Source organism: Polistes fuscatus, unplaced genomic scaffold, assembly GCF_010416935.1.
Source record: "Polistes fuscatus isolate 324 unplaced genomic scaffold, CU_Pfus_HIC Scaffold27, whole genome shotgun sequence".
In the NCBI taxonomy this organism is placed as follows: Eukaryota; Metazoa; Arthropoda; class Insecta; order Hymenoptera; family Vespidae; genus Polistes; species Polistes fuscatus.
In genome coordinates this window covers 977,751-1,049,578 of record NW_025113104.1, presented here as the reverse complement: position 1 = coordinate 1,049,578, position 71,828 = coordinate 977,751, and the positions used below count along the sequence as shown (strand labels likewise).

Sequence of the window (71,828 nt, the reverse complement as noted above, 5' to 3'; positions counted from 1 at the left end):
TTATGAGTGGTTCTGGGAGTGCGTCGTCCCAGTTGAGAGTGTGCAGCCAAAGTGATCGAAGAAACATCTTCGCTTTGATGACAACTGGTGCGGCGAACCCCAATGGATCAAATATTTGCGCTACTTCGGATAAGACGAGGCGCTTCGAGAATCTGTTGGAGTGAGTTGGTGAGATGGCTGAGAAGTTGAACGTATCCTGCTGAGATGACCAGCGTATCCCCAGGATTTTGGTGTCGCAATCGTCGAATGAGATGCCTGAGTCTTCGCCACTTTCGGAAGAGAGCTCTGCCAATAGCTGGTTAGACGTGGAATGCCACTTAGCCAGTGGGAAGCCGCCCGCGTGGCACAGCCGTATGAGTTGATGAGCAGTCTGAATCAGCTTTCCCACTGAGTCTGCTCCTCCGAAAATGTCGTCGACGTATCGACCGTGAGTGATTGGTTCCACCGTGAGTGATTGGTTCCACCGTGAGCGGGTAACTTGAGCCTTCGTCCTCCACAAGTTGAAGCAGCGTCCTTACAGCTGCCTTGGTTCCATAAGTAACCGTGGTGAGTTGGAGGTGAGATTCCTTGAGCTGCTCGTCTACCCACAATATTCGTTGGAAATCCCAATCGTCGGGGTGAATCTTGATTTGTCGATACATCTTCGTGATGTCCGTGGCGAACAGGTACTTGCGACGGCGTATCCAGATGAGCAGATCGAATAGGTTAAGCATCAAGTTTGGACCAGCGTGCATGAGGTCATTGAGAGAGTAGCCCGTGGAGCTTGCGCTTGAGCCATTAAAGACCACTCTGAGCTTAGTGGTTGAGCTGTCTGGCTTGAGAACTCCGTGATGTGGCAGATAGTAGTGTGGTCTTCTCAATGTTGAGTTGTCAACGTGAGATGACTGAACTGTGTGAGTGGGCACGTCGCTGTGGGATCGTAATCATTGACGATTCGTTCTGACCTTCATGCGGTTGAGGGCTTGGCATCTGCTATCGCCTGAGCCCGTTGGAAGTTCTGGCCCAACGGACCAGCTGTCGCCTGATCCCCTGGAGCTGTCTGAGTGCGGTCTGGAGGTGTGCCGAAGAGACTTGAGAGGTCGGCACCATGGAGCATGGTGTGATGCAAGCCACTGCAGTTCCTGCAATACCTGCAGCTGTTACAGTTTCTCACGTTGTGCCTGCCTAGGCAATTGTAGCACAGACTTCGTTCCTTCACGATCCTTACCCGCTGATCGATTGAGTGGTCTCGCAGCTTCGGGCACATCACAATATACTGATCCTGCCCACAGTAATCACACGGATAAGTGGAGCGCGGCTGAGCTGACTGAGCTACTTGTTGAGTTGACTGAGTAGCCGGCTTTAGTGAGTTGGCTCGGGACTGCTGAGAAACCTGATGAGCGCTGACGCGCCTGGGCGCTGTTGCCTTCGCAACGTTGAGCTGAGCAGTAGCTTGGGTCACGTTCTCCTCGATGTTCTCCAATGTACGAGCTTGGGCCAAGAGAAACTCCGTGAGCTGACTAAGAAGTGGAAACTCATCAGAAGACGTGAGCGATGTTTCCCATCTCTCACACGTGTCTCAGTCGAGCAGCCCACTGACGAGCGTCACCATAAGACACTCATTGGTGTTGGCATGCTTGAGAGCCTGAGTTGTCTCGTTGATGATGTTGACCAGCTTGGTGAGTGAGCTGGCCTGCCGCTTCTGCATGGGCCTGAGGTTGAGTAATCGTTCAAGATGAGATTTGATAATCAGACGCTTGTTCTCAAATCGAGTATTGAACATTAACCACGCTGCTGCATAAGAGGAACGATCTGGCGAAAGGTTGATGATGAGCTCTGAAGCGTCACCCTGCATTGCGGCTTTGAGGTATTGGAACTTTTCGAGATCGCTCAAATCTGAGCGATTCTCGATGACCGAGACGAACATGGCCTTGAAGTCTGGCCATTTGCGAATGTCTCCATTGAAGCTGGGCACTGTCAACTCGGGTAGGCCTGAGCGGGTTCGAGATTCAACTGCAGTTGAAGCGGCTGGTTGTGTAGGATGCGTAAACTGATCCTTGAGACGTCCTAGTAAGCGCTTGACCTTGACCATCAATTTGCTTTCGGTGAGATGGACCTTCAGGTTAAAGTATGAATGATCCAAGTGAGCGGAGGGCCAGTAAGTCACCAACCAAGTGTGCTCTGTCCGGAAAGCTCGGTGCATCTCTTCGAGCTGGTCCAACATCATGGTCACTTCGGACACCGACATGTCAGCTGCTGGATCGGTGGCTTGGCTGAGCAGCTCCTCCATCGACTCGACTAGCTCATTTTGAGCCTGAACTCATAAGACTAGCTCACCGCTGAGCTTTCACGGCGACTGACTTCGAGTCACCGCCTTTTGATTAGTTGAGATGCCGAGCAGATCCGTCGACTGATTTTGCGACCCTGCTAGCGACGGTTTTGAGTCGGCTGACCCCTTGGGAGCTGCATCTTGAGCACGCATGAAGGGCATGGTCCAAGATCGGATGAGCCGGTACGACAATTATTTTATGAACGGTCTAATCAGCAGGCAATGCCGAATAACACACACGTACCACACGCGCGGGAGAGTCATACCTGTGACGCGCACGAGAGAGAGTGAGAGAGTCGGCACTATACCTTGCGGCGCACGAATGCGAGAGAGCAAGAGAGATGGCACTAGCCTCGCTGAGCACGAACGCGAGAGAGCGAGAGAGATGGCACTAACCTCTCTGAGCACAAACGCGAGAGAGCGAGAGAAATGGCACTAGCCTCGCTGAGCACGAATTTGAAAAAGCGAGAAAAACGGCACTACATTCACTTCACACTACTTTGTATAATTAGCAATTGTAAATGCTTGATCCGGCTCGAAGGACCAAATGTTGAGGAAATATAAAAAAAAATAAGATGAACGCCGAGCACTTTACAATCTGCAGTTTTAAATTTAAAATACTTCCGTTACGACCAGGTGGTCGTTACGTGTTACCGCGTACGTGAGAGGTAATTTATATATATATAATATATATATAATAATAATTCGTATATGGACTGGTAGGAGCGCGGAAAAAAGTGGTCGTTTGGAAGAAAGATCCTAGAGAAAAATTGATAAGTGGAAGTTTAAAGGGTAAAAGGAAGAACAACTGGAATAGAGAAGGAAGGGTAAAAGTAAAGAAAGCAGTTTAAGAGGTCTGTAAGGATTAAGAGAGTGTAAAATAGGGAGGACGCCTGATAGAGGGAGGTTAGGATAGAGGATAAAGCGTTGGTAGAAGAGTCGATAAGGAAGATTTCTGTCAGACCAAGAAGAATTATTAAGATGAACGGTAATACAAGCGGAAACATCAAAACAAGGAGTAAGGCAGACAAAAAGGAGATGGAACAGTCGAGGTTATGCTTCGAGAAGGAGAACCAGGATAGTAGAGAGATGAATGAGAAGTTGGGCAGAATGGAAAAGAAAATAGAAAGTTTGATTAGCATTTTAGAAAAAAGGGAAAAGGAATGGAAAGAGGAGAAGAAATTGTGGATGAGAGAAAGGCAACAATGGATGGAGGAAAAGAAATCACTGGAACAGAGAATATACAGGCTGGAATGGGATAAGGAAAGAGGTGAGAGAGAGAAGAGAAGGAATAATATTGTGATAAGGGGTACAAACATGAAGAAGGAAAATTTTGAAAAAAAGGTGGAGGAGTTTATCGAAAAGAATATTAAAGTAAAGGTTAAAGTGGAGAAAGCTACAGAAGTAAGAGTAAGTAAGGGGCAGAGGGAGAAAAAGTTAGTGGTAGTAAAGCTGGAGAATAAGGAAATAAGGGAGCAGATAATGAGGAATAAGAAGTATTTAGAAAGAGGAGTGTATATAGATAGGGACATGACGATAAAGGAAAGGGAGATCCAGAGGATGATTTTAGATAAGGCAAGAGAACAGAGGTATAAAGGAAAAAGAGCTAGAGTAGGTTATATGAAGATCTTAATAGAAGATAGATGGATGAGGTATGACGAGTGGAGGGGGGAGTTTGTGGAGGAGGGAAAGGAGAGAAGGAAGGATTGAGATGAAAAGGAAGATAGAGAGGAGGGGGGGAATATAAAAAGAATGAGTATGTGTGTGTGGAATATAGCGGGGGTGTTAAGTAAGGACAAGGAAGTGTGGAAGTATCTGAGTAGTTTTGAGGTGGTAATATTAGTAGAGACATGGTTGGAGAAAGATAAATGGGCAGGGTTAGAAGGGAAATTGCCAAGAAAGTTTGAGTGGAAATGTGTAGCAGCAACAAGAAATTATAGTAAAGGCAGAGCAAAAGGAGGAATATTAGTAGGAATTAGTAAAAGGGTGATGGGTAGGAAATTTGAGGTTTGGTGTGAGAATATAGTTATGCAGGAGATAAGGCAGGGAGGACAGATTTGGAAAATAGTAGGGGTGTACAGCCAAGATATAGTAAGGACAATGGAAATTATAAGAGGAAAAGTAAAGTCAAAGGAAAAAGGATGTATTTTGTTAGTGGGAGATTGGAATGCAAGAACCGGTAATGAGGGAGGATGGGTAGAGGAAACGGATAGGGAAAGTAAGAGAGTTAAAGTAAGACAGTCAAAAGATGAGACAATAAATGAGGAAGGAAGAAGACTTGTAAAGGAAATAGCAGAGGAAGGATGGTGCATAGTAAATGGGCAGAACGGAGAGGAAGGAGAGTTCACATATATTGGTAGCAGAGGGGAATCGGTGATAGATTATGCAATTGGGAATCAGGAGGCTTTTGACCAGATAAAGGAAATGAGAATAGGGCATAGAACGAAGGCAGATCATATGCCGTTAGAAGTATATTTAGAGGAAGAAGTAAAATTAAAGGCAGAGGAAGAAAAGGTAGAAAAGGAGATAGAAAGAAGAATTTGGTCCAGGGAGGTGATTGAGCAGTATCATGAAAGGTGTAAAGGTTGGTTGGGTAAAGAAGAGGAGATAGAGGGAAGGTGGGAAGAGATAAAGGAGGAAATAGAAAGAGCAGTACCTAAAATGAAGAAGCGAGTCAAGGCATGGAAGTTGGGAGATGGAAAATGGTATGATAAGAAATGGAAAGGAAAAAGAGGGAATTAAGGAAAATTCTGAAGTCATGGAGGAAAAAGGAAGTACAAAGGAGTTTTTATTTAGGCAAAAAAAGAGAGTACAGGAATTGGTGTGAGGCAAAAAGGAAAAGGTTTGAAAGTTTAGAGGAGGAGAAGTTAAAAAATGCAACAGGTGAAGGAGAGGTATGGAGGTATATTAATAGGTTCAGAAAGAAGCGGAAAGAAGAGATAAGCAAAAAGATCAAGATAGAAAATTGGAGAAAACATTTCATGGAAAAATTAGGAGGAAAGAAAGAAGGGGAAGAGAACAGAGGGAATGGAGGAGGGAAGAGGTAGGGCAGCAGATAGAGGAGCAAGAAGAATTAGACAAGGAAGAATTTTTGAGACAGGTCAATAAACTTAAGTTAGGAAAGGCACCGGGTGAGGATAAGTTAGAGAATGAAGTGTGGAAATATATGCCAAAAGAGGTGGAGACAGCGCTGTGGGAGTTGTTGAGGAAAATATGGAAAGAGGGGGAAATACCAGAACAGTGGAGAAGAGGGACAATGTGCATGATTTATAAAAAAGGGGATAAAGATATTATCGAAAATTACAGAGGAGTAACATTAACTTGCACAGCATATAAATATATGCTAGTATGTTGAATGAAATGTTGAAGAAGAAGATAGAGGGTAAATTAGCGGAGAGCCAGTTTGGTTTTAGAGAGAAGAGAGGAGTAGTAGAAGCGATATATACAATTAAACATTATATACAAGCTAAGTAATCCGAAAGGAAAAATTTTTGCATGTTTTGTTGACCTTAAAGAGGCGTTTGACAGGGTTGACAGAGAAGTATTAAAGGAAAGGTTGAGGGAGATGGGGGTGGGGTTTAAGCTAAGTAGGAGGATTATGGACATTTACAGAGAAACAATAAATGTAATCAAAGTAGGAGAGGAAGAAGCGGAGGAATTTTTGACGGAAAAGGGAGTAAGACAAGGATGCCCGTTAAGTCCAACTTTGTTTAATGTGTATATGGCGGACTTAGAAGAGGAGATGAGAAAAGGGCAAGAAGGAGGATGTAGAGTTGGGAACGAGAAGGTGTGGAGCGTATCATATGCGGACGATATTGTATTGATTGCAGATAGAGAAGAAGAATTGAAAGGTATGCTAGGAAGGTTTAAGAAATACCTGGAAAGGAAGAAGATGATATTAAGCGAAACAAAAACGAAAATTATGGTATTTGAAAAAAGAAAAGGTAAGGATAGATTGTGGAAGTGGGGTGATAGAGAATTAGAGGAAGTGGAGGAGATAAGATACCTAGGTTATATACTACAGAAGAATGGAAGGAATGTGAGGCACATGGAGGAGAGGAAGAGGAAAGCAATAATCGTAATGAAGAATGCGTGGAGTATAGGAGAAAGGATATTTAAAAAAAGCTACAAAAGAAGAAAGAAATTGTTTGGAGCGTTAGTGGAAAGTGTAGCGTTATTTGGAGCGGAAATATGGGGATGGGAGGAAGATGAGAGGCTGGAAAGTGTACAAAGAAGATATATGAAATGGACCTTAGGGTTAGATAGTAATACGCCAAATTATATAGTGGAGGAAGAATGTAAATATGAAAAAATGAGAATTAAAGCATTAAGAAGAGCGTTAAAATTCGAAGAGAAGATAAGGGATTCGGATATAAAATTGGTGAAGGAATGTATAAGAGAAAGGGATAGAGACAGAGAAAGAGAGTAAATAGGGAAAGAGTCAAAGATGAGGGTCGGAATAATAAGAAGAGAGAGAATAAAGGAATCAAGATATATGAGAGGTATGGAGTTCAAAGAGGAGGTAAGAGAAAAGATATTATTGAACATGGAAAGGAAATTCAAGGAAGAAAGAAGAGATAAGATAGATAATTCAAGGTATAATATGATATACAAGTATATAAGAGTAGAGGAAGAACCAGAGTATTTGAAAAAGGATATGTCATCGAGGGATAGGAAAATAATAGCAAGATTCAGATGCGGGAATGAATGCAAAAGCAGAGAGTTTTGGAAAGGGGAGGAGGAGAAGAGGTGTAGATTGTGCAATGATGGAGAGGAAGATTACATGCACATACTGGGAACATGTGAAGTAACGAGGAGCGAGGTTGGAATAGAAGAGATACTAAGTCAGGATGCGAAGGAGGCAGAAATATTAAAACGAGTGATAGGAAAGAGTAGGGAAGCGGAGAGGGTTTGAGAGAAGAGTGTTAAGATAATTTTTGTTTGTTTTTATATTAAGTCAGTTATTAAGTTGAATTTGTTAGTCTTAAGTTGTTATGTTGGTAATATAGTTTATTTAGGATGTTATATATAATATGTTTATGGTTAATTGGCAAAGTATTATAAGATATTGTAGAAGGGAAATTGTAAGGGAAGTCCTCCAAACCCGAAAGGGGCGGAGTAAGAATAAATAAAATAAATAATATTCGTATATATAATATATACGAATGTTATTATTGTTGTATATGTAATTATTGTTCACCAGCTTATACAAACTACCGGAAGATATCGTAGCTCTAAGTGACTATAAAGAATTCAGATTAAGATGTTATACCTACTTTATTGATACTATACCATTATTATAGAACTGTTATACTTTTATTTATGTATTATTTACTATTTTCTTTTAACATTTATTTATTTACTGTGCGTTACTACTAATAATAATTACATAATTTTAATTTTTGTTTTGTTTTATCTATACATTATATTGTACTTTACTGTAATTAATGGCCTTTAGGGAGCCTAGGCTCTAGGGTCAATAAAATATTATTAAATATTAAATACGAATGTTATTTGTTAGTATATTGAAGATTTATCTATTTTTATATACCTGTTAAAAAATAAAATGTTAACTGTAATTCAAGTAATCAATTTTCCTTTATTATTTGCGCAAGATGTTAAAAAATTTATTATTTCTAATTTTTTTGTAATAAATAATTTTCTCTTTCCTGTATATATTTAAAAATTAAGAAATATGAAAAAAAAATTAAAAAACAGATAGAAAAAAATTATTAAAAAAACTTCCTCCACGAAGGATCGAACACTGACTAACGACGCGAGAAGCGTGAACGATACTACTGACGCTATCACACCACTTGATACACGGTCGAAATTAAGATCATATATACATATATAAAACAAAAATCAAGACTTTAAAACCTTTTTTCTCAAAAATGGCTAGTCATTTTGAAAAAACCCTTTACCACGATAACACCCTAAAAGTATACTACTAATATACCAAAGCTCGTTAAGATCTGTGGGGGTCCCAGTGTAAGGTCCCCTTGTTAGAAATAAAATTATTTTCTATTTGATATAATTAGAAATTGTTTTAATTAAAAGTAATATTACATACAAATTTTGTACAGTAAGTAATAGAAATTTAGATGGAGACGATATTCAAAAAGACTAAAAAATATGTATCGTTTTAATTCCTATATAAGCTTATCGAGCAAACTCTGTATCTCATTTGGTACGATGTTTGTTATAGTTTTAAAAAGCTGAAGTTTTAATTAAATGCACAACCAATAAGGTTGAGGGAATAACAAAAGAAGACCTAAAAAAACAATTAAACGTGTAGTTAGTCTCTGAGATAGTAAAATGAGAAATAAAAAACAGACTAAAATTAATTTTTAAATTAAATTCGAAACAAAAGCTGTACCTTCTTTTTTTTTCTTTCTTGACTTATTATTGATTAATTTGAAATCAAAAAGGTTTTATGTTGAAACGTAACAGACCATATGAATCGTATCCGAAGATGCACAGAAAAGAGTAACTCTTATCACTAAAAACTAATAACTTTATATTAAGTTTAAAAATTACTATATGATAATTTGACTTCTATGAATGAAATCAAATATCAGTTATTGTTATTATTATTAAATAATAATTAAATGCATTTATTTGTCAGCCTATTTGTGATATTGCATCGTTTATTGTTAAGAATACGTATACCGATATCCTAAATGAAAATTCGAAACGTATACTTTTTAAAAATTATTTTTTATTTGTACAATTAATAATTACAATTAATCTATTAACTCCGCCTGCATTATCCCTGGACGGATCAAGGTCAGCGATCATGTTGCCGTTCCTAAGCCCGGGAAAAGAAGGAAGGTTGTTGGATCAGGTTAGCTCCCTACCCAACGTAAAAAATATTTGCGGCTCATAGAAACGACACTCTGTCTATTAGCAGAATGGACAACAAGAATCGGCAGAATTGCACGGGATAAATCGCCGATAGGCCGCAGAAGTGCGATGCGCCCACGGAAACGATGGTGCGACAATTTAACAGTGCAATAGGCAGAAAAACGTCGTAACGAAACAGGCAACTTGCCTAAATTAAAGAATGAAGAAGAAGAATTAATTTATTAGAAAAATAGTATCGACAAATATGATAAATATTATCGCTTGTTAAATTTCAAAACAATAGGTTTCACTGGTTGCAAAGTTATTCTGAATTTTAGGTTAACATTTTCAACAGAAACTTGATCGTCTATTCGAACAGTAAATTTTCTACTTAGACTAGAAGCTATTACCTTCATTTGGGTCATAGCCAATATTTGACCTAAAAAAGAAATATTAAAATAACTAATACTTTATTGATCAACTATTTAGAATACTAATTCAAGAATGGATAAAAATATGCTTTTACCTATGCATCCTCTTTTCCCAAAGATGAACGGACGAAAACATTTCTCGTTATAATTTCCCGGCAAGAACCGATCAGGGTTAAATCTTAACGGATCAGTCCAATATTTATCATTTTGGTGAAGCGAAAATATTGAAAAAACTACGTGATAATTTTTAGATATTATCACATTGTCGCTCACTTGATAAAATAAATAAATACATACTATTACTACATAAGACAGTAATGTCAATGGAAAGAAAATATAGAAAAAATATTTTATTATATGTAAATATACCTCTTGTGTCCCTATATAGTTTGCGTGCAATAAATGGAGCTGAAGGAAAAAGACGTAATGTTTCCTTGATGACTCGATCCAAATATTTCATTTTCTTAGAATCTTCCATTGTAATATGAACATCTTATGGATCGCTTGAGCCGTAGAAATCGTACAACTCTTCGTATACTTGATTCTGGAATTGAAAAAGCCGTATACATGATACAAGTTTTGTATGAAAATATAATTGATTTTTGAAGATAATTACAAATAAAATATTATTTAAGTGCTAACTGTGCGTACTTGAATGTCTGGAAACGTGGCCAGCATTAAAAATATAAATGAAAGTATATTAGTGGCAGTATCGCTTCCATAAAAAATAATACAAATTGATTTTTACTTTTAATGGATAAAAAGAAATTTAATCTAATCTGAAATAAATTCATCTTACTTAAAAAACCATTTTATTTATTTCATCACGAATATCTGCCTCTGAATATTCTCCGGACTCGTAAAGCGATTTAAATATGACGTCTAGAAATGAACTGGTATCTTTTCCTTTAATTAGAGAAGAGCATAATTATATATTATTTATAATTATTATAAAAGGAATTTTTCTATAAATACATAATTAAAAGAATATTTTTTCAAATGGTAATTTTTACTTGAATATGGACATTTTACTTCCTGGGTAAAGTTATCCTTGTGCATTGACTCCTTCTTTTTCTTTATAATAAAAATAAGAAAGATATATACATGAAAAAAATATTAATTTTTTTAGAAAAATATATATTAAGGAAAATTGACAGAATTAAAGGTTAGAATAATCGTTTTATTTATACCTCGCTCGTTATTTTATTATAGTGTGAGAGATATTCTTGTAGACGTTTTCCCTTAGATTAATTGTTAAATATAATATTTGGATGTAACCAGAATTTCATTATTCTTTGTATAGTTATGTCTATCCCTCTAAATAAAAATGAAATTCACAATAAGAAGACAAATATGCAATAATAGTAAATTACAATACAAATAAAAAAATATTTTATTCATTTTTACTTCGACATATATTCATCAAGTTTACAATCCGGATTGCTCTGCAAATTTAAATCATTTTCTAATAGGCTATCTGTCAGTATAAAAATAAACTATTTTCAGAAAATTTTAATGGTTTCATACATATTTTTTAAACTTTTTAAAATATCCAATTCTCACCAGATATTATGTCCAACATACAAAGATGTACGTAATGCATGAAATCTATGTTTTTTCCGTTGGTGGTTTCTAAAATATTATTTAGTATGTTTGAATTTTTTACCATTGGGTCAACATAAGAAGAAACCATTTTTTCATTGAATACTGGATTTAAGATTTTTCGATGAATCTCCCATATAGATGCTTTGAATTAGAAAATATTTCTTACTTTAATATTTTATAATGTTTTTTTTTAATATAAATTTATTAATTAAAAAAGAAACAAAGAGAGATCCTTATATATACATGTCTGGGTGTGTGGACATTATATGCAATCATGAACAAAGAAAACTATTTTTACCAGCAATCCTCTGGAAGCCATACTTAAAAAATACTGTATCGTAATTTTATATAAATATTTGTTTTGTATTAATAAAGAAGGAAGCACGTGTGAACTTATAGTTTACCTGGTGCAGTAAACAATCCATTAACCAAAGACAATTTCATAAAGTCATATATTGAACTCTTTTCATAACCGTTAGAACTTTTTGATAGAAACTAAAAAGAAAGCAAAAAATTGATGTAAAAAAATGCCGAAATAAGAGAAAATCTAATTTATAGCGTTTTATAACCGTTTTTAAACCGTTTATAACGAAGTGCAGTAAATTTGAAAAGTCTTACCTCAATACTTTCAAGATCATCGAAAATTAGGACTAATTTAGGGCCTAACCACAATTTCCACGGCGAAGGATAGTTTTCAGATAATTTCATTACTTTATGAGATATTTCTAATTGTAAGACAATGTCATTTAATAGAGATCGCATAAATATAAACATTACAAAAATGTACCTTTTAAATCACCAAGAAATAGATTCAGGTTTCCAATGAAAGGGTAAGCTTTAGGTCCCGAACATGTTTTTTCCATGTTATACTTACGAAATTTATTTATTATATATTTAAGACCATAGAATAAATAAATTACTATTATTGCTGTTGAAGCAATAACTTTATTTATATACCACATATTTAGTTAAATAGATAAAAGATTATAAAATAACGTTATATAACTTTTAAATTCTGCCGGGTCCTCTCTTGTAAGCCAAGAAGTGATATTTAGTTTCACTCCGCAGCGAGTCCTTGTATTTTTCGTGACCTTACAGAAACTAGGAAAGAATCATCAAACAGGGAACCTATTTAAGCAAGACCGAGTTCATACTTTTTTCAGGTGTCAATGATAATTTCATCACGCGTGTAAAAAATTAGATAAAAAGCTGTATTTTATCAATTCATTTATTCCGTGCGTAATAATATTTATTTGCATAGTCTTAATTTATGTAGTTGTTTACATTGGAAGAAGTTAATTGATGTTATGAACATAATTTCTTCTTAAAGAAATCTTTGTTTTCCCTTCCCTCTGTTTGACCTTGTATTATGTTAATAAGTAATTACTAGATAAACGAGATACATTAAGAGGGAAGGAAAAAGTGTTTCAAATAAACGTCAAATTGAAATTACTTTATTTTTTTTTATTATATAAGCGTTTCGATTAGTTATAATTATTCAAGATAAAATACACAGTTTTTCTTATCTTATTAAAGGTTTAATTAATGTGCTAGACAAATTTTCTTTTGATCGTACGTGTTTTTCTCGTATGATTTGTTATGTATTTCCATTACGTGTTTTATTACACTGTTAAATGATAATGGAGAACTTATGACACAATTATGCACATTTAACGAGCTTAGGATTAACAATACATTCTATAACTACAAAGATCAATACAAACTCACATACAGTAACACCAGAGGCTTCAGGTCCACAATTGATTACATTGTTACCAATAGATACGTCCAACCACACCAAATACTAGATATCAGGACGTTAAATTCCGCGAATGTAGGAAGCGATCATACCCTGCTACTAGCAAAAATAAGAATGAAGTTTAAACCCCAAAGCAACCTTGCCCGAGCAACCCAAGAACCAAAAATAAACATCGAGTCACAATGGAACTTATCAACTAAACAACTATACGAGAACAGGTTGAAAGAAAAAATCGAAAAAAACCCAATAAAAGAAGAAGATATAAACACAACCTGGAAGACACTAAGAACCAACATTTTAGAAACTGCATATGAGACCCTGGGAACACGAACTGTAAAAAACCGGGCTAGAATGATCAAAACTCCTTGGTTCCGCCCAGAGATTAAGGAAATATGCAAAAAAAAGAAAATAGCATACCTTAACTATAGGACATTACGAACACCTGAATCATACGAAATGTATAGACGAATCCGGAATCAAACAGCGACATTAGTAAGGCAAACAAAGCAACATTATTGGGAGATTTTTTCGAAGAGAATGGAGAGTGACTTCTATGGACTCCAAAAACAAATCTGGCGATTTATTAAAAATCAAAGAAAGGAGGTCAACGAAATGATCGAAACAAATCAGATCACAAGAGAAACTTGGATTAACTATCTAACAGTACTCTATAAACCAGAAGAACCTCAAGCGGAACTAAATACGCCAGAAATAATAACTAAAAGCGACATACAAATTGAGTCCAGTGATGTAGAAACAGCTATTCGAAAACTAAAGAATAGGAAGAGCTCAGGGCAAGATGGCATCCCAAACGAGTTACTAAAATATGGTGGCCAACGTCTCACACAACAATAAACATTCCTAATCCAAAAAATACTATGCCAACACAAAATACCTGACGAATGGCGAACTAGCACAACTATAGTTATGTTTAAAAAAGGAGACAAAAACCTACCTACAAATTACAGGGGAATAAATCTTTTAAACACTTCATTGAAACTAACAACAAAGGTTATAACGAACAAAATTAACAGCTTAACGAATCTAGAAGACGAACAACAGGGATTCAGATCAGGCAGATCGTGCACAGACGCGGTTTTCATCATAAGACAGATAACAGAAAAATCAATTGAATACAACAGACCAGCATATGTGTGTTTCATTGATTTGGAAAAAGCCGTGATTCGACCGTGTGCAGTTAAAGGATGTTATACACCTCCTCTATAACCGACAAATTCCGAATAATCTTATCAAGACCATAGAGAACATCTACAGAAACAATAAGATCCAAGCAAAGATAAATGGTGCCTTGACTGAACCGATTGATGCAGGTCGTGGTATCCGACAAGGGGATTCCTTAAGTCCCCTGCTTTTTAACATCATTATGGACGAAATAATAAGAAATGTAAGACTGCTAAAAGGATATAAAATGGGCAACGAAGAAATAACCATCTTATGCTATGCTGATGACGCTGTATTAGTGGCCGAAAATGAGGATGATCTATAACGTCTACTACACCGATTTAACTGCATAGCCAAATCATTCAATATGAAAATATCGGCCCAGAAAACTAAATGCATGACAACATCAAAGACACCGTTAAGATGCAAACTGGAAATTGAAGGGAAGGTTATTCAGCAGGAAATGAGATTTAAGTACCTAGGAATAGAAATCTCAGGATATGGTGATGTTGAAGCAGATGTAAGAGAACAGACAATGAAGGCATCCAGAATAGCGGGTTGTTTGAATGACACAATATGGCGAAACAAAAACATGGACATAGAGACAAAAGCAAAAATCTACAAGGCAACGGTAAGACTTATTATGTCATATACCGCAGAAACTCGACCAGACACAGCGAAAACGAAACAGTTACTAGAGACAACCGAAATGAGAGTTCTTCGCAGAATAGTTGGAAAAACACTACTGGACCGAGAGAGAAGTGAAGATATAAGAAGAACATGCAAAGTAGAGAACATTAACGAATGGATACAAAAAAAAAAAAAGAATGGAACGAACACATTAACAGAATGGACAACGGAAGAATTGTCAGAATTGCACGGGATAAGTCACCGGTTGGCTGCAGAAGCACGGGGCGCCCACGAAAACGATGGTGCGACAATTTAACAGTGCAATAGGCAGAAAAACGTCGTTACGAAACAGGCATTTTGCCTAAACTAAAAAATGAAGAAGAAGAAGAAGAAAATCATAATAGTCTGAAAGTCAGTGGTCAGCAAAATGCATGTAGTTTACAAAAATCGAAATTTCGTTCAGTCAATCTCTAATACCTACTATACATTAGGCGGAAATTAACTAATAGGCCAGTCAAAAAGAGCAAATCTGACCATTTTTGAAGTAGCAATTTTATTATTTGATCTATTGTAATGGTTTTTCGACGTTTTGCTCTTTTTGACTGGTCTATTAGTTAATTTCCGCCTAATGGTAGCCTAGGTGGCTAAATGGTTGCCTAGGTATTAGAGATTGACTAATCGAAATTTCAATTTTTGTAAACTACATGCATTTTGCTAACCATTGAATCTGAATCTAAGAAAAGCTGTTTATTTTATCTTGAATAATTATAACTAATCGAAACGCTTATATAATAATACAAAAAAAAGTCATTTCAATTTGACCTTTATTCGAAACACTTATTCCTTCCCTCTTAATGTATCTCGTTTATCTAGTAATTACTTATTAACATAATACAAGATCAAACAGAGGGAAGGGAAAAAAAAAATTTCTTTAAGAAGAAATTATGTTCATAACATCGATTAACTTCTTCCAATGTAAAAAACTACATAAATTAAGACTATGCAAATAAATATTATTACGCACGGAATAAATGTATTGATAAAATACAGCTTTTTATCTAATTTTTTACACGCGTGATGAAATTATCATTCACACCTGAAAAAAATATGATCTCGGTCTTGCTTAAATATGTTCCCTGTTTGATGATTCTTTCCTAGTTTCTGTAAGGTCACGAAATATACAAGGAGTCGCTGCGGAGTGTAAACTTAATATCACTTCTTGGCTTACAAAAGAGGGCCCAGCAGTATTTTAAAAACTATTTTTTCTCGTTTTATAATTTTGTATTTGTTTAACTAAACATGTGGTATATAAATAAAGTTGGTGTTTCAACAGCAATAATAATAATGTTATTCTATGTTCTGAAATATATAATAAAAAGATTTCGTGAGTATAACATGGTAAAAAAATTTTCGGGACCTAAAGCTTACCCTTTCATTGGAAACCTGAATATATTTCTTGGTGATTTAAAAGGTAAACTTTTATTCTATTTTTATAATGTCCATACTTATGCGATCTCTATTGAATGAATTTGTCTTACTATTAGAAATAACTCATAAATTAATAAAATTATCTGAAAACTATTCTTCGCCGTGGAAATTGTGGTTAGGCCCTAAATTAGTCCTAATTTTCGATGATCCTGAAAGTATTGAGGTAAGACTTTTCTAATTTACTGCACTTCGTTATAAACGGTTTAAAAACGGTTATAAAACGTTATAAATTAGATTTTCTCTTATTTCGGCATTTTTTTACATCAATTTTTTGCTTTCGTTTTAGTTTCTATCAAAAAGTTCTAACGGTTATGAAAAAAGTTCTGCATATGACTTTATGAAATTTTCTTTTGGTCATGGATTGGTTACTGCACCAGGTAAACTATAAGTTCACACGTGCTTCCTTCTTTATTAATACAAACAAATATTTATATAAAATTACAATACAGTATTTTTTAAGTATGTCTTCCAGAGGATTGCTGGTAAAAATAGTCTTCTTTGTTTATGATTGCATATAATGTCCACACACTCAGACATGTATATATAAGGATTTCTCTTTGTTTCTTTTTTAAATTATAAATATATAGGGAAAAAAAACATTATAAAATATTAAAGTAAGAAATATTTTCTAATTCAAAGCATCTATATGGGAGATTCATCGAAAAATCTTAAATCCAGTATTCAAAGAAAAAATTGTTTCTTCTTATGTGGACTCAATGGTAAAAAATTCAAACAGACTAAATAACATTTTAGAAACCACTAACGGAAAAAACATTGATTTCTTGCATTACGTACATCTTTGTACTTTAGACATAATATTAGGTGAGATTTTGATATTTTGAAAAGTTTAAAAAATATGTATGGAACCATTAAAATTTTCTAAAAACAATTTTTTTTTATACTGACAGAAAGCCTATTGGAAAGTGATTTAAATTTGCAAAGCAATCCGGATTGTGAACTTGGTGAATATATGTCGAAGTAATAATTAGTAAAATATATTTTTATTAGTATTGTAATATACTATTATTGCATATTTGTCTTCTTATTGTGAATTTTATTTTAATTTAGAGGGAATGAAATAACTATACAAAGAGTACTGAAATTCTGGTTACATCCAAATATTATATTTAAGAATTCATCTATGGGAAAATGGCTAAAAGAACATTTTTCAATCCTGAATAATATCACAAGCGAGGTAAAAATGAAAAAAAAATTTGTATTTTCAATTGTCTAATATTAACCAAATATTCTTATTTAAAATTAAATAAAATCATATTTAATTATATAACTTTCATTTTTGTCAAGATTATAAAGAAAAAGAAGGAGTCAATGCACAAGGAAAACTTTACCCAGGAAGGAAAAGGTCCATATTCAAGTAAAAATAACCATTTGAAAAAATATTCTTTTAATAATGTATTTATAGAAAAATTCCTTTTATAATAATTATAAATAATGTGGGGTTTTGAATTGTTTAAGAAGTATAGATATGAATGTGTGTAATGGTATGAGTGTGAGAGTGATTGAAAGAAATGAAAGAATGCATCCGGTCGAGACAAAGAAAGAGCGTTAGATAAGAATGTTAGTTTAGGTTTAAGGTTACATCATCTGAACTTGTCGCCTTTGCATAGCTACATCGAAGTCTCCCGAACGTTCTCGATAATGTGATATGCCGGAAAAGCCTTTGCGCGTGGTATGGAATGATCGGGAAGTTTCCTGGGAGATGACGGGAAACAACGGGAGACGATGGAAGGGATGTTGGGTATAAATAGGCGACGGAAGAGACGAGCGTTCGGCGGGCTGTGCGTTTTTCTGTGAGTTCAATAATAATTGACGAGTGATAAGTGTAACGGAGGGTACGGAAGACAACGGGGAACGGCGAAGGATTACGATAGGCGACGACGAGTCGGGTTCGGGTGTTCCTTGCGGTTGTCTTCGGATCTAGGGAGTTACACTTAGCACTTATTGTTAGCATTAGATCATTAGATTATAGATACTTACCATTTTATTTCGTACAAACATTATACCTTATTAGTATTTACTAATAAATACTACTTTACTATTACCATTAAATATATATATCTCATCTATACGTAAATCTTACATTTTGGGGCTCAGCCAGGATAGAATCGAAGTAACGAGCTTGTGAGTATCTATAAGTCTAAGGAGGGAAAGTGAGTAAGTTCATCATGGAGTCAGAAAGGTCATCTCAAGAAGATCTGGCAAATATGACAATTGTGGCGGTTGAACCAGATATTAGTGAAATGAGGTATCTGGACTTGAGGGCAAAATTAGGGGAGATGGGCTTACGGTCGACGGGTAAGAAGAAAGAACTTGCGGAACGCCTGCGAGCAGCTAGGGAAAAGAGGCTGCGGCAAAACGATGGTGACGATGATGACGATGATTCCGAAGAGGAAGAAGCGGAAAGTAGTGTGGATGAAATTTCTACGAAGGCAATGCAGATGCTAACTTTCAAAAATGTGGAAGAGTCGCTCCAAACATTTAGTGGCGACGATACGCTTAGTGTTAAGCGTTGGATGAGAGACTTCGAAGATATGGCAGAAGTATGCCAATGGGACAGTACTCGGAAAATTATATATTGTAGACGGCTATTGCGAGGATCGGCGAGATCGTTCGTGCGGTACGAGAAATGTGGTAAGTCGTGGAAACAGCTTAAGAAGGCATTGTTGAACGAATTTGCGGAAGTGACAAGTGCATATAAGGTCCACGAGTTACTTAGGAAACGAACGAAGAAAGCTGGAGAGTCCTATCAAGAATACATCTACACTGTGTGCGAAATTGCTGCTCAAGGAGGACTGGACAGGACAAGTACAATACAGTACATTGTGGATGGTATAGAAGATGAGCCATTTAGTAAAATGATCTTATACGGGGCAACGACGATTAGCGAGCTGAAACAGAAGTTTACGTTCTATGAGGCAATGAAAGAAGAGCTGCGGAAAAAATCGAAGACGCCGAAGGTGCATAAGAGCAAGGAAACGGAGGAACTACCACGTGGATCATCTACGAGGATCGGCGGTGGATGCTGTTGCAACTGTGGAGAGTCGGGTCATCGGAGACGAGAGTGTCCATTTAGGACCAAGAGCGTGAAATGCTGTCGGTGCGATGAATTCGGCCATGTATCAAAAGATTGTCAGAAGAACATCAAGCCGCAGGAGACGCCGAAGCAGGTGTGTAGTGTGAGTAAAGAAGCCGAAGAAAAGTGTGTTAAAGAAGTGCAATTAGGAGACAGTAGTGTTACAGCGTTGATAGATACAGGTAGCGATCTTAGTCTAATTACAGCGGACCAATATTTTAAGATCGGCGCACCCAAATTGGGTAAGGAAATTTTGCGATTTCGAGGCGTGGGTTCTGACCTAAATAGTACGTATGGCGAAATAGAAGCGACGGTCACTATTGATAAGATGGTGTATCCGATTAGATTGCATGTAGTTTCTGGTGCTCTATTGGGTTATGATTTGCTTATCGGTAACGTTTTTTTGAGAAAGGTAAGCGTAGTAATTGACGCGGGTTTAGTCTCCATCCGCGATACGAAGGAAAGTCCGGTGACGAACGATGATGTGCACGAAATTTTTAAAATGGATGTAATTAACGAACGTAACGAAATAGATCTATCTTATGTTGCAAACGAAAGGCATAGGGGAAAAATAGAAACTTTAATAACGAATTATCGACCAGAAGAAGTCCGCGAAACAGGTCTGGAAAAGAATATTGTTTTAAAAGACGAAGAACCTGTGTATGCGTGTCTGAGAGGGTTATTGCCAAAAGAAAGGGACGAGGTAGATACTAATCGCAGGGGCGTACAAAGTTTTTTCGGACCAACGGGGTATTTTCGAAAGTTTGTGCCACGGTATTCGGTTATTGCGAGACCGTTGTTTGATCTGCTGAGAAAAGAAATAGAATTTAAGTTCGGGCGAGCAGAGGAAGAATCTTTCAAGAAAATTAAAGAGATATTGTGTAGTAAACCGGTACTGCGACTGTACAGGGTGAACGCTGAAACAGGGCTTTATACGGATGCGTCTGGTAAGGGATGCGGAGTGATCTTGATGCAGCGTGACGATACCGACGATATGTTTCATCCGGTATATTATGCGAGTGGAAAGACTACTACGGCCGAAGAAAAATATCCTAGTTATGAGTTAGAGGTACTTGCGATTATTAAGTCATTGCGAAAATTTAGAGTGTATCTATTAGAAATAGATTTTAAGATAGTTACAGATTGTCGTGCGTTCACACTCACCATGCGAAAAAGGGATTATTGTTTCGAGGGAATACGTAACATCGCGGAGAAAGTGGTGCGGAATTGCGATAAATGGAAAGCTTGGTTGGATGAGATTGACCGTGGGGCTATCCCTAACACTAAGAAGATTCCTGGTTGTTACTTTGTGTCGTCGAACCATGGATTCGAAAAGATGTAAAAATTTTTAATGGTGGTGGTATGATTAGTGGCATATCTGAGGACAGATATATTTTGTCAGAACGGCCGAGTGTGGGGTTTTGAATTGTTTAAGAAGTATAGATATGAATGTGTGTAATAGTATGAGTGTGAGAGTGATTGAAAGAAATGAAAGAATGCATCCGGTCGAGACAGAGAAAGAGCGTTAGATAAGAATGTTAGTTTAGGTTTAAGGTTACATCATCTGGACTTGTCGCCTTTGCATAGCTACATCGAAGTCTCCCGAACGTTCTCGATAATGTGATATGCCGGAAAAGCCTTTGCGCGTGGTATGAAATGATCGGGAAGTTTCCAGGGAGATGACGGGAAACAACGGGAGACGATGGAAGGGATGTTGGGTATAAATAGGCGACGGAAGAGACGAGCGTTCGGCGGGCTGTGCGTTTTTCTGTGAGTTCAATAATAATTGACGAGTGATAAGTGTAACGGAGGGTACGGAAGACAACGGGGAACGGCGAAGGATTACGATAGGCGACGACGAGTCGGGTTCGGGTGTTCCTTGCGGTTGTTTTCGGACATAGAGAGTTACACTTATTGTTAGCATTAGATCATTAGATTATAGATACTTACTACTTTATTTCTTACAAACATTATACCTTGTTAAGTATTTATTTTTAATAAATAAATACTTTACTATTTGTTACCATTATAAATATATCTCATCACTATACGTAAATCTTACAATAATATATAATTATGCTCTTCTGTAATTAAAGGAAAAGATACCAGTTCATTTCTAGACACCATTTTCAAATCATTTTACGAGACCGGAGAATATTCGGAGGCAGATATTCGCGATGAAATAAATACAATGGTTTTAACAGTAAGATGAATTTATTTCAGATTAGATGAAATTTCTTTTTATCCATTAAAAGTAGAAAACGATATGTATTATTTTTTAGGGAAGCGATACTGCCACTAATACACTTTCATTTTTATTTTTAATGCTGGCCACGTTTCCGGACATTCAAGTACGCACAGATAGCTTTTAAGCAGTACCTTATTTGTCATTATCTTTAAAAATCATATATATTTTTATATAAAACACTCCTTTATTATGTATTCGGCTTTTTTGATTCTAGAATCAAGTGTACGAAGAGTTATACGATTTGTACGGCTCAAGCGATACGAAAGACGTTTCTATTACAATGGAAGATACTAAGAAAATGAAATATTTAGAACGAGTTATTAAGGAAACTTTACGTCTATTTCCTGTTTGTTCATTAATTGCGCGCACACTGTCTAGAGATACAAAAGGTATTTATACATATAATAAGATATTTTTTTCTATATTTTCTTTCCATTGACATTACTGTCTTATGTAGTAATAATATGTATTTATTTATTTTATTAAGTGAACGACAATGTGGTAATACCAAAAAATTGTAACTTAGTTATTTCAATATTTACACTTCATCGAAAAGATAAATATTGGAATGATCCTTTAAGATTTAACCCGGATCGGTTCTTGCCGGGAAATTTTAACTCGAAATGTTTCATCCCGTTCAGCTTCGGGAAAAGAGGATGCATAGGTAAAAACGCATTTTTATGCATTCTTGAAATATTATTCTAAATAGTTGATCAGCAAAGTACATGCCTTTCTAATATTACTGTTTTAGGTCAAATATTTGCTATGATTCAAATGAAGGTAATAGCTGCTACTCTATTGAGGAAATTTACTGTTCGAATAGACGACCCAGTTTCCGTTGAAAATATTGACCTAAAATTCGGAATAACTTTGCAACCAGCTGAAACTATATTTTTGAGATTTACCAAGCGATAATATTTATAATTTTTGTCGATACTTTTTTTTTAATAAAATAATTGTAATAATTTACTGTACAAATAAAAAGTAATTTTTAAAAACTATACCTTTCCAGTTTTCATTTAGAATATCGTTATTCGTATTCTTAGGAATAGAGGATACAATATCACAAATAGACTGAAAAATAAACACATTAAACTATTAATTAAGTATTTTACAAAATAACTCCGCCTGCATGATCGAGATCAGCGATCATGTTGCCGGTCCTAAGGCCGGGAAAAGGAGAAAGGTTGTTGGATCAGGCTAGCTCCCTACCCAACGTAAAAAAATAAAAGTTTGCTCACAGAAACGAAATATTGCCTCGGAATAGGACGGATTCACAGATGACGAACCAAGCAAGAAAAAGGACAAAGAACTGGAAAAAAGAACACATAATGCGTCTAGCTACCTGGAAATCAAATCATTCAATAATAAAGATCAAGAAACCCTAAAAGAATTGAAAGATAATAAAATTGATATATGCGCCTTACAAGAAACCAAAAAGAAAGGCAAAGGACAAATGCAATACGACGACTACTTAGTGATCTATAGTGGTGTAGAAAAACAAATCAGGGCAAAAGAAGGGGTAGCCATCGCAGTATCCAAGAAATATAAAAACAACATACAAGAGTGTGATTACATATCTTCACGAATATTAGTGGTAAAAATGAAAACAGATGACCAAAAATTAAATATAATGTCAATTTATGAACCCGAAGATAACAAACCAAAAGAAGAAAGAGAAGCCTTCTACGAACAGCTACAAAATACAGTCGGATCATTACAAAATAACCAACAAATAATAATCCTTGGAGATTTTAACGCCCGCATCGGAAATGAAATAATACTTGGAATTAAACAAAGGTTCAACGAAAATGTGTTAAATGATAATGGAGAACTTATGACACAATTATGCACATTTAACGAGCTTAGGATTAACAATACATTCTATAACTACAAAGATCAATACAAACTCACATACAGTAACACCAGAGGCTTCAGGTCCACAATTGATTACATTGTTACCAATAGATACGTCCAACCACACCAAATACTAGATATCAGGACGTTAAATTCCGCGAATGTAGGAAGCGATCATACCCTGCTACTAGCAAAAATAAGAATGAAGTTTAAACCCCAAAGCAACCTTGCCCGAGCAACCCAAGAACCAAAAATAAACATCGAGTAACTATGGAACTTATCAACTAAACAACTATACGAGAACAGGTTGAAAGAAAAAATCGAAAAAAACCCAATAAAAGAAGAAGATATAAACACAGCCTGAAAGACACTAAGAACCAACATTTTAGAAACTGCATATGAGACCCTGGGAACACGAACTGTAAAAAACCGGGCTAGAATGATCAAAACTCCTTGGTTCCGCCCAGAGATTAAGGAAATATGCAAAAAAAGAAAATAGCATACCTTAACTATAGGACATTACGAACAACTGAATCATACGAAATGTATAGACGAATCTGGAATCAAACAGCGACATTAGTAAGGCAAACAAAGCAACATTATTGGGAGATTTTTTCGAAGAGAATGGAGAGTGACTTCTATGGACTCCAAAAACAAATCTGGCGATTTATTAAAAATCAAAGAAAGGAGGTCAACGAAATGATCGAAACAAATCAGATCACAAGAGAAACTTGGATTAACTATCTAAAAGTACTCTATAAACCAGAAGAACCTCAAGCGGAACTAAATACGCCAGAAATAATAACTAAAAGCGACATACAAATTGAGTCCAGTGATGTAGAAACAGCTATTCGAAAACTAAAGAATAGGAAGAGCTCAGGGCAAGATGGCATCCCAAACGAGTTACTAAAATATGGTGGCCAACGTCTCACACAACAATAAACATTCCTAATCCAAAAAATACTATGCCAACACAAAATACCTGACGAATGGCGAACTAGCACAACTATAGTTATGTTTAAAAAAGGAGACAAAAACCTACCTACAAATTACAGGGGAATAAATCTTTTAAACACTTCATTGAAACTAACAACAAAGGTTATAACGAACAAAATTAAAAGCTTAACGAATCTAGAAGACGAACAACAGGGATTCAGATCAGGCAGATCGTGCACAGACGCGATTTTCATCATAAGAAAGATAATAGAAAAATCAATTGAATACAACAGACCAGCATATGTGTGTTTCATTGATTTGGAAAAGGCCGTGATTCGACCGTGTGCAGTTAAAGGATGTTATACACCTCCTCTATAACCGACAAATTCCGAATAATTTTATCAAGACCATAGAGAACATCTACAGAAACAATAAGATCCAAGCAAAGATAAATGGTGCCTTGACTGAACCGATTGATGCAGGTCGTGGTATCCGACAAGGGGATTCCTTAAGTCCCCTGCTTTTTAACATCATTATGGACGAAATAATAAGAAACGTAAGACTGCTAAAAGGATATAAAATGGGCAACGAAGAAATAACCATCTTATGCTATGCTGATGACGCTGTATTAGTGGCCGAAAATGAGGATGATCTACAACGTCTACTACACCGATTTAACTGCATAGCCAAATCATTCAATATGAAAATATCGGCCCAGAAAACTAAATGCATGACAACATCAAAGACACCGTTAAGATGCAAACTGGAAATTGAAGGGAAGGTTATTCAGCAGGAAATGAGATTTAAGTACCTAGGAATAGAAATCTCAGGATATGGTGATGTTGAAGCAGAGGTAAGAGAACAGACAATGAAGGCATCCAGAATAGCGGGTTGTTTGAATGACACAATATGGCGAAACAAAAACATGGACATAGAGACCAAAGCAAAAATCTACAAGGCAACGGTAAGACCTATTATGTCATATACCGCAGAAACTCGACCAGACACAGCGAAAACGAAACAGTTACTAGAGACAACCGAAATGAGAGTTCTTCGCAGAATAGTTGGAAAAACACTACTGGACCGAGAGAGAAGTGAAGATATAAGAAGAACATGCAAAGTAGAGAACATTAACGAATGGATACAAAAAAAAAAAAGAATGGAACGAACACATTAACAGAATGGACAACGGAAGAATTGTCAGAATTGCACGTGATAAGTCACCGGTTGGCTGCAGAAGCACGGGGCGCACATGAAAACGATAGTGCGACCATTTAACAGTGCAATAGGCAGAAAAACGTCGTTACGAAACAGGCAACTTGCCTAAACTAAAGAATGAAGAAGAAGAAGACAAAATAACTCGAAAGACACTCAAGTTGCTTTTATCCATATAAGTTGAGTATAATGAGGATATTTAATTTTATTTGTAGAAATCAAATTATCATATAGTTATTTTTAAATTTAATATAAATTTATTAGTTTTGAGTGATAAGAGTTAGTCTTTTCTCTGCATCTTCGGGTTCGATTCTCACTGACTGAACGGTGTCAAAAAATACGCTGCTCGAAGAATTAATAGTGTCTGTATTGCATTAATTCAAAAAAAAAAATTTATCGAATCAAGAAAAATTAGAAACTCTTCCTAAACGCGATGGTACTTTAGACGAATTATCTAAAAAATAATAATTCAATTTACTCAAAAATAACGTACTGCAATATAATAAATTTCTGTATGAAATATAATTTAACCTATATTCTTTCCGAATTTCTGCCTTGTATTATCTAGAGACACGCTATCTTTGCCATTCATTAGATTCGACTTTAAATTGTTAATATTGTCACTCTTTTGAAATTTTCCTGATACTCTAGAGATGACAGCTGCACTATCTTCTAATCCTTCTAATCTCATGTATGCTAAATGTATGCACACGAGAAAAACTGCTATCTACTAATTCCTAAGCCAAATAAAGCTATTCATTGAAACCGTTGTTTATATAAACAATCAAATAAGTCTATTTGAAATTGTTAATTATTCCATTTAGTTCTGCAATTCCAATGCGTCTACTATGGATTATGCTGCATTATCAATTCATTATTATATAAAAGAAGTCTTTCCCAGGGCTTCCGATGACCTGTGATTTAAAATTGTTTTTATATAAGAAAAATTTTTTCGTATGAACGATAAGTTAAACGATTATAGATAGTTAATTCTTTTAAATTCAAGAAAATTTAATACTTGTTGGATTATAAAATTTTTTCAAGATCTTATAAATATGTTTAATAGACGTAAGTAGTAATATACTTCCATATAATATAGTTTGGCTAGAAATACTTTTCGAAAATTCTTAATACAGCATTAAAGTATTTAAATAATACAGAAAATTAACAATTTATAGCATTCGAAAACATTCAACTAAAAGTAATATTTTATTGTACATTTTATTTAATATTCTTTTTAAAGAATTATACGAATCATTAATCTCATAACATAGCAATACTTGAGATAATGTTTCTTATTGTTAGTATTGCACGCATAGGAAACTTTCACAGGAATTAATTTTGATGGTAAGAAGAATTCAGAATTAATAATATCCAGGAAACGTATATATATATAAAATTTTTTTAGAGGAAGAATAACAATTAGTTAATGGAAAACTCAAAAAATGAACAAGAAAAAACTATTTCAACACATGTAATCTTTGTAACCCAAGAGATTTTGATTAAAAGTGTTCTTGATTTAACCGCACATTTGAATTTTTATTAAATCTACAAAACTATAATAAAACAAATCTGGACAAATGGATTACCGCTATGGGGTATAGAAGCGAAAAGTCACATTGCCAATCTCGAAACTAAACAATCCATAGCCGCGCACAATCATGAATTCTCCATGGTACGTCCGTAACGAAGAGATAGGAAAGGACCAAAATATTCCTACGATAGAAGATAAAATTTCCAAGACACCCTGCAGATACAAATGAAGAATTGAAGGCAGAAATGAAGAATTGAAATTATCAAAATAATTCACCCAAAAGATCTAGTAAAAAATTAAATCTAAATAAAATAAATGAGAATAGCGACGCTATCTCATTACAGAAACCGTCCACGTGCTGTCTTTTTCACTTATATAATAATTTACCAAATTTCTACGGACAATATGTAAAGATGTATGGTGTTAATAAATAAAAAAAAGCTGGTGTTTGGATTAATGTACGCACGTAAGAAGATACGTTTCTTTGGCGTAACAGAACATTTTTTTTCGCAGCCTATACTCCTTACAACGTTCCGCGTTTGTTTGTGATGGATATATTCTAGTAGATACATTTTTGTAACCATAGTAATAGGCATTACACTTTTCTGTATTAGTTTCAAAAATCTCGAAAACTGAAACAGAAATTTAAATGTATATTGACACTGGTCAAAAAGCTACAAGGGATTATTATTTAATAAGAATTATATTAGAAAATAATTTATAAATAGCTAAGATGCCCACATTATTTCCTTTATTCTTTTGATAGAATATAAATGCACATGGTATCTTCTCAGTGTGAATAAAAAGAAGATGTTCTCTTCCAAAATCTTTCATGATTTCAATGCCGTTGGCTTATTCTTATTGTTGATGAAAATAATGCTTTTTCTCTTTCAGCAAAATGATTGATAACCTATGCGGAAATAATAAGTGTTCTAATGCTTTGAATAAATATTTTTCAAGAGAATTATAATATTTATATCTTTTAGCACGTTCGTCGCCAAGCGCGATTGCAATGAGTTTCTCCCGAGGCCCAAATTCGACTGTCGGAGCGCCGAAACATAAACAGAGTGATAAGCGGGAAATAGCATGATGTAACTCGAGTAGGCACTCGAGTATCGTTTTCCATTCATAACATTCATAATATTCCATTCGATACTTTGATATTCATTCGATACTTCGATAATTTTCCTTTTGATTTTTCGTTATCAAGTCTACCTTTTGTTGCTTTCTAAAAAATTTTTTTCCTTTTGTTACAGTTTAAAAATGGCTAGAACTTTCCGGTAGACCTATTATTTAGTAAAAAAAACTACGACCTATTGTTCCAAGTGTCCGAATTCACCACAAATATGTTTACAATGTTTCAACGCACACCATACGAGATAGTATAATGCAATATGTTATCTTATATAAATTAGTAAAAAGTATAGTATAATATGTATATTTGTAGTATTTTTATGTTGTATATCCTATATTTATATTTCAATACTGATTCCATTAAATTCGTTTTAAAAATCCACCTAAAAGTCGTATTAACTTGAATAAGAAGAGCGTAACCCATGTTTGGGTGACGGGGCCCCCTCGGAAGCATACCCTTCACCCAGATCTGGGTGACGTGGCGACGATCGTGTTAGAAACAAGATTATTATTTTTTTTTTTACCTTTTAACAAATTCATGTTTTGCTTATTCCTTGTAACTGTGGTTGAATTCTGTTCGCATGATAATTCACATGAAATCTCTACGAAGGAGATGTTCCCTCATTGTCGGAACACTTAAAGGAATTTAGCGCGAAGGAAAACTCTGAACATATTCATAGAGATAAAGATACCAGACAAAAGAATCTACAGTGTTCGATTAAAGGTCGGGGTGAATAATAGTTTTGACGAAGTAGTACAAAATATGGATCATATATTTTAACAAAACACAAGAAAATAGAACAGAATACAAGTAGAAAACTCCCTTTATATATATATCGTCGCACTTAAAACTTAAACATTTACTGACTTCAGGCTTATTATAAATTATTCGTACTTTTATGCATCTATCCGTATATCACACTTTATGTGGCTCTCTAAATAAGCCTATATAACTTTCAATATTACTCCGTGTATATACTTCTAATAATAAGCCGTGTACAACTTCTAATAATAAGCCCTTATTCCGGTCTGGGGTCCGTCTCTTATACCCCGCATATAGTGGCAGAGGAAGGACTCTCCTTTTCCTACAGGGCGTTTCTTATGAAATCACAGATTCCCTATTGGTCATCGCTATTTCTTTCTTTTAACGCCTGTAACGCCTTAGCGAGAGAGTATCTTTCAAAGCTATCGGAATTTTACCCGTTTAAAATTACATTTGTTTACCTAAGGGGGGAACGACCATGAGACCCTTTCTTTTGAGGAGACCGAATATCTTAGAATTTTATTTTATTATATTATTTTATTTATTTAGGTTTTTTCTTTAGATTATATTACTTATTTATTTAGGTTTTTTCCTATAGAATTCTTTATTCCCATAGAATTCCTATACAAATAATTTCTATCTCGTCTGTAGGCTGCTCGGTTCGGCGTAATGTGACATACAGTAATTAGAGAATATTTATTTAGGATCACGGGGTTTTCCTTCGTCGACAAACAGAAGATTATCAATAGATACCTAGCGATCGCGTTCGGTATCCTATCTTATTTTCTAGAACTTGGAGAGAGTTGGTCGGCTACTCCCACTCCAAGGTCACAACGGTGCCCTTGGTGGGACATAACTTAGAAGTAACAGGGCAAAACCGCTATGTCCCAAGTTAGTTTCTTCAGTTGTCCATACTCGTTAGGCGGAATTACGCAAAGGTGATCCGCACATAAGTCAATCTATCAAATAACTTCAGCTAGCAGTAAAAATGAGAAGTTACTGTTAGTAATAAACAACGAAATTCGGGCAGATAGTGATACAGGGTCCAAGCGCTACACTGATCTGTTGTACAACGAGTATTAAATATATATCTTCAATTCTTTACATTGGAAGTGTGTTATTTCTGGATCAATTCCTTCCATCCTTACAACGTGGAAGTGGAAAAGGATAACGGTCCTTTTTACAGTAAAGTGAGAACGCTCGTGCACGAGAGCTTGCACCGTACGGAAGTGAGAACCAGCACGACCGTACAACCTCACACTATTTGTTAATATGTAGTCTATTATCGATTTCTGTCTTCTCGTGTTTTCGTAGGTTAATTTGTGTTGCGGTTTATGGGGGTAAAATGTGTTGTTAATGCTTAGTTCGTTCGTAGCACAGAAGTTAGTAAGCCTCTCCTTGTTGTCATTCAAGGTGTCCTCGTTGAAACGATTTTTATAATCCCGTTTATTACCTTATTACCGATCCTTGCATTAAAGTCCTCGTGTATTACAGTCTCGTCTTGCCTAGATATGTTGCCTAGGTGCGTCTGCATCAGTTCATAGAATTCCCTTTTCTCTTTTTGTGGTTTGGTAAAATCAGGAGCATATACACTAATTATGTATGTCGGTGTCTTCTTTTGGAGCTGTAGCGTTACCTGTAGTATCCTGTCACTGATGTATTTGGACTCTAATGCGTTATGTTCGTATCTCTCGTGTATCAGTAGGCACACTCCTTAGGTGGCTTTCATTTTTGTTTTTTTCCCTATTGAACAGGATGTACTTTCCATATCTAAGGTGTTACTTGTCTTTTTTTTTGGTTTTGGGAAGAGCACAGATATAAAGTCTGCGTTTTTCTATTTTCCCTAGTACTTACTGGTTATTATTGTTTATGGAAGTTACATTCCAGCATCCTATTCTAAACGTTTTTATTTTCTATTTCTTGTATATTCGTTTTTTCCGTGCCATGTCGTCATCAGTATTTTCCGTCCTATTCGAGGCTGCATTTTTCTTTCTTCTAAGAACGCTTTGTATTTTTTACCAAGGGTAAGTTGCTACCCACTCCCTCGAACCCTCCTCTTTTGGCTAGGCTCGAGACAAGCTAGATATTAACTAGGCGGATTTCCAAACTTAAGAAAAATTTTAATTTAAAATAAGTGCGTATTTAGATAGGAGAATTTGAAACACGTGCGTTTTTAACGATTTTTAAAATTATACTTTTAATATGAGTATTTTAAATTTTAAATATGTTTGCTGTCTGCTTAATTAAAACTTTTAATTTTTTATACTTTTTGTATTAACATTGAATACTGAGTGTTTTATTTAATTTTTAAAATACAATTATTTGTTATTATATTTTGTTTCGCCATAGGAGTATAACTTTTTCCTTGCGTACATAAATACACACACCCCTGTTTTTTTATTTGGTTTTTAGTTTTATTAATAAACCTATTCTTGGTTACGTGACTATTTGATGAGGAAAGATCGAGAGAGGCAGATAAAAAAAAATGACTTTGGACAAAACAATGTTAAAGTTTCAAGAAAGCTTGAGAATGATCAAATTAACCTATAGTTTAAGGTTAAATGTTAAGAACATCCCTTCATAGCATTATGTCGCGTGACTGAATTTTCACTTCTGCATTTCGAGGGTAGTCAGTTGCTAAAAACTCTTTTGTTTTTGGACAAAACTATGTGTATATACGTATTCGTTACTAGGAAATTTGTACTTTCTTTTTTTTCTTTTTTGATTTAGTATAGTTAATTTGAAATAAAAAAGGTTTTATGTTGAAACGTAACAGAAGGACCATAAGAATCGTATCCGAAGATGCACAGAAAAGACTCACTCTTATCACTAAAAATTAATAACTTTATATTAAATTTAAAAATTACTATATGATAATTTGACTTCTATGAATAAGATCAAATATCAATTATTATTATTAGTATCAAATAATAATTAAATGCGTTTATTTTTCAGGCTACTTGTGATATTGCATCGTTTATTGGTAAGAATACGAATACCGAAATTCTAAATAAAAACTGGAAAAGTATAGTTTTTAAAAATTATTCCTTATTTGTACAGTTAATTATTACAATTATTTTATTAGGAAAATAGTATCGACAAAATTAATAAATATTATCGCTTATTAAATCTCAAGAATATAGTTTCAGATGGTTAGCAAAGTTGCAAAGTTAGTGATAGTTGCAAAGTTATTCTGAATTTTAGGTTAACATTTTCAACTGAAACTGAATCGTCTATGGGAACAGTAAATTTTCTCAATAAACTAGCGGCTATCACCTTCATTTGGGTCATAGTATATATTTGACCTAAAAAAGTAATATTAAAAAAACAAATACTTTATTGACCAGCTATTTAGAATACTAATTCAAGAATGGATAAAAATATGCTTTTACCTATACATCCTCTTTTCCCAAAGCTGAACGGACGAAAACATTTCTCGTTATAATTTCCCGGCAAGAACCGATCCTGGTTAAATCTTAACGGATCATTCCAATATTTACCTTTTCGATGAAGTGAAAATATTTTAACAACTACGTGACAATTTTTTGGTATTATCACATTGTCGTTAACTTAATGAAATAAATAAATACATATTATAACTATAAAAGACAGTTATGCCAATGGACAAAAAAAATATACTAAAAAATATTTTATTATATGTAAAAATACTGTTGCGTAATCCTACGCAAGCGAGTGAGTGAGAATCATCTGGACGTTTCGAGACGTATCGACGCGTGTCGAGATATCGCGACAAAGAAACATCTTAGTTACGGTGTAACAAAGGAGCGCAGCGAGCTCCTTGCAGGGCGCTTTCTTTCTTCAAGCACGCGTACTCCCTCCATTTCTATTAGTCCAATCATATGCATCGACAGCTACGTTACCTAACTTTTCGGTAATTGGTCCGCGCGTTGCATCGTCTTTTTCTATAAAAGCCGCGTGCTTTCACGTTTAAATGCTATTCTACCACGAGACCTGCGAGAGATAACATAGAAGAGAACTACACTCCTGCGCTACTATTACATCAGCGGAACAAAAGATCAAAAGAAGAAGGCACGTGGCCAGAATTATATTCTGCTTTTGGAATACCATCATCATCGATAGCTGCCGATAGGCAAGCCAGCGACACATCATCATCAACAGTATTTCAACCAGGGTTTTTATGCCGAAAGGCTTTTCCCTGCAACGAGCCAAATAAATCGTACTTATTAGTACTGACTGGGTTCAAAAAATATATTTTAATTTATTTTCACCTATCCTCATTCCTCATAAATAAACGATTCCCAAAATCCACCTATAAGTGCATTTTCGACGACAAGAAAACCACTGGAGTACCGATACAAGGTGTCGGTCGTTCAACAAATACTTTTTGTATCTGTAGAAAGTTTTCACGCAATAAACGGACAAGCACATATAAGACGTAATGTTTCTTTAATGACTTGTTCTAAATATTTCATCTTCTTAGTATCCTCCATTGTAATAGAAACATCTTTAATATCGCTTGAGCCGTACAAATCGTACAACTCTTCGTATACTTGATTCTAGAATAAAAAAAAACTAGTGTGTGTACCTATGTACGCACGTAAGAAGTTATACTTCTTTTGTTTGCCAAAACAAATATAACCCAATAACCTCAAAAATAATTTTACAAAATAACCTTAAAGAAAAAAAACAACTTAAAAAAAAATTTATTATTATTATTATTATTATTATTATTATTATTATTATTATCATTATTAATTTTCATTGTTACTCTTTAATTTTTCTTGTTTATTTTTTAGTTAATGTTATTATTATTATATTATTATTATTATTATTATTATTATTAATTTTTTTTTTACATAGAATATAGTTGATAAAGAAACCTGTTCCCCCCCTCCCAGCTTGATGATCGATAACATTCGCTAATGTAGGCTAATTATTTTTCTTTTATTATTATATTTTTATTCATTTATTTATTTATTTAATTTTAAGAGAAAGGAAATTCCTTTTAAAATAAAGGAATCATATTTCACATGATTCTGTGATAACACTAGTTCTCGCTCGATCATTTCAGTCAAGCAGCGCTGAGTACGATTAATACTTGGATGGGTGACCCACTTGAGAAAAAAAAAAAGTGGAAGAAGAGAAAAGATGACTTCATGTGACGTAAATTTGAAATCGCTTTGCCACGCATCGTAAATACCGACAAACTTCGTGGTGTCGCTCGGAAAAAAATCACTCCCATCACATTTTCCCAAACGCGCCAAAAGAAGTATAACTTCAAATACATAACACAAGATTGTTTGTGTGTGTTTGTGTTGTGTGTGTGACAATACATAATACAAGAGTGTTTTATATAAGAATATATGTGGGGTTTGGAATTATTTGAGAAATATAAATATGAATATTTGTAATGGTATGGGTGTGAATGATTGAAAGAAACGAAAGAATGCATCGGTTAGGATGGAGAAAGGGGCCGTTACGTTAGATAAGGATATTTGTTTATGTTTAAGATTACACCGTCCGAACTTGTCGCCTTTGTGTGGCCACGTCGAAGTCTCTTGAACGTTCTCGATTTTAAAGTGCAGGAATAGCCTTTATTCGTGATCGGGAATCATCGAGAGATTTCCAGAAAGAATGACGAGAAATGACGAGTGACGATGGAGGGGATGTTGAGTATGGTAGGTGACAGAAGGGACTGGAGGACGCATTCGGTTATAGTTTTTGGTTGAGAGGAGCATGAAATGTAACAGAAAAGACGGAAAACAACAGGGCACGGCGAAGGGACAAAAGACGATGATAGGCGACGACGAGTCGGGTTCGGGTTTTTTTCGCTAATCAAGACTGTTGTCTTAATGCGTATAGAGTAACACCCAACATATCGTGGCATAGACTATTAGTTTAGATTGTAGATACTCAAAATTCTATCTTTTATTATTTTAAAACATTATACCTTATTATTTATTAATAAATAAATACTACCATTATAAATATAAATCTTACATATACATGATTTTTGAAGATAATGACAAATAAGATACTGTTTAAATGCAATTTGTGCGTACTTGAATGTCCGGAAACGTGGCCAACATTAAAAATAAAAACGAAAGTGTATTAGCGGCAGCATCGCTTCCCTAAAAAATAATACAAAGTGATTTTTACTCTTAATGGATTAAAAGAAATTTTATCTAATCTGAAATAAATTCATCTTACTGCAAAAACCATTGTATTTATTTCATCACGAATATCTGCCTCCGAATATTCTCCAGACTCGTAAAGCGATTTAAATATGACGTCTAGAAATGAACTAGTATCTTTTCCTTTAATTACAGAAAAGAGCATAATTATATATTATTTATAATTACTATAAAAGGAATTTTTCTATAAATACGTTATTAAAAGAATATTTTTTTCAAATGGTAATTTTTACTTGAATATGGACCTTTCCCTTCCTGGGTAAAGTTTTCCTTGTGCATTGACTCCATCTTTTCCTTTATAATCTTGACGAAAGAAAGTTATATGCATAAATAATATATTAATTTTTTTAGAAAAATATATATTGAGGAAAATAAAGATAATTAAAAGTGTGAATAATCGTTTTATTTATACCTCGCTCGTTGTTTTATTAATGTGGGAAAGATATTCGAGTAGACGTTTTCCCCTAGATGAATTGTTAAATATAATATTTGGATGTAACCAGAATTTCAGTACTCTTTGTATAGTTATGTCCATCACTCTAAATAAAAATAAAATTCACAATAAGAGGACAAATATGCAATAATAGTAGATTGCAATACAAATAAAAAAATATTTTACTAATTATTACTTCGACATATATTTATCAAGTTTACAATCCGGATTGCTCTGCAAATTTAAATCACTTTCCAATTGGCTATCTGTCAGTACAAGAAAATAATTTTTGGAAAATTTTAATAGTTCCATACATATTTTTTAAACGTTTATGAATATCCAAATCTCACCATATATTATGTCCAACGTACAAAGATGTACGTAATGCATGAAATCGTAATGTTTTTTCCGTTAGTAGTTTCTAAAATGTTATTTAGTCTGTTTGAATTTTTTACTATTGAGTCCATATAAGTTGAAACCATTTTTTCTTTGAATTCTGGATGTAAGATATTTCGATGAATCTCCCATATAGATGCTTTGAATTAGAAAATATTTCTTACTTTAATATTTTATAATGTTTTTTTTCCCTATATATTTATAATTTAAAAAAGAAACAAAGAGAAATCCTTATATATACATGTCTGAGTGTGTGGACATTATATGCAATCATAAACAAAGAAGACTATTTTTACCAGCAATCCTCTAAGAAAACATAATTAAAAAATACTGTATTGTAATTTTATATAAATATTTGTTTTGTATTAATAAAGAAGGAAGCACGTGTGAACTTATAGTTTACCTGGTGCAGTAAACAATCCATTACCCAAAGACAATTTCATAAAGTCATATATTGAACTCTTTTCATAACCGTTAGAACTTTTTGATAGAATCTAATGGGAAAACAAAAAAAATATTATAGTAAAATCGGAATTTAAATAGGATCTTATTTAGAGAAATCGTTTTTAAAGAAGTGCAGTAAATTTGACGGATCTTACCTCAATATTTTCAGGATCATCGAAAACAACCGTTAGTGTAGGGCCTTACCATAATCGCCAAGGTGCTGGATAATTAGAAAACATTTTGATCAAATTATCGGTAATATCTAAAAAAAATATATTTAACATCGTTAGTGTAAATGTAGACATTATATATACATATTAAATACAAATATACCTTTCACATTACCAAGAAACATATTCAGGTTTCCAATGAAAGGGTAAGCTTTAGGGCCCGAAAATTTTTTTGCCATGTTATACTCACGAAATTTTTTTATTATATATTTAAGAGCATAGAATATCATTGTTATTATTGCTATTGAAGCGATAATTTTATTTATATACCACATTTTTAATTAAACGATTACAAAATTATAAAACAATCTAAAATAGTTGTAAAATACTGCTGGGCACTCTCTTGTAAGCCAGGAACAGATATTAAGTTGACACTCCACAGTGACTTTTACTATCTTTCGTGACTCAACAGAAACTAGGAAAGAATCATTAGACGGGGAACCTATCTAAGCAAGACCGAGATCATACTTTCTCCAGGTGTCAAGGTTACCTTCGACTCGTGTGGAAAAAATTAGACAAAAACCTATATTTTATCTATTCATTTTTTCCGTGCGTATCGATACTAGTTTGCATAGTAGCAATGTATCATCTACGTAGTTTTTAAAATTGGAAGAGAAGTTTATCGATTTTATAAACTCAGTTTCTTCTGAAAGAAATCTTTTTTTTTTCCTCTCCCTTCTGTTTGACCTTGTATTAGGCTAATAAATAATCACTAGACAAACGAGATACATTAGGTGAGTAGCAAGGAGTGAATCGATTTATGGTCAGATTGAAATATTTTCATTATGCATTATTATATGAAAGTATCGATTAGTTTTTATTAATCGAGATAAAATTCGTAGTTTTTCTTATCTTACTAAAATGGAAAATTAATGTGCTAGACAAATTTTCCTTTGATCTCACGTCTTTTTCTCCTACGATTTATTATATATTTTAATTACTTGTTCTATTACACTATCTTGTCTGATAATGACTCAATAGAAAATTATTAGAAAATTATTGTTACATAGAAACGCAATTATCTAAGAGCCAGTAGCCAGCAGACTGCATGTAATTTACCAAAATCTTAATTTCGTTAAGTCAATATCTACAGTAATATTAATACCTACAGTACATTAGGGGGAAACTAACTGAGCTCGGTGGCGGTCCATATAGCGTCACCCAGGTTGCACAGGTACAAAATTTAGACCAACTTCAAGAGCATTTTTTTAAGACTGTAATATGGAAATTTTATTATTTATTATTATTATTATTATGCAGATAAAATAATGGCAGAAAATTGTGACGATTTTGAAGTTAGGGCAGAAACTTTTGACAGTGCCAAAAAATATTTTAAATGTATTTTGTATACGATCTGAACTTTTTATTTTATTTATTATAGTATTAGAAGCCTATCTTTTATTATAGTATATCATATATTATACTATAATATATATATATATATATATATTATACTTATTATAGTATAGAAGCATTTCTGCCGTATAAAATATAGGCTTCTAATACTATAATAAATTAAATAAAAAGTTCAGATCGTATAGAATATACATTTAAAACTTTTTCTATGTAACAATAATTTTCTAATAATTTTCTATTGAATAATTATCAAACAAGATACTGTAATAGAACATGTAATAAAAATATATAGTAAATTATAAAAGGAAAAGACGTGCGATTAAAGGAATATTTGTCTAGCATATTAATTTAACATTTCAATAAGATAAGAAAAATTGTGTATTTTATCTTGAATAATTATAACTAATCGAAACGCGCTCTTATATAATAATGCATAATGAAGATATTTCAATCTGACCATAAATCGATTCACTTCTTGCTACTCACCTAATGTATTTCGTTTGTCTAGTAATTATTTATAAACATAATACAATATAAAATAGAGGGAAGGGAAGAAAACAAGATTTCTTTAAGAAGAAACTATGTTTATAAGATCGATTAACTTCTTCTAATGTAAGAAACTACGTAGATGATACATTTCGAGTATACAAACTAGTATCGATACTCACGGAATAAATGAATAGATAAAATACAGTTTTTTTTCTAATTTAGTCCACACGTGTTGAACCTGACATCCTTGACGCCTGGAAAAAGTATGATCTCGGTATTGCTTAAATAGGCTTCATGTCTGATGATTCTTTCCTAGTTTCTGATAAGTCACGAAAGATACAAGAAGTCGCTGCGGAGTTTAAACTTAATATCACTTCTTGGCTTACAAGAGAGGGCCCTGCAGTATTTTAAAACTATTTTTGCTTCTTTTATAATTTTGTATTTGTTTAACTAAATATGTGATATATGAATAAAGTTATTGCTCAAACAGCAATAATAAAAATATTATTCTATGGTCTTAAATATATAATAAATAAATTTCTTGTATATAACATGGCAAAAAAATTTTTGGGACTTAATGCTTATCCTTTGATTGGAAACCTGAATATGTTTTTCGGTGATGTGAAAGGTATCTTTTCATTTAACATATATATATATATATATATATATAATGTCTCCATTTTTACGCCAACGATGTAAAAACAAAAAAAAAACAAACAAACAAAACTCCTCCTTATTCTTATAATATCATTTGTATTTTTGAGGAATGCACTTGTAGATATGTAGTGTACGAGGTCGGTGGTCCTTTATGAAGTAATCAATCCGATACCGATATCCTTGCCATTATCTTGTTTCTCCTTGCCTTTTCAAACAAGCCCAAAAATCATCAGAAGGAGCTCCTACTTATCGTACATCCTTTTGGTTCGCTTCATCAGCCGAATCGCTTCTGTGGTGTGTGTGTGTGTATAGGATCTTGGTACGGGTTAATGGGGGGGGAGTCCGTATGCCATGCTGTGCCTGTGCGCGATAATGTATTCTTTTCAACGTTGCTTAAATAGTAATTTGAAATTCTATAGGATATCAAAGGATTATGGTCAAGCTGAGGAAGAGCTGCAAGGATTCTTCGGTTTCAGACTTTGTGTAAACGCGCTTTGCATTGCTGGCTGTGGCTACGTACAGCTAGTAAGGGCGGATTTACGGCTTCGACGGTAACATATATATATCGACGTAAAAGCGCGGCGCTTTTAAATCGAATCTTGATGCTTATAGCACGCCGTCTTTTTATTTATTGTCAAAAATAGTAAACTTTGAATAAAAGGAAAACAATAATTCTTTTCAACAAAAACTATTATTAGTTAGTCGAGAGTAAAAATAATGAATTAATTCTGTGTCTCGACATAAAATTAATTGGTATAATTAATTGATATAAATATTTTGCCTCGCAGAAATTTATTTGTATATCAAATAAATTTGACAATAAATAAAAAACGACGCGCCATAAGCATCAAGATTCGATTTAAGAACCTTTTTTATGTTTAATTGAATAAATATGGATTATGTTACGATCAACAATCGAGATTTTACGTGTCCTCTGCTATCTGCTATCCAGCGCTTTTAAATCCTTCACGTCCCAGTCGTTAGCTCTAGAAAATAATGGATTAAACTTGGACGTTGCGTTTCTCGACATCGATGCCATTCGAGAAAACGCGAATGCCGTTCTCGAAGCCATCTTCGATCTTTTGCAATGGTTCAACTTGCACGAGAGCGAGATCGCGTTGAAATTCGAATTGCGCGAAATCGACAGCGATATCACGCTATTCAATCGTCTCAACGTGGCAATTTCTAAGCTAAAACAAATGCGTTCGTCGTTGGACTCGTGGTATGCCGATTTTCTGAATTAATTCTTACAAACGGTCAATCTGATCACCAGATATCACGAATCGTTGTCGCTCATACAGAGCAACGTGTTCGCGTAGACCTCATCGATAGCCGGATAGTCGCAAAATTGCGTGACTGTGGCGAAACAACGCGTGTCTCAGGTCAAAACGATGCAACGACAATTTCGCATTCTCATACAGACCGAGGCGAAGATCAAGGCGCAATTGATCAAAATCCAATCTCGCGTGGAATCCTTTCACAGCGGCATAATAATCGTACCGTCCAACAACAAACTAATGAATTTGAGTAATTTCGTTACTCTGGTGAAGGGACTGTCGTCGAAAGAGACACCGTTGCACTCGGTCTAAACGCGCTTGGCCGACATCATATCCGACAGCAAGCAAACGTTTTCCCTCAAAACTACCGATCCCAAGCCCATAAACATACAGCCGACAACGATTTACGACATTGACGGCAACTTATCGATAGATTCAACCATCGAACGTTTGAAAAATCTCAGCCGACAAGTATTGTATTTCGAGAATACGAGAGAGGAAATCGACATTGTCGCTTCGTTGATACAGAAACTACTACCTAAAACCAATCTGTGCAAAGAGGAAGCATTGAACATAATCGAAACGATCAAGACGACGCGCAAGCCGTCCAACGTTATACCATTTTACAAGTCGCGCATTCGCAAACGTAAAAACATATTCGCCCATTTGGAAGACTTCAAATCGCTCATCGACAATTTGGACGGGCGCGACAACATTTATCGGTCCGAATTGGTCGGCATTTACAACGAGATGAACGACGAGGAAGAAAAATACGTGAACATGAGTAGCAGCGACGACGATGACGACGAATACGATTCGCAAAGCGGTAGTAGTAGCAGCAGCGGCAGCGACCTCTACGGCGACCAAGCGTAGAAATGGCAAATACTACGGGAAATTAGTATAGCCAGTATCATGTATATTTATTTTGCCGATACGTCGGGTGCTCGATCATTGCCATTTATTATCTTATTAATATATTTATTTTATTATTTTATTTTTATTATCTATATATTATATATCTTATCTTTATTATCTTATTATTTTCAATTATGGGAACGACGATAGTATCGACGATTCGAATGTCGGCGTTGTCGAACTCGACGACAACAACGGCATCGAATTAGGCATGGTAATATTGTCGAACGACAGCGCGATAATCGTCGATCGCGAACCCCAACTGACTATATCGCAAATCGAGCCCAACGTTCTAATAACGGCGATAAAATTTATCGCCAATTTGTATGTGAATCAAAAAATTACAGATATTCGTAACGAACTGGCCAGATTGATAGATCCAGTCTACGATTCGATTAGCAACGATAATAGCAACAGCACTACCAACGAGGATTAAAACGGCGGCGACGACGGCGCCGATACATCCCCGATACCTACGAAAAAGTTACAAAATCAACCATTATTCGTACAAACTGTATCTTACGTCGTTAACAATCCGTCGTCGTCCGATTAGACGATCGACACTGCTACTACGACAGCGACTTTCGATCAGCATCATAAAGTAACGCTCTTTTTACCGAGCAAAGATCGCGATATCTTTATCGAGGCGAGAATTCAGCGAGAATTGTTCAAACAGATTCCTTCCTTGGAGACTGTAAACGTTTAAAAGTAGCAGTAGTTATAGTAGTACTAGTAACGATTCAAAAATGAGTTTAACGTTGAACTCGTGGGAGAGCGTATTGGAATTAGCTAGACGTTTTTACATGCCCGATCTGCCGACCTGTTATTTTCCTCGACACTTGTCCCTGCTGTTAGACGTGTTATGCTATCTGACCCGGCAAAAGACCGCGATGATCGCAGTGAGTACGGTATCGTTGCTCGAGCCTGTATTCACCGTGGACAAGATGACAATTATTTCGAGACCATTGGTGTCCTATTGTATCAATCAACCGGTCAAAGTCATACAGGATCGCGTGTGTATGTGAAATTGGTCGAAAATGTTGATCTGTTCGACGACATAGTATTATCAACTAGTAATGAAAAGAACAACAACAAAGATGATAATAGTAACATCAGCGGTAGCAACGATGCCAATGCGTCCTCTTGCTTATCTACCGCGTATCTCGTCAAAAGCTTCAGCGAGGAAGAACACGTACGTTGCGTACACACCATACGTATCGTACTGATGTTGGCTCATTGGCAAAAACATGTCGTGAAAAAGATACCGTTTACCAGTCACGAGCATTTTCGCGACATCGAATTGGCAAATCTCGACGATATCGTGACCAAGAAGTCGTCGTCGTCGCCGTTCGAAAATCATCGACGATACGATGAGAACGTATCGGCGGCGTGCCGTTCTCGGCTCTCTGGTGGATGACTTGAATATTTTTTTCCGCGCGTACATATGTGTGCGTGCGTGTACACGTATACGCACTACACGCTTCCCCATGTGCGCGCGCGTCCCCACCAGCAGCAGCTTTAGCGGAGCAGGGAGGAAAAAATCTTGGCTTCACCGGCTGCATGGCTTCATATGACATATATATACGATGTCATATATGTAGGATAATTTTGGGCAGCTCCACTTTTACACTTTCTTACCCTGATACTCTTTACTTTCTTCTTTGGTACTCTTCACTCTTCACTCTTATACTCTGATACTCTTATACTCTTTATTCCTCTTACTCTGCGATTTATCCGCTATCGTTAACTCTGATCTCTTTTACTCTTCTCTGCAACTCTTCTTCTACGATTAACTCTTTATTTTTTACTCTTTACTCTTTACACTGATGCTCTGATTACACTCATGATCCTCTGATGATCTGATGATTCTCTTACACGACTCTCATCTTATATATACTTCTCTTCTCGTATCCCCCCGCATCCACGCTAAATACACGCACGTACTCATACTCTCTCATTTCTTTCAAACCAAAACAATAAAGGACAACATTTCTTAAAACTCTAACTAACCGAAAAACAACTTTACTTATACTCGAAATACTAACGTACATATTTTACAACGATCGCTCTCGAACATTCATATCTTAACGTTTCTCGCCTTTATATTTATTCCAATCCCAGATATATATGTCTCGCCAGCACCTGTATATATGTCGTCATTCACATCGAGAAAATATATCGCTTGAGATTCGAGAAGTCGCACCGATATTAATCCCATATATAGACACGAGTCGCGAGATTTTTAGCTTCGTCATACGATCGTATTTGGACGTGTTGTTGGGTACTGTGGCGTTAGAAAAATTACGTCTTATTCGTAGCGGAATATGCGAGAGCGAATACGCGATACCCACGGTGGTCGATTGGATTCTTCGCTAGAACAATATGATGTTTAAGAAGGTGATAATGACAAAAACCTTACTAGAAATTCCCGAACCCGTTTGATACGACATCGATATACCCAATGCCAAACTACATTTGTATCTTTCCTCGCCGATGTACGATAGTTTCTGCATGAAAGTTTCCGATGCACTGGTCTCCATTACGTCGGGCGTCATATCGTTGGAACAATACAATCCGATATCGTTGATGCATCCGTCGTTGCGACTTATCGACTCGGCCATGATAAATTTCGCGATAATATGCGATTACGTAGCCCAAAATGTGATATTTGATTTGTTGTCCAAACCGAACGACAAATTGGACGGGGCCGATATACACGATCATTACAATCAATATGTTACAACGCTCCACTCCATGCTGGGTATCACGATTATGGGCACGCAAATGCAACAAATGAACGAAACGTCCAACATTTTGACGATGTTAAATGGTCGAGCAGGCAGCGGCGCAACCACCTCGTCGTCGATCATCAACGAATTGTTTTCCAACGACCCGTCGTCGTCGTCGTCTTCGCAGTCGCAATCATCGTCAATCGCTATTCCATTTTCTTACAATAAAAATGATTAATTATATATAGCGGTGCAGAGTCATAGACGAGCATACGATAGAAATTCGTGTACAAGCATTGAAACGAGTTCTCGGTTTGGTGGATCATTATTACTTATTAATAGATCTCAACGAGTATCACCCTGGCGTTTACAAAACCGGCAGTATTCTGCCAGAAGCTTATACGCGTGGCTTTCATACGGTAGCAGTTAAACGTTTATGCACCGATTGTCGCTACAGAATCATCTTAAATTTCAATAACCGCGATTTTACGCGGTTTTTATTTTTAAATCGAACCGAATTTTATATAATTTTTGATCGGTTTCACGCGTCGCAAACACTAATGTTTCGCGTGAGCTCGTTCGAACGCGTTCGGATACAATTTGACGATGAAGTTTCAAACATTCGATGGTCTCGATTTTGATGCTGCAGTCGGTAAATGTCGTACCGTTGTTCAACATTTTATTCTCCTTAAAACCGCCCTTGTAGCCGATCAATACTTGCTCGTCTTTGGCTCGCAGTTGATACTCCAAAATGCGACATTCGAGTTTCGATTGTTTCTCGCCGTCCGGCTCGTCTTTGAACAACAGACCGTGCACATAATTGCTCAGGAATTTAATATTTTTCGATCGCTGAGATACTCTACATCGTCGTAATGGCCAACGCGAAATTGTTCCGAGTGTATGATCTCCGTGTCTCGATCCATCACTGTCAATGCGTTCACCAGTAACTTATGATTACACCAAAATCCGTCTATTTTCATTAGATACTTGATTTGTTTCATGTTTAGAATAAATTCTTCGTCGGTTTCTCGGTGTCTACCTCGAGTAGTTTTCGCGTCAGCGGAAATTCGCCAAATCCGTTCTTGTTCGCGTAATCGTCCTGATCTATGGCATACAACAGAACACCACCTATATCTATACCTATCGTATGAGAATTTCGTTCAACTCTTGCAGGTCTAGCACGTCGGAATAACTGAGAACAACGATTTTCGCCTCGTTGAACAACCTGGTGCCTTCAATCTTCACGAATATCGATTTGAAGTTGGGGAAATCTGTGCTAAACTCGAAGAACGAAGCTACACCGGCTTCTTAGGTTCACGTCGTGGACGGGGATGGATCGATCGAGGGTATACCGCTAACTTTACCTGACGCCTGAGCTTGGACAAAATCGTCGCTAGCTATTTTATAGCAACGACCGTATATGGAAACGCCTATGTTCAATTTATTCGGCGAATATCCGATCTTTAAGTAACGCCACAACGAGTGATTTACGTCGAAATGCGTCGAGGTTAGTCGTTTCGGCTGGTTGTGGCTGGTTTTGCCGCCTTTCGTGTAAACGAAATAATCGTATACTATTACGTTGATATAATCGACTATCTCGGAGACGCGTTTCATGTCGGGCTCGACCAATATGTTCTTGTCAGCCGCCGCTGTAGCAAGGGTTATCATCTTATTGGGGCCAATTTCAGCGCGCAACTCCTCCAACATCACTATGAAATTGGTCTTTTGATGGGCATACTTGCTGTCGCATGCTCCCTGCGGACATACCGGGTATTCGAGATCAATGTCGATGCAGTCGAAACCGTGTGTATTCATCATTTTTATCGCGCTGTCTATGAAAATGGCACGTCGTTCGGGCGTTTTCATAATCTTGTCCCAGATCTGTTAAAACGGTTTCGTATTCTCGACACCCTTGTCTTTCTCATCTTTAAAAGTTTTTCGCGTCTCCGGACCGAAATATGTCCAACCGCCTATACTGAAGAGTATCTTTCTAACGCTACCCTTTCCGCGTGAAGCCACTATTTCCGAGATACCTTTGAGCGAAAGATCGGCCCTAGGGTCGAAATAGCGTACGATACCGTCATCGTCCACGGGGAAAAAGGCGTACACGATGTCGGTAACGTATTGCGTGGGAATATTAGACGGCAGAAATGTCAGGTCTTAGCGATAACGCGTCCAATTCGTGTAATAAGCGATAACGCGCGTCGGTAGAGCTCGCGACGCGTTCGGATCGTCGAACTCGTCGTTGGGATCGCTGGTCGGATTGTTCTCGTCAGGTTGGCTGCCGTTACCGCTACCGCCACTGCCACCACCAATCGTAAATCTCGGAGTTTTGAAGAGCGTGAATATGATGACACCGAGCAAACATAGAACGACGATCACGGAAAATATGATCTCTTTTTGGTTGGTTGGGCTTTTTCGCTAGTTATGACTATCGACGACGACGGTACGCGAGACACCGGCATCGCCGTCTTAGTAGCAAACAACCTACTACGAGCATTACCACAGGGCAACATGATATTTACTACTACTACTACTATTTTATGAGCGCGCAACAGGAGAAAAACGAGGATGAAATAAAAAAACTAACAATTTATTCCTAATAAGTTTACTATACTAAGAAATTTTCGTTACATTCTTGGCGTTGTTTTTGTTATTTTTATTGATTACAATTACATTTCGTCGTTGATGATTTTTACCATTCTTACGAAACTGAAATCTACGCTTAAACGTGATATTTGCCTTTTGGCATATAGTTTCGATCTTTTTCTGAAATAAATGAAGCAGTCTTACAATTTTGCATGTATCGTTCGTATTGTTCGTTGGACGGTGATAACAGCAGCATAAAGTCTTCGTTTATCTCCGTAATATCGCCAAAGTCTAGTCTGCAATTGGTGCGAAACAACTTGATTCCTCGCTCGATCATGGATTCGAGCCATGCCCATAGTTCGTAATCCATTTCTCGTACGTTCATGATTAGGTCGCGTTTCGCTTGAAGCATCGACTCGGGTAAATCGTTGTCGTTGTCGTTTTTCGAGTCTATTGCCGCGTTACATTCCAATAATATGTCGAGTAACGAACTACACCAGTCGGGAACATTATCCGCGATATTAATGTTCGTGAAAAAGGAATAAGATTTGTTGTCGCTGCCGATCATTGTTGTCGACGTCGTGGTTACAAATTTACTTCTTATCGGACAATCATGCGAGCGACAAATGCTGCGTCAGTCGTGACGAATCGCGGACATTGGTTCTCGTTAACGGCTACAGTTATGCCAGCTTGCTAGACAAAACTGAATTCGTTGGCGCGGATAAAACTATGACCGTATACCGTCGAACCGACCACATTTACGAGATCCTTTAAAATGTCGATTTACCATTATAACCGTCCCGTCGATCGGCTAGTATGAGAAGACTTTTGTCGTAACGGTAGCCGTGCAATAGGCGCGACATGAATCGCCATACCACGCGGCGTTCGTCGGCAACGGGGAAAACTATTTCGAAAAAGTGTTCCACACTGGCACGATGTTTCAGCGCCAAGGCGCGAACGTACGACCAACTGCAAGTAATGAACACCGCATCCTCGGGTCGCGTTCTACGCAACGTCGTACCGTGTTTCACCACGTAGCCGTTGGCCAGAGTGAATAGATTGATTTATTTCTCGCATGTGCTTTGAAGCAACAACGTGCCCTGACTCTTGAGACGTTTTGAAAGCACGCGTCGCAATGCCGTCGACGTCGAATTGATGGACAAAAATTTGTGATCCAAATGATTCAACGACGATATCTTCTCCTTAATCTTCGTGCCGCTACGTGACGAATAAATCGTGGAGAGATATTATTATTATCACCGTCATAGAAGACGTCAATTCACCCACGAATTCGCATCAATGGGATCACTCTCATAGACAGCGATGTGCAACGATGCGACGAGACACCTTCCCAGTGGGAATAAAAAGAAGACGGTGTCTTCCAAAATCTTTCATGATTTCAGTATTGTCGACTTCTTCTTGTCATTGTTGAAAATAATGCAGTCTCTCTTCCAGTAATAAAACGATTGATCATCTATGCGATAAGAGTAAATTTTCTAATGCTTCGAATAAATATTTTTCAAAAGAAATTTCAAGAGAATTGTAGTATTTGTTTCTTTCAGAAACAAGATTATTATTTTTACTTTTTAACAGACTCGTGTCTTGCTTATTCTTTGTAACTGTGGTTGAATTCTGTTCGCATGATAATTCACATGAAATCTCTAGGAAAGAGATGTTCCGTCATTGTCGGAAAACTTAAAGGAATTTAGCGCGAAGGAAAATTCTGAACATATTCATAGAGATAAAGATACCAGACAAAAGAATCTACACAGTAATTAGAGAATATTTATTTAGGATCACGGGGTTTTCCTTCATCGACAAACAGAAGATTATCAATAGATACCTAGCGATCGCGTTCGGTATCCTATCTTATTTTCTAGAACTTGGAGAGAGTTGGTCGGCTACTCCCACTCCAAGGTCACAACGGTGCCCTTGGTGGAACATAACTTAGAAGTGGCAGGGCAAAACCGCTATGTCCCAAGTTAGTTTCTTCAGTTGTCCATACTCGTTAGGCGGAATTACGCAAAGGTGATCCGCACATAAGTCAATCTATCAAATAACTTCAGTTAGCAGTAAAAATGAGAAGTTACTGTTAGTAATAAACAACGAAATTCGGGCAGATAGTGATACAGGGTCCAAGCGCTACACTGATCTGTTGTACAACGAGTATTAAATATATATCTTCAATTCATTACATTGGAAGTGTATTATTTCTGGATCAATTCCTTCCATCCTTACAACGTGGAAGTGGAAAAGGATAACGGTCCTTTTTACAGTAAAGTGAGAACGCTCGTGCACGAGAGCGTGCACCGTACGGAAGTGAGAACCAGCACGACCGTACAACCTCACACTATTTGTTAATATGTAGTCTATTATCGATTTCTGTCTTCTCGTGTTTTCGTAGGTTAATTTGTGTTGCGGTTTATGGGGGTAAAATGTGTTGTTAATGCTTAGTTCGTTCGTAGCACAGAAGATAGTAAGCCTCTTCTTGTTGTCATTCAAGGTGTCCTCGTTGAAACGATTTTTAATCCCGTTTATTACCTTATTACCGATCCTTGCATTAAAGTCCCCGAGTATTACAGTCTCGTCTTGCCTAGCTACGTTGTCTAGGTCCGTTTGCATCAGTTTTCATGTATTACATAAATACACACACTTTTGTTTTTTTATTTGGCTTTTTAGTTTCATTAATAAACCTATCCTTGGTAACGTGACTATTTGATGAGGAAAATATCGAGCGTAGCAGATAAAAAAAAATAACTTTGGACGAAACAATGTTAAAGTTTCAAGAAAGCTTAAGGATGACCAAATTAACCTATAGTTTTAGGTTAAATGTTAAGAACATCCCTCCATAACATTATGTCGCGTGACTGAATTTTAACTTCTGCATTTCGAGGGTAGTCAGTTGCTAAAAACTCTTGTGTTTTTGGACAAAACTATGTGTATATACGTATTCGTTACTAGGACATTTGTTTCGTGAAACGAGTGAATAACTTAAGTCAAAAAGAGGCGAGAAGAGCAATAAACGTCGAGTAACAATGTAATTGTATTACGCGTCTTCTCCTCAGATCACTTGGTAGTACCACTACTCCATGCAAATTTTACCGTAGTACCACTACTCCATGCAAATATTACCACAAGTTTTAAAGTAAACTTTTTAACCTACACGCCGCAATCCATATCCGCGGCGCCCCGGTCTCAATCCTCATTCCATTGTTTTGTGCAAAGAAACCACATTGCTAATAAACATATTGCATATTTAGAAATAAAATATGATAAGAAATAAAGGAAAGAAGCATCAAAAGAGAATAGAGATGTTAGAGACAGTTCAATTGGGAGATTGAAAAGAAAATTGCGTAATATTAAAATTGAGTTAGAAAGAAAAACCTAAGTATAACCGTTAGATGTTATATTTTTTGTTACAGCGGAGATATGGAAAGGTTATGGTTTTGGTCAAGTACCCTGTGAAAGAGGAACAAGTTTCCCTCTTGCCATAATTTTCGTCAATAGATGTGGATATTTTATACATATTATTAAATATGTTGGCCAAGTATCAGAAATCACAGGATGAAACAATGCTTTTCTTTCTCATCTTTTTACTGGCGAGTGAACAATTTTCATTAGGAGGTTATCTCAAGAAGATGGCAATGTTAAGTTATTTAGATAAATAAATAAGCAGTTGTCAATCAAGTATTGTAAAAAGAATGAGGCGTTTAGTTGTTAATAAAATTTTCCGCATATTAGGCAGGAAATACTTGTCGTCGTCGTTGTCGTCGTCGGGGAGTGATGTTGATGCACCGGTTTGTCAACGTAGAGAAGATTCACCCTTAGAGCGAATTTTGGACGAGCTGAGTAATATTGTTTCAAAGACAAATCTGCTAGAAGACAGATCAGGTTAACTACGGTCTGCGGAGGTGGTTGAGATTGCATTTGCAGCAACTACCAGCAAGTCGTTTTAAGAGATTCATATCGGTTTGGGAAGACCTATGCAATGACTAAGTAGTAATTGAGTGAAATAAAGGGTACAAGATACCATTTAATCGAAAGGTTACTCAACCTATTCCTCCTAAGAAGCCATGGTGGTCAGCAATTGAGCAACAGTTAATCGCTGAGCAAATTTTGTAAGTTTTTAGAGAAAGGTGCTAGTAGGAATTGACAAGATTCACCCGCTCAGTTCATATCGAAAATTTTCCTCGTTCCCAAACCAGATGGGTCTTACCGTCTGATTTTAAATTTGAAAAATCTCAACGAGTTTATTTCGACAGAACATTTCAAATTAGAGGATATAAGGAAGGTTAGGAACGTAATGAAACAAGATTGCTATATGACAACACTGGATTTAAAAGTTGCGTACTACCTAGTATCAATAGATGTCAATATAGGAAATATTTGAGATTTAGATTTAATGGTGAACTTTATGAGTTCACGTGTTTGCCTTTCGGGCTTAGTACTGCGCTTTACGTTTTTACAAAGATTTTAAAGCCAATGTATGCAATACTGAGAAGTCAAAGTTCGATCCATGTGAGATATTTAGATGACGCATGGCTTATGAGCGAATCAAATACTGGGTTTATGGATAATTTAAACCAAACCAGTAAGTTATTGAGAAGGTTAGGATTTATCATAAATAAGGAAAAAAGTCAACAGAGGCCTTCGACAGAATGCAGATTCCTAAGTTTTATATTAAATTCAGCCAGAATAAGTCGAACTTCCAGATCCAAAGAAAAATACGCTTAGTCGTTTAATAAAAAATTATAAGAACCTACAGGTTTGTAAAATTCGGGAGTTCGCATCTCTGATAGGAACTTTGAGTTCTTGTTGGCCTGCTATGAGATACTGATGGGTTTATTCGAAGGATCTTGAACGCGAGAAGACTTGGTTGTTGAAACAGAACGGTGATAATTATGAAGCTCGCATGAGGGTTCCGGTTTTTCTTACAGGAAGACCTATCCTAATGGGAAACCAACATAGAAATGGCTTTTGATCCGATAAGGATGTCAGAATTTTTCCTAGATATATTTACAGACGCATTGCTCTCAGGCTGGGGAGTTTATTGTTATGGGCAAAGTACGCATGGGTTCTGCAGTGAGATGGTTCGAGAATCTTCCATCAATCACCTAAAATTAGTTACGGTGTTCTTTGGATAAAAGTGCTTTGCTAGTAGGAAGAGAAATTGCGATATTCTTTTACGCATAGACAACACAACAGCATTTGTATATATTAATCGCATGGGTGGAACACGAATTGAGCGTCTAAGTGGCACTGCAAAGTCTATTTGGTAATCATGTGAGGATCGAAATCTTTGTATTTCCTCTTCTTACATTCAGTCTAAAGAGAACAAGATCGCGGGTCAGGAATCCTGAAGATTAGAACCGAAAACAGAATATGAGTTTAACGGGGTAGCTTTCAGAAAAATTTGTAAAAATTCGGTTGTTCAGAGATAGATTTGTTTGCTAGCAGAATAAGCTCGAAATATCGAAGATATATCATAAAAAAAAAAAAATTTTGAGAAAAGTATCATATGAAGGTGCCCGAGGAATCCTGATGGTACCGAATTGGCCTTCCCGAACCTTGACTCCACATCCACTATGGCGACAACTTTCCCTGGTAGCATCCTTGAGTGAGTCATCAATGCGTCAGTATGAGACGTAATAAGATTTTTATGCAGCGAATTCGAAAGAGCGGCTAGTTATGCTCTCATTAATTCTATGAGGTCAGCAGTGACGCGGCTGTTTGGTCCAGAGATAGGTCAAGATTCAAATGTGAAAAGGTTTTGCAGAGAAGGATCAAGATTAAGACCGGCACAACCCAATAGTGACAATGCTTTTAGCATTGACGACAGAGCACAGAATGCAAACCCTGTTCACAGTGGAAATATCAGAGTGTTAAAGGATCAGCTGGAAATAAAGATTCCGCACAGTTAAAGTCAACAAAGCATGATAGAAACCTACCGTCCTTGGTTCTGCCGATCTTCAGGGATGACCCTTCCGCCTGTGTAGTTGGCTATTAAGCAATACTTGATCAAAACTGAAGAGTTGAGAGGTTGAGAAAATAAGCTATTCATATCTTGGAAAAAGCCGCCCAGGGCGGTTATGTTTCGGACGCTCAGTCGCTGGATAAAGAGTTAATGTGGACATTTTCATAGCATACAGCACTCGTCACGCGGCATCATCATCGCGGCCAAGAGGAGTGGAATTAATATAGATCTTATTAGGTGCATGGCAGAATGGACTGCGGAGTCGAAGATTTTTGCAAAGTTTTACAGTCGAGAGATTATACATGACAAAAAAAAATTTACCCAAGCTGTCCTGGGCAAAAGACTAGTATAAGGGGAGTGTTCCTAATTTATGCAATTTATTAAGTAATCTTTGGTAAAATGTTATACGTTTTATTCTGATATACTGTGGCTAAGCTGCTGTATAGGTTATAAACATCTACCAAGTGATCTGAGGAGAAGGCGCGTAATACAATTACGATAGAATTTTACATAGGTAAGTTCGTTTAATCATTAAATTTTACTCATTTAATTATTAAAATACACATTTAACGTTTTATTTTCTGTAAATAAATATCAAATATTTAGCGAACAGCGATTAATGAAGAGTCTGTGCAGAGTATAGTATTTAGTCGTTTTAAAAACAATGACATTTTTGTGTAATATACACTATCGAATTTAGTCTTTGTTAGTGTACTTTCCACGAAATTAGGCAATAAAATAAATAACCCATGAGGCAAGATTCTTTTCTTTTTTTGCATAATTTTTCCACATTTGTGTTTCTTAAACTATCTCCGTCCAAGTCGAGCGAGGAGAAAATAAAGAATTTTACGTGTAATGGACAGTGCTTTTTGCTATATTTATTGACAGTATTTCAGTACATTTAAAATACTTTAACGAAGAAATTGACAAATCCATCTTCGTTCTCTGTAAATCGAAGAAACCATCGAGTTGACCTATAGTTAAAGCATCTTTAAATATTTTGTCAAAGTTTATGGCTTTGCTTAAATCAACCTCTTGTCGAACAATGAACGTTGCTCCATATTCGCGCCATTTAAGAACCAAGTTTTCGTTACCTTGTTTTGATATATTAGAAACAATGATTAATTTTCTAGCTCCTTGTTCGATCATCCATTCGATCAGTACTTTTCCAAAGATATTGAAACCGTCGATAACGAGGTAGCATTTATCGCTATGAAAGAAAAGTTGAGGAATGAAGTTAGAGAATTGTTTTTCTTCTTGCAAGTTGACCAAAACCTGTAAAAAAATACATTCGTATCATAATTATCAAAAAATCGAACGTATTATTTTATAAACTTTATATATAATTAATTACCTTTCAGTAACGTTCACAAGCCTCAATTTTTCTTTCTTCTGTTGCTTCCTGAATTATAATTTTTCGTGATATAATTGGTTTTATTATTCCTGTTTATATAGCTTTTCTCGTCAATTCTACTGATTCTCTCTTTTTTTTTTGTGGTAACTTAATAAGGTTGTTGAGGTACCGATGCCTTGATCGGTACAACATTATTTATTTATCGTGAATATGCCGATAGAATGTGATATCGATCGTTGTTGAGTAGTGATGTATCGAACGATGCTCCTACGATGAGCTGCTTGATGATTTCGTTGCTTCGTGATGTGTTGCTGCGATGCTCGCGTGATCGTTCTCGAATTTCTGCAGCATCGTCTGGGGCCGATGCGTTCTTCTTGAGGAAGTTCTCGTTGAATGTTCGTGTTAGAAAGTCTTTCTTGTAATGTCTCTCTGTGCTATTGTTTCAAGGGTTTTTGTAGGGATCCGATGATCCTCATCCCTTCCCCAATTGGATTGTCCAATAGTAGCAAGTCTTTCCGCATAGTCCATCGATGAAGAAAGTTAACGTTTTTTAGAGAATCTGGCAATGGAAACTATTCAGCGGGAAGGACTTAGTTTTCTCTTGGTTTTCTCATGTGTCGCTCAGCAAGCAGACCTCAACTTGAGAGGTATGCTGGTCGATGGGTTCGTTCTACAGATACCTCTCGAATAATTTATAGATTTTTTGGACAGTTATGTCTTCCAGAAGACGCTAGAGGGTCCTTTCTAAATCTTCGAATACGAATCGCATGATCCAACATATTATCGAAAAACTAATACTATACGACTCCTTCTCGCAGTTGCGACGTTCGCAACAGAGGTTTTGTAAACGTTAGCTATATACATTTACGAATCGCATAAAATTATATAGCGGTAATGGATTGTAATTAGGCCTTTTAAAATCGTAAATCATTACCAAATGTTTAAAATGTTTAACAATATACAAACAATTTTCCATATTGCCTGACAATAAGATGTTTAATCGCGGGCGTCCAGTGGAAGAATAAGACGAGTATCTTTGCTAATTGCCCAGTAGGGCATCCTTAGACACGGCTTAAAGAGCGGGGAGGCGCGAATAACAACATTTCGATGCACTCTCTCTAACCAACTAGAGGCATGATTGTTATCGCTTCGATATTCTCTAATTGTAAATGATGTAGGCGCACATTTTTGTGAACATATGCAAAAACCTACGATCTTTACGGATCGTACAAACGTTAATCCTTTTCATACTACCAACGTAATTTATTCGTATTTCTTTATAATCTTTATTCTCAATAATCTTTATTCGTATTTAAAATTTGTAGGATTTGAAATGAACGTAAATGACTGATTATTTTCTTAATTACCTATAATATTATTCTTACGATTATTAGCGTCAGCAACCAGTGCATTTATTTTCACGTTATTTTTTTAACTGGATGAATTTAGAGTCCAATCAACCAAATACATTTATATTTTTTTTAAATTATTTTTTTTGTATATGTCTAAATGTTTGCATTATTTTATATCAAGGATAATATTTGAATATTTAACAAAACGAACACCAATGTTAATATTCTACAATATTACATGAATTTTCAAAATTGCATATTTATATACGAATGTGTGGTGTGTTTTTTCTTTTAAGTTTACTTGTATTTCTCTCTCATCGAGATAAGTATAATTTTCTTTCAAAATTATATACTTAGAAATAAAATTATTTTTTGTTTGATATAATTAGAAATTGTTTTAATTATAAGTAATATTGCATACAAATTTTGTACAGTAAGTAATAGAAATTTAGATGGAGACGATATTCAAAAAGACTAAAAAATATGTATCGTTTTAATTCCTATATAAGCTTATCGAGCAAACTCTGTATCTCTTTTTGGTACGATGTTTGTTATAGTTCCAAAAAGCTGAAGTTTTAATTAAATGTACAACCAATACTGTAGGATTCGTGAAAAAATTGGGCTGTTGGACAGACTGGACCGGGACTCGAACCCGGATCTTCCGCTTTCCGGGCGACTGCTCTTTAACCAATTGAGCTATCCAGGGCCCACCGTCCAATCTCCTCACGAACGCCTACTTAAGTGTTTGGCTTGGAGGTGCTCGCATCCCACAATACGGTTGAGGGGAATAACAGAAGAAGACCAAAAATAAACAAATAAACGAGTAGTCACCCTCTGAGATAGTAAAATGAGAACTAAAAAACAGACTAAAATTAATTTTTAAATTAAATTCGAAACAAAAGCTGTACCTTCTTTTTTTTTCTTTTTTTATTTATTATTGTTAATTTGAAATAAAAGGTGTTATGTTTAAACGTAACAGAAGGACCATAAGAATCGTATCCGAAGATGCAGAGAAAAGACTCACTCATATCATTCAAAACTTATAAATTTATATTAAATTAAAAATAAGTATATGATAACTTGACTTCTATGAATGAAATCAAATATCAATTATTGTTATTATTATCAAATAATGATTAAATGCGTTTATTTGTCAGCCTATTTGTGATATTGCATCGTTTATTGTTAAAAATACGTATACCGATATCCTAAATGAAAATTGGAAACGTATACTTTTTAAAAATTATTTTTTCTTTGTACAATTAAAAATTACAATTAATTTATTAGGAAAATAGTATCGACAAATATGATAAATATTATCGCTTGTTAAATCTCAAAACAATAAGTTTCACTGGTTGCAAAGTTATTCTGAATTTTAGGTTAACATTTTCAACTGAAACTGGATCGTCTATTCGAACAGTAAATTTTCTACTTAGACTAGAAGCTATTACCTTCATTTGGGTCATAGTATATATTTCTTCTTCTTCATTCTTTAGTTTAGGCAAGTTGCCTGTTTCGTAACGACGTTTTTCTGCCTATTGCACTGTTAAATTGTCGCACCATCGTTTTCGTAGGCGCCCCGTACTTCTGCGGCCAACCGGTGACTTATCCCGTGCAATTCTGACGATTCTTCTGTTGTCCATTCTGCTAATATGTTCGTTCCATTCTTTTTTTTACTTAGTATCCATTCGTTAACGTTCTCCACTTTGCATGTTCTTTTTATATCTTCACTTCTCTCTCGGTCCAGTAGTGTTTTTCCAACTATTCTGCGAAGAACTCTCATTTCGGTTGTCTCTAGTAACTGTTTCCTTTTCGCTGTGTCTGGTCGAGTTTCTGCGGTATATGTCATAATAGGTCTCACCGTTGCCTTATAGATTCTTGCTTTGATCTCTATATCCATGCTTTTGTTTCGCCATATTGTGTCATTCAAACAACCCGCTATTCTGGATGCCTTCATTGTTTGTTCTCTTACCTCTGCTTCAACATCACCATACCTTGAGATTTCTATTCCTAGGTATTTAAATCTCATTTCCTGCTGAATAACCTTCCCTTCAATTTCCAGTTTGCACCTTAACGGTGTCTTTGACGTTGTCATGTGTTGCGTAATCCTACGCAAGCGAATGAGTGAGAATCATCTGGACGTTTCGAGACGTATCGACGCGTGTCGAGATATCGCGACAAAGAAACATCTTAGTTACGGTATAACAAAGGAGCGCAGCGAGCTCCTTGCAGGGCGCTTTCGTTCTTCTAGCACGCGTACTCCCTCCATTTCTATTAGTCCAATCATATGCATCGACAGCTACGTTACCTAACTTTTCGGTAATTGGTCCGCGCGTTGCATCGTCTTTTTCTATAAAAGCCGAGTGCTTTCACGTTTAAATGCTATTCTACCACGAGAGCTGCGAGAGATCACGTCGAAGAGAACTACACTCCTGCGCTACTATTACATCAGTGGAACAAAGGGACAAAAGGAAGAAGGCCACGTGGTCAGAATTATAGTCTGCTTTGGATTAACAGCAACCTCGATAGCTGCCGATAGGCAAGCCAGCGACACATCATCATCAACTGTATTTCAACCAGGGTTTTTATGCCGAAAAGCTTTTCCCTGCAACGAGCCAAATAAATCGTACTTATTAGTACTGACTGGGCTCGAAAAATATATTTTAATTTATTTTCACCTACCCTCATTCCTCATAAATAAACGATTCCTAACATCCATCTATAAGTGCATTTTCAACGACAAGAAAACCACCGAAGTACCGATACAAGGCGTCGGTCGTTCAACATCATGCATTTAGTTTTCTGGGCCGATATCTTCATATTGAATGATTTGGCTATGCAGTTAAATCGGTGTAGTAGACGTTGTAGATCATCCTCATTTTCGGCCACTAATACAGCGTCATCAGCGTAGCATAGGATGGTTATTTCTTCGTTGCCCATTTTATATCCTTTTAGTAGTCTTACATTTCTTATTATTTCGTCCATAATGATGTTAAAAAGCAGGGGGCTTAAGGAATCCCCTTGTCGGATACCACGACCTGCATCAATCGGTTCAGTCAAGGCACCATTTATCTTTGCTTGGATCTTATTGTTCCTATAGATGTTCTCTATGGTCTTGATAAGATTATTCGGAATTTGCCGGTTATAAAGGAGGTGTATAACATCCTTTAATTGCACACGGTCGAATGCCTTTTCCTATAATAGTATATATTTGACCTAAAAAAGTAATATTAAAAAAACAAATATTTTATTGACCAACTATTTAGAATACTAACTCAAAAATGGATAAAAATATGCTTTTACCTATACATCCTCTTTTCCCAAAGCTGAACGGACGAAAACATTTCTCGTTATAATTTCCCGACAAGAACCGATCCGGGTTAAATCTTAACAGATCAGTCCAATATTTATATTTTCGGTGCAGTGAAAATATTAAAATAACTACATGACAATTTTTTGGTATTATCACATTGTCGTTCACTTAATAAAATAAATAAATACATATTATTACTACATAAGACAGTAATGTCAACGGACAAAAATATATACTAAAAAATATTTTATTATATGTAAATATACCTCTTGTGTCCCTATATAGTTTCCGTGCAATAAATGGAGCTGCAGGAAACAGACGTAATGTTTCCTTGATGACTCGATCAAGATATTTCTTTTTTTTAGTATCTTCCATTGTAATAGGAACATCATTTGGATTGCTTGAGCCGTACAAATCGTAAAACTCCTCGTATACTCGATTTTGGAATTGAAAAAACCGTATACATGATACCAGTTTTGTATGAAAATATAATTGATTTTTGAAAGATAATGACACTTCGCAACGACCTCTTGTATCTTTCGAGATTTAACAGATACTAGAGAAAAATCTTTAGACGGGGAGCCTATTTAAGCAAGATTAAGATCACACTTTCTCCAGGTGTCAAGGATACCTTCAACTCGTGTGGACAAAATTAGAAAAAAAACTTTATTTTATCTATTCATTTATTCCGTGCGTATCGATACTAATTTGCATAGTCGGAATGTATCAGCTACATAGTTATTTATATTAGCTACGCTACCTGGGTACCTACCTGGTGCAACCTGGGTAACGCTGCATGAACCGCCGCCGAGCTCAGTTAGTTTCCTCCTAATGCATTGTAGGTATAGAGATTGATTGGACGAAATTAGAATTTTGGTAAATTACGTGCAGTTTGCTGGCCACTGGCTTTTGGATTATAGCGTTTCTATGTAACAATAATTTTCTAATGATTTTCTATTGAATCATTATCAGACAAGATAGACGTGTAATAAAACACGTAATAGAAATACATAACATATCATACGAGAAAGACACGTGCGATCAAAAGAAAATTTATCTAGCACATTAATTTAACATTTTAATAATATAAGAAAAACTGAGTATTTTATCTTGAATAATTATAACTAATCGAAACGCACTCTTATATAATAATACAAAATAAAGTCATTTCAATCTGACCTTTAACCGAAACACTTCTTGCTTCTCATTTTATGTATCTCGTTTGACTAGTAATTATTTATTTGCATAATACAAAGTCAAATAGAGGGAAGAGAAAAAAACAAGATTTCTTTAAGAAGAAACTATGTTTATAACATCGCTTAACTTCCCTTTTCTAATGTAAGAAACTACGTAGATGATACATTCCGAGTACGCAAACTAGTATCGAATCGCACGGAATAAATGAATTGATAATTGATATTTGTCTAATTTTTTCCATACGTGTTTAACCTGACATCCTTGACGCCTGGACAAAGTATGATCTCGATCTTGCTTAAATAAGTTCCCCGTGTGATGATTCTTTTCTAGTATCTGTTGAATCTCGAAAGATACAAGTCGCTGCGGAGTTTAAACTTAATATCACTTCTTGGCCTACAAGAGAGGGCCCTGCAGTATTTTAAAACTATTTTTGCTTGTTTTAAAATTTTCTATTTGTTTAACTAAACATGTGGTATATAAATAAAGTTAGTGTTTCAACAGCAATAATAATAATGTTATTCTATGTTCTGAAATATATAATAAATAGATTTCGTGAGTATAACATGGTAAAAAAATTTTCGGGACCTAAAGCTTACCCTTTTATTTTTTTTTTTTTTGTGGAAACCTGAATATATTTCTTGGTGATTTAAAAGGTACATTTTTATTCTATTTTTATAATGTCTATATTTATGCGATATCTATTGAATGAATATGTCTTACAATTAGAAATAACTCATAAAGTAATAAAATTATCTGAAAACTATTCTTCGCCGTGGAAATTGTGGTTAGGCCCTCAATTAGCCCTAATCTTCGATGATCCTGAAAGTATTGAGGTAAGATTTATCAAATTTACTGCACTTCGTTATAAACGGTTTGCCCGAATTAGATTTTCTCTTATTTCGGCTTTTTTACATAAATTTTTTGCTTTCTTTTTAGTTTCTATCAAAAAGTTCTAACGGTTATGAAAAAAGTGCTGTATATGACTTTGTAAAATATTCTTTGGGTAATGGAGTGTTTACTGCACCAGGTAAACTATAAGTTTACACGTGCTATATATATATAAGGATCTCTCTTTGTCTATTTTTTAATAAATAAATATAGAGAAAAAAAAACATTATAAAAAATTAAAGTAAGAAATATTTTCTTATTTAAAGCATCCATATGGAAGATTCATCGAAATATCTTACATCCAGTATTCAAAGAAAAAATGGTTTCAACTTATGTGGACTTAATAGTAAAAATTCAAACAGACTAAATAACATTTTAGAAACTACTAACGAAAAAACATAGATTTCATGCATTACGTACATCTTTGTACGTTGGACATCATATATGGTGAGATATGGATATTCTGAAAAGTTCAAATATATGTATGGAAATATTAAAATTTTCTAAAAATTATTTTTTTTTACTGACAGATAGCCTATTGGAAAGTGACTTAAATTTGCAGAGCGATCCGGATTGTAATCTTGATAAATATATGTCAAAGTAATAATTAGTAAAATATTTTTTTATTTATATTGTAATCTACTATTATTGCATATTTGTCCTCTTATTGTGAATTTTATTTTTATTTAGAGTGATGGACATAACTATACAAAGAATAATGAAATTCTGGTTACATCCAAATATTATATTTAACAATTCATCTAAGGGAAAACGTCTACAAAAATATCTTTCCCACTTGATTAAAATAACGAGCGAGGTATAAATAAAACGATTATTCACACTTTTAATTATCTCAATTTTCATTAATATATATTTTTCTAAAAAAATTAATATTTCATTCATGTATATAACTTTCATTCGTCAAGATTATAAAGAAAAAGAAGGAGTCAATGCACAAGGATAACTTTACCCAGGAAGGAAAATGTCTATATTCAAGTAAAAATAACCATTTGAAAAAATATTCTTTTAATAACGTATTTATAGAAAAATTCCTTTTATAATAATTATAAATAATATATAATTATGCTCTTCTGTAATTAAAGGAAAAGATACTAGTTCATTTCTAGACGTCATATTTAAATCGCTTTACGAGTCCGGAGTATATTCGGAGGCAAATATTCGTGATGAAATAAATACAATGGTTTTTGCAGTAAGATGAATTTATTTCAGATTAGATAAAATTTCTTTTAATCCATTAAAACTAGAAATCATTTTGTATTATTTTTTAGGGAAGCGATACTGCCGCTAATACACTTTCATTTTTATTTTTAATGCTGGCCACGTTTCCAGACATTCAAGTACGCACAGATTGTACTTAAGCAGTATCTTATTTGTCATTATCTTTCAAAAATCAAATATATTTTCATACAAAACTTGTATCATGTATACGGCTTTTTCAATTCCAGAATCAAGTATACGAAGAGTTGTACGATTTGTACGGCTCAAGCGATCCAAGTGATGTTCCTATTACAATGGAAGATACTAAGAAAATGAAATATCTTGATCGAGTCATCAAAGAAACATTACGTCTATTTCCTGCAGCTCCATTTATTGCACGGAAACTATATAGGGACACAAGAGGTATATTTACATATAATAAAATATTTTTTAGTATATATTTTTGTCTATTGACATTACTGTCTTATATAGTAATAATATGTATTTATTTATTTTATTAAGTGAACGACAATGTGATAATACCAAAAAATTGTCACGTAGTTATTTCAATATTTTCACTGCACCGAAAATATAAATATTGGACTGATCCGTTAAGATTTAACCCGGATCGGTTCTTGCCAGGAAATTATAACGAGAAATGTTTTCGTCCGTTCAGCTTTGGGAAAAGAGGATGTATAGGTAGAAGCATATTTTTATCCATTCTTGAATTAGTATTCTAAATAGTTGATCAATAAAGTATTAGTTATTTTAATATTTCTTTTTTAGGTCAAATATTTGCTATGATTCAAATGAAGGTAATTGCTGCTAGTCTATTGAGAAAATTTACTGTTCGAATAGACAATCCAGTTTCCGTTGAAAATATTGACCTAAAATTCAGAATAACTTTGCAACCAGCTGAAACTATATTCTTGAGATTTAACAAGCGATAATATTTATCATTTTTGTTGATACTATTTTCCTAATAAAATAATTGTAATACTTAACTATACAAATAAAAAATAATTCTTAAAAACTATACTTTTCCAGTTTTCATTCAGAATATCGGTAGTCGTATTCTTAACAATAGAGGATGCAATATCACAAATAGACTGAAAAATAATTGTATTTAATTTATAATTAAGTATTTTACAAGATAACTACAGAGACACTCAAATTGCTTTTATCGATGAGTTGGGTATAATGAGTATATTTGATTTTATTTGTGGGGGTCAAAGTATTGCATGGTCATTTTTAAATTTTATACAAAATTATTAGTTTTAATGAAAAGAGTGAGTCTTTTCACTGCATGCTCGGTTATAGGTCAGGGTGAATAATAGTTAAAACGACGTAGTATAAGTATGGATCTTATATTTTAGCAATAAAAAAGAATATACAAACTCCATAGCGAGGCAACTAGCAAGAAAACTCTTATATATTTTACTTTTTCGAAAGGACTTTCGCACTCTGGTCTGGTTTCTGTCTATTTAGCCAATATACAGTGGAAGAGGAAGGACTCTCTTTGTCCAACAGGACGTTTCTTATAAAATTACGGATTACTTATTGGTTATCAATAGATCTTTTTTTTAAGAGTACGTAACGCCTTAGAGTTGGTGTACATCCCACTCTAAGGTCCTCGGAATTTTCCTGTCCATACCTTCACGTGTAAACAAAAACGAGGACAAACATTAGATCTCTCCTCTTGAGGGGATCTAATCTCTTAGATTATTACTATTTCCTGTAAACTAAGATCGAGAAAGAATTATATATGTTATCGGCATAGTCGGAAATCCGTCATTGCTAATAATACCCCGGCATTGTCATCAATGCAAAGCGCCTTTCAACAAAGTCGGAAATGTATTCATATTTCTAACATTTCCTAGAAATTCTCCCTAGAATATTTCCTTCTAAATTCACTTATCTTCCGATACCATAGGGAACAAAAGGTACAGATTTTCCGAGGGAATCTATATGAATATCGGTCTAAAGGTAATATATCTTCTCCTACGATAGATAACAGTGGGCCCTACATAATAATACACCAACATTGACTAAGTTTCGGTTTATAGAGATACGCATAGTATATAGGCCAGTCAACGCGGGCTTAACATCGACTTTTTTAGCTAAACGCATGCATCTTTGACCTAAGGGTAAGTTGACGACGCTGAATCGAATGGTGCTAATTTTATTTAAATCTGATCCCGAGGTTTTGAGAAAAAGGGGTAAAAATGGTAAGATATGGCCTTATCTTAGAATCTAGGCATTTAATCGAAAAAAGTTTCAAACAAAAGTTGTAGAGAATTAAAATATACATAAAAAATGTTCTATGAGTTATCTTCGTATTTTCAAAAATAAGCGAATAAAATTGGATTGAAGATGGGAAAAAAATTGTAAGAGTGGGAGAAAGCAAGCTTATCCCTCCGTCGCGTTTTACACGCGAGCGAGCTAGTGTGCGTGCGAGCGTCGTGTGCACTAACAAAAACGAAGGATTTTCGGCAATCTTCGGGACTCTCGGTCTTGAATGAAAGTGCGAGTGAGAGAACAAACCAATATTTCTCTCTTTTTATTTATCATGCGATAACGAGTATTATTGTCCTTGGCCATCGATTGTTGAGCGTTCGGATATTTCTCTTTTTATATTTTTTCTTTCGGTAGGAAGAATTTTACGTCTTGGCCATCGTGCGTCGAGCGTTTTGTATATCTATATATATCGGCGTATAAGCGCGGCATTTTTAAATCGAATCTTGATGCTTATGGCACGCCGTTTCTTTATTTATTATCAAAAATAATGAACCTTGAGTAAAAAAAAAAATAATTCATTTTAACAGAAACTATTATTATTTAGTTGAGAGTAAAAATAATGAATTAATTTTGTGTCTCGCCATAAAATTAATTAGAATAATTAATTGATATAAATTCTTTGCCTCACAAAAATTTATTTGTGTATCAAATTGAATACGTATTCTCTTAAAGACGAAATTTAAAATTTAAATATATTTCTTATTAAATTATGTATTTTTTAAAATTTTAAATTACTGATTTTTTGTCTCGTAAAAATTATTAGCGTATCAAATTAAATACATATTTGAAAAATATATCTCAATTCTAAAACTTTAACAACAATTTTCTTTGTTTGTTTGTTTGTTTGTTATTTCTGTTTTTTTTTTGTTTTTATTTTCACCCGCATCAAAATTTGTCCACTCGTATCGCGATTATTTTTATTACATTTACATTATTATATATTTTAAATACCTTGCAAGATGTTTTCTTTTTTTTTTTTTATCAATATTAATTCAATTGATATAATAATGTTGATTTGTTCTATCTGTGAACTAGAGAAGTTTGTTCAGATGTAATTAATTATTATATCAAATTACAAACGTCGTTCTATATTCATTAGAACAATTTTTAATTTTATATATATATATTCCTTACAAATAAAAATTAACACACAAAAAAATATAAAGAACCTTAGAAAACTTTCAACACTTATAAAGTATTTAAAATTTGTTTTATTTGCTCAATAAACTTCTTTAATTATACCATCAAGCAAACCACTTCAATCTTACAATCGTAATACAGCTTCTAACTTACTAATTATGACAAGAAAAGAAACAAACTTTTTCCCTGATATTAACCGTAATAATAATGACATCCAAGGAAAATAATTAATTAAATATCCTTGAGAAGAGAAAACAATTTAATGTTATATTATCCCCTTTAGAAAAAAAGAGAAAAAAAAACAAAGAGTTAAGAAAATTAAAAAAAAAATGTAAAACAAACATAAAATCTATAGGACAATATTTTAAAAATCAGAATAATATTAAATCAACGAGAAATATATAATATATGAAAAAAATATCTTTGAGATTAACGAAAATACGAACAAATTTTGTTATCCCCAAACCAATATTAAATTTGATATTATCACAAAACGGATAGGTTCCTATTCTAATCTCATTGTAATGATAACATTCAAACTCTTTAGGGTTGATATGATTGGTGGTAGGTGATAGGAATATTGGAATGGGAATAGGTATGGGGATAGATTGAGAATGGGACTTTACATGTGGGAGCAGGGATAACGATATCCTTGTACAAAGCATTCTTGTATGACATATTGCTGGGTTTAGGAGATAAGCCCTTGGTAACATATCTCTCTCACGTTGTAAACCCTTCTCTACATGTAACTTCCAGAGATATACTACGCACTCTGTGTTTTGACATTCGGTTTCCACCACTTTTTCCAAGGGACTTGTTATTCTATCGTCGACGCACCACTGCACGTGGAAATAATCTTATATTATCCTGGAAGGTTAGAAATGAGACAACCGTCATAAGTCTCGTCGCTTCATCTTACAATTTATTGCTTGAACCTGCTAACCAATTTTTATTCAACCTTTTCTAATATATATCTACAACTACTCTTATTTTTGTTTGTTTGACATTTATCATTTTTACGTATCAATCAGAAATTGTATTTTGTATTTTTGTATAAAAAAAAGGAATGCAAATTATTACAGTATTTTTTACTAATTATTAGTACCCAGTATGATTATTTAAAATAACACCACCAATTGTACCGTAACGCAAAATATCAAATTATTTTTTTATTTTATTTTGTACAATCATTTAAGTATCGTTTGTAAATTAAATCCTTCAACCGAACGCGTTTAAATAAATAAATAAATCAAAGACAAAACGTGAATAAAAAATGTGTGTACGAGAGAAAGAGAGAAAGAGAAACAAGAAGAAAATATTGATAAAAAAAATAGGAGTTGGATTATTTATTTGATATTATTTTGTTATTGTTTATATATGATAACAGTTAAACGAACCACCACCATCCTCCTCACATATCGTTGGATTTCAATCGAACCGTCGCAAAACAACATGATTAAAAGTAAAATGTGATTGTAGCCGCATCGGGGATGAACACATTGACTGTCTCTCACCGACCAAACAAAAACTCCGGTGGGCGTTTATCGAACGACCAAAATATTCTCTGCGGTTTTACGGACAAAGATTCCATTAACCCGAGTACGGATCAATGACCGGATTTCTCTACCTTTCTTTTCACACCATTTTCTATCATCTTTTTATTTCTTTCTTTCTTCCTTTAAACATTTCCATTTTTATCATCCTTTTCGTTGAATTACTGAAATCATTTGTTTCTAAACCACCTACTTTACCCTACAGCCCTACAGTTATACGAGCTTTCTAACTTAAAAAAAAAAAACAAAAAATAAAATAAAAGGGAAAGAATATAAAAAAAAAAAGAAAGAAAGGAAGGAAGGTAATAAAGTTAGTGAAGTCAAAGAAACGGGGGAAGAAGAAAAGAAACAGGAGCGAGTGTTGTAATGAGGAAAAATAATAGAAAAAGAATAAAAAAAAGACAATTTGAAGGAGATTCTTTATTTAGAACCCTTGTATTATCGTTTCTCTTTAAAATTCAACCACCTTCTGTGAAATTGTCATGGCCGAAACGAAAGCTTTTTATCTTTCTAATTCTATTTCTTGAAAGTTACCTTTTTTTTCTTTTGTTCTTTTTTTATAAATATATAAAATTAATCGGAACGAAAATTGCTCTGGATTACTTGTTAAGATTTAAATATTCAGTTACGTAGGAGGTACGTGCAAGAAATTTAACTTTTTTGTTTATCCACTGTGTACATTTGTTTTAAGAATTTCTAAAAAAATTTAGAACATATTTTCTGTAAAGAAGTTTCTTCGTGTGTGTAAAACTTGATAATATTGAAATATTTTATTATTACGAGTATACGCGCGAGAAAAAGAATTTTCTTTCGAGTTAAACGTTTAACGTAATTTGAAAATAATAAAATTTTAAACGTTAAAGTAATTTGAGTTTCTAGAAAACAAAACGAAATGTAGAATAGAATTAAATAAAAACATTTTGAAAATTGGAGAAAGTAATATTTGTGTGCGTGTGTGTGTGTGTGTGTATAAAATAGGAAATTATATATGTCCACCGAGCATGCACCTTGAGTGCAATTGTTTTCGTGCAATTCCGTGAGAGCATGAAAATTATCAAGCGATAAACCCGATGTCATAGTTAAGTTTTCGTGATGATGTACATTGTACCCAACCACATACACATGCGGAACTAATGTTTTACATCCAACCATACTGCAAGATATAAATCTCCTAACGTATGATTAATTTCTGATACGAAAGAAGTCGTTGACCTGCATTTATCTATAAATACGATCTAGCTTTATGAGTGCATAGGCTTGCAATCTAGTGGAAGAAGCTGGAAAACCAAACGCGTCTTTATAAACGAGAGAGAGTTAAGAAATTGCAAGAACCTTTTAGTATAATTTATCTTTCATATCATCTCAAACTTACTGCATATTTATTCGACAAAAATAACAAAAATAATAGAAGATGAAAAAAGAAAAAAGATCAAAAATTAATTATCAATATTTTTCATAGTTTCAATATATATGTATATGTGTACATTTATGTATATATTTATGCAAATATATATATATATATAAGTGTGTGGGTTGAAAAATATTAAATTTAACATAGTCAAAATCATTTTTTGTCTATCAATATCACTTTAATTAACAAAAAAGAAAAAAAAGGAAAAAAGAAAAGGAAATAAAACTCCTGCTGTGTTTTGATTGAGGCTTAAATTTTTCCAACCCACCCCCTCGTATATATTCTCTCGTATTAAAATCGTACGCTTTATATTTTTAATTAAAAGAAAATTACGTATTCTTTTTTTCTTTTTTTTCTTTTATGATTAATATGGATAGTTCTACATTTCTTTTTTTTCTGGATCTCTCTCAGTGCATCACGAAATATGAAATAGAACAATACGAAGAAATTTGTATCTTAACGCAAATGTAAGATCACTTGCGAGAGGGAATTGTGCGAGAGGGAAAGAAAAAAGTAACAAATAATAACAACGGGTTTATTTAATTTTGCGTTTCGATAAAAATAAAGCGACGTGTTTCAAAGGTTATCAATTAAAATGATTTTATCCTTTTGCCGAGAAGCAAACAAGGCAAAACGTTAAATTTACCAAAGCATTGCGTGCGTGCTTGGGGTTTTTCATTTGTGCACGCAACAATCATCACCGTCACTTATTACATATCGTAAAACATTAACTCGATTCGTTTTAACGATACATATCGTTTTTTTTATTTTTATTCTTTTCATAAAAAACGAGAAGGATGAAATAAATTAAAAAATCAAAAAAAAAGTAAAAAAAAAGAAAAGCAAATAAATCCAAATAATTCCTCTGTTTCCATGTATTTTAAAAATAAAATAACAATCAAGGTAACAATACCGTTCAACGTTAGTTTTAATCATACCTCATCGTAATCGATATCATAGTTGAACCTGGTAATACCATTGTTTCTTCCAAGAACAATTTTAAATAGGTGTAAAACGCATGCACTCAATTAAATAAAATTAATTGTAAATAAGATGCGATTAACGGTTATGGTTATTCGATAATTATCACAGCTAATGTTCTTAAAATGGCAAGAATGGTATTTAACAACTATCCGTATAAAACACGAGTATTCTTATGCGTATACACAAATTTAATTGTACATTTAAGCGGACCCAAAGGTACAATTATATTTCTGTATACGTATGAGAATACAGGAGCACGCTAATAATGCTAATAATTATTATTATACGAAAAATAATTGATTATAAGGAAAGTAGTTGAAGATATTTTCTCTCTCTTTCCCCTCTTACGTATTTTCATTTAATTCCATTCCTGTTGTTTATAATACGTTTATTTTTAAACTAAATTAACTTTGATTGAAACGAACGGTTTTAAAATATGCAACGATCCAATATTCGTTGATTTTCTGCAACAAATGAAAAACCCCTTTTGCTATAATTCAACATTCTGATTTGTGCCTTTGTCATGACAAAATATCGATTATTTCTTTCTTAAATAAACGGATACTCTAGATTACTTTTCTTGAATACACAATTCCTAATTAAAAGATTATCGAATACATGAAAACACGAAAAAAATAAAACATAACTGTGAAGAGTAAAAAGATACGATCAGTGTTGAAAACACGTAAACGTTTATTCACGTGACGATAAAATAACTTTAAAACATTATCATAGATAAACATAGAACTTTCTAACGTAGAACAATCGATGAAGGTGTTTAATATTGCGACGTTAATATACTTGACAATATAATTATTAAAAGAGATACAACGTAAACAATTCGATCTAACTGTATCCATTCGATAATAAAAAAAAAAAGGAAGAGAAAAATAAATAAATTCGAATAAAACTCAGAATCTCTCACCTCCGAGTAAAAAGATGAACGAAGTTTGGGATTCGTGCTGTCTCGGGGGTGAATTATTATATTCGTTCTTTCTTTCTTTTTTTCCTTTCTCTCTCTCTCTCTTTTTTCTTTTCTATTATCTACCGTGTGTTTACAACGTCACTGGGGAAAACTCACTTAAACCTTACGTAGAAATATTTCACTATAAAGAACCGAAATAACGTTCAAGGTCAATATCAATTAGGTCGAACGAGATTAAATTCTGATCGAAGCAGGGGATGATATGTTTCGTAACGTGAGAACAATTACGATTTTTCTTTATTTCTTTCTTTTCTTTTTATTTCTTTTTTTAATTTTCTTCTGAATAATCAAATAACGAGGAGAGTTTGTTAAAGGAAATAAAGCTTTTGTTGTTAAAATGATTTCGCATCACAGAAGTTACCTCGTTCGCGGCTTGAATCTAACTGAACGGTTCGTTCGAAGAAGCGCAAGCATATAACGCGGGGCGTATCACGAATCGTACAGACCCTCCCTCTAGCTCGTTCTCATCCCCGAATCATCTTTATCCATCCTGAGAACATCTACCACATCTACTTCTTACTTTACCTTTCGAGATACTTTCGATTATTCCTCTCCAATATCTCGAAATCATTTTATTCTTACCTACGCGTACTCTCTAACATTTATATATTTATTTTATTTTATTTTCGTATTTATTTATCAATATAGAAAACAAAAATATCACAAATATTCTTTTACCCACGCAGACTCATTCTTTCTATCATATTATATTTTTTTATCTAATAATATCTTCTAAGATACTATTTTATTTTATTTTATTTTTTTATTTCTTTTAATAGAAAGGATGTTTCAAGGATTTTATTTTACTTGCACGCGAGCTCATTTTTATCATATTTTATATATATTGTAACGCTCCCGCCCAAAACACAGATTTCGAAAAACAACAGGAACAGAACTTTATTAAACAGCACGAACTCTTACAACCGATAAGGCCCTTTCTACAGTTTCCCGTTTTACAAACACGTCCGTGCTTTCCGAGCTCCTGTCAAGTTCTCCCGATCAACAACTCGTTGCTCGGAAACGGCCTTCACGTCCTTTTTCCAAGGACGGCTCGAAACAGGGTCGTAACACTACTCCCCCTCTTCGAAATTGTCGTCCCGACAACTGCGGTCTTCGTTTGGCGCCCTAACTTTGGCTCAGAGATGTGATGTTCTGCCATGGCCTTCTCTTCGCCGTAACCCGACCTGGTATTCACCCGGAGCATCAACTCACTCCGCCTAGAGGGAAAACCATGGCGTAAAAACCCCTAGGAGGCCGACGCGCCTGCCAGCAACCGTTCCGATTCCTTCTTAGGCTCGACGTTCCCACGCTTCCACAGCCTCGCTCTTTCTCCAGGACAGCACGCCTTTCCCAGGACTGTTTTCTTCCCTTCAGAGTAGTTCGAAACTGAACGCCTTCCCCCGGGAAACCACGTCTTCCTCCAGAGCTTCATAAGGAACC

General features: G+C 34.8%; 5 protein-coding genes and 5 long non-coding RNA genes across 12 annotated transcripts in view; 2 read left to right on the top strand and 8 right to left on the bottom strand.

Annotated features, from left to right (window-relative positions):
- Positions 1-950, bottom strand: part of LOC122518863 — a 2,053-nt gene extending 1,103 nt beyond the window's left edge. Inside the window, exons 1-3 of the mRNA XM_043637980.1 lie at positions 932-950; positions 479-889; positions 1-393 (exon numbers count right to left, since the gene is read on the bottom strand). The exon at positions 1-393 is cut by the window's left edge and continues 635 nt beyond it. Coding sequence (XP_043493915.1) covers positions 1-393; positions 479-889; positions 932-950 — 823 coding nt within the window. The remainder of the gene's footprint in view (positions 394-478; positions 890-931) is intronic.
- An 8,243-nt stretch (positions 951-9,193) lies between these two features.
- Positions 9,194-9,761, bottom strand: LOC122518940. The gene is made up of 3 exons (XR_006304200.1): positions 9,681-9,761; positions 9,565-9,593; positions 9,194-9,362 (listed from the first exon to the last, which is right to left on the bottom strand). It is a non-coding gene; the product is annotated as an uncharacterized LOC122518940 (long non-coding RNA).
- A 317-nt stretch (positions 9,762-10,078) lies between these two features.
- On the bottom strand, positions 10,079-12,053 carry LOC122518862 (cytochrome P450 4C1-like). The gene is made up of 8 exons (XM_043637979.1): positions 11,978-12,053; positions 11,809-11,915; positions 11,595-11,685; positions 11,489-11,521; positions 11,149-11,331; positions 10,993-11,062; positions 10,237-10,300; positions 10,079-10,129 (listed from the first exon to the last, which is right to left on the bottom strand). The coding sequence occupies exons 1-8, from the start codon at positions 12,051-12,053 to the stop codon at positions 10,079-10,081; spliced, it is 675 nt and encodes a 224-aa protein (XP_043493914.1).
- Positions 12,054-18,165: 6,112 nt separating this feature from the next.
- Positions 18,166-22,515, top strand: LOC122518925 (licodione synthase-like). Of its 3 annotated transcripts, XM_043638081.1 has the most exons (4): positions 18,166-19,437; positions 21,806-21,980; positions 22,079-22,255; positions 22,343-22,515. In XM_043638081.1, exons 1-4 carry the CDS (start codon positions 18,436-18,438, stop codon positions 22,504-22,506), a joined length of 1,518 nt encoding a protein of 505 aa, XP_043494016.1. In that variant the 5' UTR covers positions 18,166-18,435; the 3' UTR covers positions 22,507-22,515. The 3 variants fall into 3 exon arrangements, with proteins under 3 accessions (XP_043494016.1, XP_043494014.1, XP_043494015.1); XM_043638079.1 differs by lacking the exons at positions 21,806-21,980; positions 22,079-22,255; positions 22,343-22,515 and adding an exon at positions 20,486-20,828 and having other exon boundaries at positions 18,166-20,412; XM_043638080.1 differs by lacking the exons at positions 21,806-21,980; positions 22,079-22,255; positions 22,343-22,515 and having other exon boundaries at positions 18,873-18,901; positions 18,987-20,828.
- Positions 22,516-35,053: 12,538 nt separating this feature from the next.
- LOC122518861 (cytochrome P450 4C1-like) lies at positions 35,054-36,834 on the bottom strand. Its single transcript, XM_043637978.1, has 8 exons — positions 36,813-36,834; positions 36,684-36,741; positions 36,439-36,515; positions 35,836-35,905; positions 35,619-35,745; positions 35,440-35,509; positions 35,223-35,329; positions 35,054-35,143 (listed from the first exon to the last, which is right to left on the bottom strand). The coding sequence occupies exons 1-8, from the start codon at positions 36,832-36,834 to the stop codon at positions 35,054-35,056; spliced, it is 621 nt and encodes a 206-aa protein (XP_043493913.1).
- Positions 36,835-53,548: 16,714 nt separating this feature from the next.
- Positions 53,549-55,684, bottom strand: LOC122518935. The gene is made up of 2 exons (XR_006304194.1): positions 54,050-55,684; positions 53,549-53,970 (listed from the first exon to the last, which is right to left on the bottom strand). It is a non-coding gene; the product is annotated as an uncharacterized LOC122518935 (long non-coding RNA).
- Positions 55,685-57,497: 1,813 nt separating this feature from the next.
- On the bottom strand, positions 57,498-58,155 carry LOC122518939. The gene is made up of 2 exons (XR_006304198.1): positions 58,084-58,155; positions 57,498-58,006 (listed from the first exon to the last, which is right to left on the bottom strand). It is a non-coding gene; the product is annotated as an uncharacterized LOC122518939 (long non-coding RNA).
- Positions 58,156-61,749: 3,594 nt separating this feature from the next.
- LOC122518860 (cytochrome P450 4C1-like) lies at positions 61,750-63,231 on the top strand. The gene is made up of 6 exons (XM_043637977.1): positions 61,750-61,795; positions 61,903-62,009; positions 62,089-62,157; positions 62,266-62,440; positions 62,540-62,716; positions 62,804-63,231. Exons 1-6 carry the CDS (start codon positions 61,750-61,752, stop codon positions 62,965-62,967), a joined length of 738 nt encoding a protein of 245 aa, XP_043493912.1. The 3' UTR covers positions 62,968-63,231.
- Positions 63,232-69,765: 6,534 nt separating this feature from the next.
- Positions 69,766-70,362, bottom strand: LOC122518938. Its single transcript, XR_006304197.1, has 2 exons — positions 70,329-70,362; positions 69,766-69,867 (listed from the first exon to the last, which is right to left on the bottom strand). It is a non-coding gene; the product is annotated as an uncharacterized LOC122518938 (long non-coding RNA).
- Positions 70,363-70,446: 84 nt separating this feature from the next.
- LOC122518929 lies at positions 70,447-71,011 on the bottom strand. Its single transcript, XR_006304189.1, has 2 exons — positions 70,750-71,011; positions 70,447-70,509 (listed from the first exon to the last, which is right to left on the bottom strand). It is a non-coding gene; the product is annotated as an uncharacterized LOC122518929 (long non-coding RNA).
- Positions 71,012-71,828: the final 817 nt, after the last annotated feature.

Coding starts and splice junctions, on each gene's coding strand:
- LOC122518861 (XM_043637978.1), bottom strand. CDS start 36,834: ATGTTTCTTGGTAATGTGAAAG. Junction 35,746..35,835: donor CTTGATAAATATATGTCGAA/GTAATAATTAGT, acceptor ATTTTTATTTAG/AGTGATGGACATAACTATAC. Junction 35,510..35,618: donor TTAATAAAACAACGAGCGAG/GTATAAATAAAA, acceptor TCTTTCGTCAAG/ATTATAAAGGAAAAGATGGA.
- LOC122518862 (XM_043637979.1), bottom strand. CDS start 12,053: ATGGAAAAAACATGTTCGGGACCTAAAGCTTACCCTTTCATTGGAAAC. Junction 10,301..10,992: donor CTTGATGAATATATGTCGAA/GTAAAAATGAAT, acceptor TTTTTATGGAAG/CGATACTGCCACTAATATAC. Junction 10,130..10,236: donor CCACGTTTCCAGACATTCAA/GTACGCACAGTT, acceptor TTTCAATTCCAG/AATCAAGTATACGAAGAGTT.
- LOC122518925 (XM_043638079.1), top strand. CDS start 18,436: ATGGAGTCAGAAAGGTCATCTCAAGAAGATCTGGCAAATATGACAATT. Junction 20,413..20,485: donor ATCCTAGTTATGAGTTAGAG/GTACTTGCGATT, acceptor AGATAGTTACAG/ATTGTCGTGCGTTCACACTC.
- LOC122518860 (XM_043637977.1), top strand. CDS start 61,750: ATGCACAAGGATAACTTTACCCAGGAAGGAAAATGTCTATATTCAA. Junction 61,796..61,902: donor AGGAAAATGTCTATATTCAA/GTAAAAATAACC, acceptor CTGTAATTAAAG/GAAAAGATACTAGTTCATTT. Junction 62,717..62,803: donor TGGGAAAAGAGGATGTATAG/GTAGAAGCATAT, acceptor TTTCTTTTTTAG/GTCAAATATTTGCTATGATT.